Source organism: Myodes glareolus, chromosome 1 (assembly GCF_982192425.1).
Source record: "Myodes glareolus chromosome 1, mMyoGla1.1, whole genome shotgun sequence".
NCBI classification, from domain to species: Eukaryota; Metazoa; Chordata; class Mammalia; order Rodentia; family Cricetidae; genus Myodes; species Myodes glareolus.
The window spans coordinates 112,486,930-112,548,225 of NC_142026.1; the positions used below are offsets into that span (position 1 = coordinate 112,486,930).

The 61,296-nt window shown below is 41.9% G+C and overlaps 1 protein-coding gene and 1 long non-coding RNA gene across 5 annotated transcripts; one reads left to right on the forward strand and one right to left on the reverse strand.

Annotated features, from left to right (window-relative positions):
- Positions 1-12,880: 12,880 nt before the first annotated feature.
- On the reverse strand, positions 12,881-34,112 carry LOC148123556 (uncharacterized). Its single transcript, XR_015739164.1, has 3 exons — positions 33,976-34,112; positions 27,671-27,750; positions 12,881-13,018 (listed from the first exon to the last, which is right to left on the reverse strand). It is a non-coding gene; the product is annotated as an uncharacterized LOC148123556 (long non-coding RNA).
- Positions 33,742-60,709, forward strand: Tbpl1 (TATA-box binding protein like 1). Of its 4 annotated transcripts, none has more exons than XM_048425498.3 (7): positions 33,742-33,825; positions 52,723-52,901; positions 55,293-55,375; positions 55,523-55,586; positions 57,156-57,259; positions 57,347-57,441; positions 60,190-60,709. In XM_048425498.3, exons 2-7 carry the CDS (start codon positions 52,767-52,769, stop codon positions 60,267-60,269), a joined length of 561 nt encoding a protein of 186 aa, XP_048281455.1. In that variant the 5' UTR covers positions 33,742-33,825; positions 52,723-52,766; the 3' UTR covers positions 60,270-60,709. The 4 variants fall into 4 exon arrangements, with proteins under 4 accessions (XP_048281455.1, XP_085545355.1, XP_048281453.1 ...); XM_085689229.2 differs by lacking the exon at positions 33,742-33,825 and adding an exon at positions 34,241-34,501 and having other exon boundaries at positions 52,829-52,901; XM_048425496.3 differs by lacking the exon at positions 33,742-33,825 and adding an exon at positions 34,264-34,501.
- The last annotated feature ends 587 nt before the right edge of the window (positions 60,710-61,296 follow it).

The following is a 61,296-nucleotide window of genomic DNA, read 5'->3' on the forward strand; positions in this document are numbered from 1 at the left end:
AAATGAAAAGTGACTAAGACAGATGTGGAACCACAAACATTATGTGTTGTTTTTATATGGTATTTAAAAAGTAAAGTTGAGCAGGTGTGTGTGATGGTGGTTACTAAAGAATGAGAGATGTAGGGGTGGCTCAGAAGAAAGTTGAAGGGTGGATGATGGGTATCAAAACACAACTAGATATAAGTAACAGTCTTTAGAAATATATCATAGAACAGGAAAACTATAGTTCTTAATACCATCATTGTCGGTGGAAGTTTCTGTCCCACCCGGTCTTGCAGCTGTTCAGGTCCCAAATAAGCATACAGAGGTTTATATTACTTATAAACTGGCCTATTGCTCAGACTTATTGCTAACTAGCTCTTATAACTTAAATTAACACATAATTCCTATCTATGTTTAGCCACGTGGTTTGGTACCTGTCCTCAGTAAGACATTCTCTCATCTTGCTTCCTCTGCATCTGGCTGGTGATTGCATCTCTGCCTTTCCTCTCCCCAGAATTCTTCTAGTCTCGTCACCCCACCTATACTTTCTGCCTGGTTACTGAATAATCAGCATTTTATTAAACTAATACGAGTAACAAATCTTTACAGTATACAAGAATATTATCCCATAGTACATCATTTTTTGTGAATAATTGGAAAAGAGGAACTCAAAGGTTCTAAATGTAATGACCAAGATCTAAATACATTAATTACCCTGATCTACTCAGTATACATTGTGTGTGTGTGTGTGTGTGTATACAGATATAGCATACTGTTTAACACTAACATGTACAATTATGACATGCTAATCAAAAATTTGAGATGTATAATTTTCTGGGAACTAAATATGTTAACCTGCTTGATTTGACTGTACATTGTATACGTGTATTGAAGTATCTTATTCTACTCATATGTTTGTGCAATTAAAATAATAATGTAAAATTTTAAGAAAAGGTAAGTATATAAAATCTAATTATAATTCCACTTTCTAGCAATAAACACATGGTCAGTAAAAAAGAAAATATAATTCTATTTATAATTTCTCACAAATAAGCATAAATTTAACAAAATATTCACAAGACTTGTGTGCTGAAACTGTAGAAGGTTGAAGGTAACCAAAAATATCTAAACAAATGGAGATACATGCCATATTAATGGAAGATAAAACAGTCAAGATGTCTCTTTTCTTCACATTGATATTCTTATGGTATAAGTACAAAAAGCTCCCCATCAACTCATGTGTTTAAACACGTAGCTTCCAGGTGGGGGAAGGCCTTGAGTGACTGTCTCCTCCCGTCTTATATTCCTCTCTCCACTCAGCCATTTCCCTTCCTGCCTCCATCTCCCTAATGCTGGAATTAAAGACAAGTGACTCCCAGGTATTGTGACTAACACTGTGAGCCACCACCTCCTGGCTCTGTTTCTCTTTGAGACTGGATCAATCTAGTGCAGCCCAGGGTGGCCTTGAACTCACAGAGAGCCACCTGCCTCTGTCTTTTGAGTGCTGGGATCAAAGGTGTGTACCACCCCTGCCTGGCCCCTAGTGGCTTACTCCACACTCTGATCCTAAGGCAAGCTTTATTTATTATAAACAAAACATCACCACAAAGGAGTGCTCATTGTTCCCGGGCTTATGCTCCTCTATGGTTTTCATGTAGCCCCAGTTCACCTTCCTGGGGATGGCATCACCCATGGTGGGCTAGACCCTCAGATAATTCTGGGTCGTCAAGTTTACAATGAAAGTGAACTGGGAAAGTGTCTTTTTAAAAGGGACCTCCCAAGAGGAGTCTGTCACTCAGAGAAAAGACTGACATCACAAACCATAAAGTGTCCCCTCACCAGACACCAACCCTACCAGGGCCTTGATCTTTAGTAGAAACTAGAACTATGAGAAATAGGTTTCTGTTGTTCACATGCATGTGCATACACACGCACACATATACACGTCCACACACATGTGAACACAAACACAGCTCAACAGTAAATAAACAGTGCAGCGATGAAAAGCATGAAGAGACATTTGAACTACTAAGAATACAAATGGCAAATAACCACAAAAGGAGAGAGCTTAAAAACATTGCTAGCCATTTGGAAAGTGCAAAGTATCACCACAATGAGCTGTTACCAAGTACTCAGAAGGACCAGAGATAAATAAATAAATAAATAAATAAATAGGATCAAGTTCTATTGAGCATACAGAGGTTGGATCATTTATACTTTGCCAAAAAGAATGTAAAACAATCCAGCTACTCTGAGAAACAGCTTGGTCATTACTTGAGAATGAAACACACAATTACTACACATTTTCAGACATTTAAGGGGGAAAATCCTTACATTTACACACACATACACACACCATTCACATACATCACACATCACACACACACACACACATATACACACCCCAACACACAGACACAGACATTCAAACCTCACAGATACACACCACACACAGACACACTCACACACACACACATACCATACCTGAGTGTCTGAAACAACTTACATTAAAACCTTAAAGTAGAAACAACTTGGACATCTTTTAACTAATGAATAAGGGTGGAACAGATTCTGCTAGGTCCGTGCAATATAGAATGTTACTTAGTGGCAAAAAAAATGGAGAGTGAATTATGAATACATACATATGTAGTGTGGAGCTGCGGGCAGGCCTGCTTTTCGTCCCACCCGGCTCCCACACGGCTAGCTTAGCCCCGGAAATAACAACACACAAATTGTATTCTTTTAAACACTGCCTGGCCCATTACCTCTAGAGAGTTAGTGACTGGCTAACTCTCACATCTTGATTAACCCATTTCTAATAATCTGTATAGCACCACGAGGTGTGGCTTACCAGGAAAGATTCAGCATGTCTGACCTGGTGGCTGGCTCCATGGCATCTGCCTCATAGCCCTCTTCCCAGCATTCTGTTCTGTTTACTCTGCCTACCTAATTTTCTGTCCTATCAAGGGCCAAGGCAGTCTCTTTGCTAACCAATGAAAATAACACATAGACAGAAAGCCCATCTACATCATTTCCCCTTTTTCTATTTAAACAAAAAAGAAAGGCTTTCACTTTAACATAGTAAAATTACATATAACAAAACAGTTATCAAGCAAGAAATACAGTTACAATATTTATATCTACTTTATCTCTTATCATAACTAAGGAAAACTATAACTAACCATTCTTCAACTCCATCAAAGACTCCAGAAGGATATAATATTACCTAAGCAAACAAGAAATAAGCAACTTCCAAAACTCTAGAAATGACAGAGACATCTCGCTGCCTGGACAGTCACCCAAAGTTCTTTCGTTGGGGCATCCATCTTCAGCCTACAGGCCCATAGTATTCAGAGACATGAAGCAGGAAATTTCCATGAAGCAGGAAATTTCAAAGGCAGTTCAGTCACTATCTGCTGTGTCCTGCAGAATGTCTCGCAGACCCTTTCATGAATCAGGAACCCCGAAAGACCATCTCACCCTTCAGTCCAGGCAAGAGCAGTTTCTTGCCCAAATGGCTATCAAACTCCATAAGGAGCCTCTTCAATGCCCATTTTCCTCTTGAAGTAGATTGGTGCTGCCAGGAGCACACATGTCTCATTGTCATGAAAAGCCCTAAGTTATTGAAACATTAAATGCCATGTTCTGTAGTCTTTGAAAGATATGAAGAATGCCTATCTGAAATACATCTATGCACATCTAGAAAATCAAACTAACACTGCTACAAGCTTGACTATCATTGATGATTATCCATTAACAAACTATATTTTTAATTATACATTGCATTTTTAAATGAAATACACAATCATAATACCTCAATCAAGATCAGAAATATATATACATATAACAAAATTGACCTTAAAATCCATACCAATGCAAATTATTCATATCTATATCATATCCCCCTTTAAATGTAAAAGAACATTTATAAACAATATTTGGGAATGTGGACGAATTATTTCTCTCCAAACTTCTTCTTGCTGTATAGGGGCGTTGTTAATCAGATCTTTCATGGTATAACCTGTGTGCTAGATTCATCTCAGTCGACAGTTGAGCAAAGTAATTTTCCGAAGGTGCTCATAGCAACCTTTCGGGAGGACATGGCCTATCATACCATATTGGGATTGAAGCAATCCACCGGTCTCATCCTCTGTGAAAACAAAAGAAGAACTTCCTTTCCAAAGTATCATATCCTTAGATCTAAATTCTGAAGTCAAGGTATTTTCAACATATCTATCTTGGATTAGCTCAGCAGCATTTATAAACAAATATCTTTTAGTAGCTGTTGCTCCTTCCTCAGCATTCAAACAATTCAAAGAGAGCATGATAGCATACAGTATCAAGATTCTCTTTGTATTTTCCATCTTTGTGTGGTTTTATTTTAACCTCTATTTCTTTTATTTTTAATTTTACTTTTGAGACAGTTTCTCTGTATATATTTGTCCTGGAATAACTCTGTAGACCAGGCTGTCCTTGAACTCACAGAGATCCTTCTGTCTCTGCCTCCCCAGTGCTGGGCTCAAAGGTGTATGCTACCATACCTTGAACTCAGAGATCTGTCTGTCTCTGCCTCCCAGGCATTGGGTTTAAAGGTGTGTACCACCACACCCAACTACTTTCTTTCTTTCTTTTTAACTTTAAGAACTTTAACTTTTAGCCTGCATATATTTTAACACACCGTAAAACATTTAGAATTTTTTCTTTGAATCTCTCTTTATTGTATATATCTCTTTTTCTGACTACATGGGTCTTTAATTTACTAAGCAATATGAAGAGCCATGGCTTTGATGGCTAGATCTAGCCCATTCCTTAGCTTTCCAGCCTCATGACAGAGGTACTGCTGGAGCCATTTTTATGCCACAACTCTATAGCGTTTCAAGGTTCCTGCCAGCAAGCAAGCTGCAGCGTTCTGCTCACAGATCACACTCAGTCAGACTGCCTGCCTGAAAGAGTCAGAGTTTGCCCTGGCAGGACAGCCCAGAAAGCCTGCATTTTAAAACAGCACAGCGTTTTTCCTGCTACAGCTGCAAACCAAAAAGCATGCGTTCAACTTTTCACCAACACCGTTTAAGTGTTTGTGGCAGGACCTCTTAATGAGCTACAAAGTTTTGCAGTTAAGCTGAGTCAGGAAGCTTCTCTTAGATGAGAGTGCTTGCTTGCCTCTAGCAAGCAGCGCAGAACTGAGAAATTGCTGCCACCAAGAAAACATGCTTTACTCTAATCTTTCCCAATCTTTCTCAGGCTTTCTGTGGATTCAGTTATCTACATGGGTGCCATCTGTAGTGTGGAGCTGCAAGCAGGCAGGCCTGCTTTTTGTCCCACCCGGCTCCCACACGGCTAGCTTAGCCCCGGAAATAACAACACACAAATTGTATTCTTTTAAACACTGCCTGGCCCATTACCTCTAGAGAGTTAGTGACTGGCTAACTCTCACATCTTGATTAACCCATTTCTAATAATCTGTATAGCACCATGAGGTGTGGCTTACCAGGAAAGATTCAGCATGTCTGACCTGGTGGCTGGCTCCATGGCATCTGCCTCATAGCCCTCTTCCCAGCATTCTGTTCTGTTTACTCCACTTACCTAATTTTCTGTCCTATCAAGGGCCAAGGCAGTCTCTTTATTAACCAATGAAAATAACACATAGACAGAAAGCCCATCTACATCATACATATAACAACCAGGAAGAATATGTAATGAAATAGGCTATATGAAAAAGAACAAAGGACATGTAATGTACCATTCTAATTTTCAATTAAGTAGCATTAACAGGCAAAGAGGGGTCTTTGCCTTAGTGGGAGTGCTTTGTTTAGGTTCTCAGGGGGAAAATGAGTTGCTTTCTCACATGAATGCAAAGAGGGAAATACAGAAGATGCTCCATGGCTAGTACCGACCATTCTTGTTGAGGATGGTCTATAGTCTATAAAGGAGCTACCAAGACTGTATTTGCAAATACTGGACTAAAGTGGCATTTCATTTGTATTTTAATAAATAAAGCTTCCCTGAAGATCAGAAAAGTAAAACAGCCACGCTGGCCAGCCTTACAGACCAGGCAGCAATGACACATACCTTTAATCCCAGTAGCCACAATGACACTCACTTTTAATCCAAGTAGCTACACTAGTTTGCCATAGAAACCAGGTGGTACTGATTCACTCCCTTAATCCCTGAACTAGTGAGGATTATAAAACAGGAGGAGACAGCTCTCAGTCACAGTCTCATTCTGAGGTTTCCTGGAGGCAGAATCACCATTTTTTTGAATTGAGGTCGAGGTAAGAGCCAGTGGCTGACTGTTTTGCTTTTCTGGTCTTCAGGTTGAACCCCAATATCTGTCTCTGAGTTTTTATTAACCATTCTTTATTGGACCAATGCTTCTAAGTGGAATTGTATAAAATAGCAATAAAAATGTATCTGAAATAAATCACAATTTTAAATCTGAAAAACAAAGTATCCAAAAAGATACCTGTTATGGTTTGCAAAAGTGAAAATGACCCAGGTGGTGGTGGCACACCATGTAAATCCCAACACTTGACAGGCAGAGGCAGGCGGATCTCTGAGTTGGAGTTCAGCCTGGTTTACAGAACAAGTTCCGGGACATCCAGAGCTACACAAAGAAGCCTTGTCTTAAAAACCAAAACAAACCAAACAAATAAACAAAAAGATTAATAAATGTTGACACATTTGTTAATCCCAGAAATTTAGAGATTAATGTTGCAAGATCGGAAGTCCATAGTTACCCTCAAGTACATACAAGTTCATGGTTTGAGGTCATTCTGAGCTACATTCTGACCCTATAGGTCTCATGTAGGTAGGAAGGCAAGGAAGGAAGGAAGGAAGGAAGGAAGGAAGGAAGGAAGGAAGGAAGGAAGGAAGGAAGGAAGGAAGGAAGGAGAAAAGAAAGAAAGGAAAGAAGGAAGAAAGAAAGAAGAAAAAAGAGTCTGGCACATCCAACCAGGAGCTGGAGCGCCTTGCCTCACCCTTTAATTGCACCACCCCCTACTGGCTCCATCCTCTGGTCATGTTTGTGTGAGAGTTGAAACACCAGCCAGGCAGAGAGGACGGGTGACTGGCAACCTCAGCTGAAAACCTGCCCAACGGGCAACTTATGTTGTCCTCTGCTCTGTGGCTGTCCTCAAATGACCATGGAAGCCTCCTAACTTCATGTTCTCCTAGCCATCCTAACGGCTATGACAGCCAATCCCTCTCAACAAATCTCTTGGTATAGCCTCTCCTACTGGTGTTCTTCACTGGTTTACCCTGATCTAGTACACACAACGGAAGAGAATTAAGCCTATTCATCAACTACAGCCAACTTTAGCTGTAGAAGAAGACAGAAAAGAGCCTGTCATGAGAATGCCTCTCCCAACAAGTCACTGAAAGGCACAAAAGCAATTCGATGGTGTTCTCCCACAGACTAGTGTTGGCAGCTTTTAGGATCAGAAGAGGAAACAAACTCTTTCCTAGAGCTGCCAGAAAGAGGATTGTCCCTGAGATGCTTGAAATAAAGCCTCTGGAACTGCAAGACAATGGGTTTGCAAGACCATGCCCAGCTTGATCAGTGGTTCTCATCCTTCCTAATGCTATGGCCCTTTAATACAGTTCCTCATGTTGTGGTGTCCCCCAACCATACAATTATTTTTATTACTGCTTCATAACTGTGATTTTTCTACTGTTACAAATCACAATGCAAATATCTGCATTTTCCCCCCCAAATGGGGAGTGACCCTCCAGTTGAGAACTATTGATCTAAATGGAGAAGTTCGTTTTTAACAGCAATAGGAAAATCAATATATCAAACCTCCAAAGACTGTTTTAAAATCTTAGAATAAGCATGTGAGTGTAGTTTATTAATGTATGTAGTCCTAAGCATTTAAATATAAAACTTCATACAATATATATTTGTGTATGTAAACTTTAATTCTATGTCATAGCATTGACTTCCTTTGAGCTTTATTGAAGAATTCGAAAGTTTGTAATTAAAAACAGTCTTTGCGTAAGAGAATGTTCACACTAACGTTTCTACTGAGTCAGTGATGCCAGATGCCAGACTCAAAGCAGAGTCCCTTCTGAAGTATTTATAAAGGCAGTGATTCCAAAACTGATTGAACCCCTTCAGCCTCTCAATCAAAGCCAGAATGGAAAAGGATGGGAAAGCGTCCATCCTTTTGAGATGAGATAAGAAGTGTTTGGGGTGCTTTGGAAAAAAGACCTGTGTGATTGGGGCTGAGCTCTAAGCTCCATCCCAGCCTCATTCCAAGGAAGAAAAGACAGAACTATCATGTGGGTGACGGAGGCTCTGAGGATTCCTCTAAGAGTATGATGTTCTTCCTAAAGAGGCAAGAGGGCACATTTATGGGGGTCACAGAGATCCTTTCCTAAGTGGCAGAGTCAGCGTGAAGATGCTGCACCAAGATACATGCTCAGAGCTTGACATCCTCTCAAGGTAGATGGCATGAAACCACCTTGGACTCAGTTCAAGTTGATTAAAGAGGCCTCCTAATGTGGTATGTTGTTGTGTCTGTCTGGGACACATGACAGTACTCTATTCTCTATGTGTGCAGATTCAGAGGTCTTGCAACCAAATTATAGGGAGTCCTTGTTCCTATAAGATCTTGATCTTGCTCTGTAGGTCTGGGTCCATCCCTTCCTGTCTACACTGGGAGGGATAGGAGTAAAGGAAGAGAAAAATGGAAGAGAACGACAAGGAGGGCACTTATGTGCTCCTGTTCCATTCCCATCAGGTCTGGGCTGGGGAGCTGAGCCTTAGCACCCAATACAGTGCAGAATGTCTGCCACTACCTCGAGTTAGGCTTCCTAACTGTTGAATTGCTACTCTATGGCTCAGAGAAATGTTTAGTGTCTCAGAATTAGCATGACAGTCAAAGGGCCTCCAAAAATTCACTTAGGTGATAAAGGTTCACCTTCCCTTCTTCATGAATCCTTCTCAAGCAGGCGGCAGGAGACTGGAGGCAAAGAATGCTTGAATCATATTAGCGTGTGATTCCTATTTCCTGTAAATTATTTTCTACTTTAAGTCTCCTCCCGCTTACTTACTCACTCTGAGTCCACGTATATGTGTGCACACACAGCTGTCAGGGGCTGTTCTCGCCTTCCACCATGGGGGTTGTGGTGTCAAACCAGGTCATTAGGCTTGTTGGCAAGCACCTTTACCTGCTGAGCCATCCTGCTGGCCCAGAGTTTTCCATGCCTCATAGTACGTTCCAGTCAGGCTGGGAAGTCAACACCAACCATTTCCCCCATGACTCCCTATACCTGTGGCCGCACACAAACTGCACACCCAGCTTTGGCAAGGTCTCCTCTCACAGCCTCCCATTTGGGATCTAATGCACATTCTTTCTTTATATCTGTTTTTTTTTCCTCTTCCTCTTCCCATGTTGCAATTGTGGGTTCAGATTTTCTCATATCATGAATGTTCAATAATTTTCTTTAAGTTACTTGGCTTAGGTCCCAATTTAACCTATTCTACACTACAAATCTTCCTGAACTCGTACCTCCCCCATACTATATACCTTGCATTCAACCCCTTCTGTGCTCCAGCTCTGCCTCCTTTCCAGCGGATGTGGGATTCTCCTCTGTGTGTTGTAAATACTATTGGTTAATAAAGAAACTGTCTCAGGCCTGTGATAGGGTAGAGTAGAGCTAGGTGGGGAAAACTAAACTGAACGCTGAAAGAAAGGAGGTGGAGTCAGGGAGAAGCCATGTAGACGCCCAAATTTACCTGGTAAGCCACAGCCACGTGGTGATACACAGATTACTAGAAATGGGTTAAATTAAGATGTAAGAGCTAGCCAATAAGAAGCTAGAGCTAATGGGCCAAGCACTGATTTAATTACTACAGTTTCTGGGTAGTTATTTCAGGTCTGGGTGGCCAGGATGAACAAGCAGCCTCCTACTATATCAACTACATTCCTACTTTTTCTATGTCCAAGGCATTCGTTCCAAACGAACACATGTGTGTCTGTATCTTTCCTTCTGCATAGATGATTCCCATGATGGTGTTTATATTACAGTTTTGCAAAGTCCCATGCTTTTTCTCTAGGTCCAACTGAATGCCACGCCCAGCCAGAAGCCTTGCCCACTCGGCTGGAAACAAACGCTGTAGTGAGTGAGCTGGATTCTCACATCAGTCCAGTTAGTCGACTAATAACTGAAGGAGTCACAACACTTGCAAACCCCCATAAATACAGATTCCACTCCTTGGCGATATTTACACTTTACCCAGGGATGGATCGATAGCAAGGATGAGATTCATATAAAGGAATAAAAATCTTCATTAAGCACTTAGGGGTCCCCAGGGATGATGTAAGGACTGAAGAGAATACAGTCACAGAAAACGTTCTTCAGTGGCAGAATAGAGTTCATCCGGACAATGAACGTTTCCTTTAAAAACTTAACTACAGTCGAGGGTGAGCCGTAGAGGGAACACGGTAGGACTGGGAGAGTAACCTCTGGAGGGACAACCTTGGAAAAGAATCTGTCCCCCCAAGCCTATGGTCCAGACCTTCACGAGGTCCTTTGGACAGAGGAGACAGTCGGTGGGAGGTAGGAACTGACCCAACAGCACGTCCAGCAGAAACTGGTAACATAGGAATTTCAGCTAGAACTGGTACACAGGAGACAGCTCTCTGGGGTGTGGGCAGAAGCCGGCAAGCTGGGGAAGACAACAGCAAGACGGTACTGGCTCTTTGCTTTCTGGGTTCCATGAAAAGTCATCTACATCACGCTTGAGGAGTTCTTGTAAAGAAAGCTACCTGAGGGGATGGCTGACTGGAGGGTACCACTCCAGAAGTGCTGTGTTCTAGCTGCTAACCGCTATTGTCAGCCCCCCATTTTCAGCGCCAGCTTGAATGGCAAGGGCTAGCAAACAAGCTTGTGGGCCAGTTAGGAAAAAAGACGCTTACTCTGCAGCGTCCCTCTGGCGCCCTCTACTGACAAAGTGTTGCTCCGAGTTGCTGGAGAGTACAGCCCCACTTGTGGACTTAGAGGAGAGCACCGATTTGGAGTTCAGAAGCATCAAGCCGGCAATTGGACCACCGCCACATCATTGTCTCCCTCCGTTCTTATTTTTCTACTTAGAAGACCAAATGACTTTGTGAACCAATTACCAGCTTCCCAAGTCTCAGGATTTCTCTGGACATGTCCGTCGCCATCACCACCACCATCAAAGAATTTCAAGAGAGCAAAAAAAAAAAAAAAAAAAAAAAAAAAAAAAAAAAAAAAAAAATTAATTGGGGTTTTCTCTAACATAGGTATTTCCCTGTGTCGCATCCCTGGCGTCATAATTAGTGTGACACATTTGTGAGCAGTGAGTGAGTAGTAGCTCTGATTCTGTGTTACATGTGAGGGAAACGAAGTCCAAAGACATCCAACTAGAAAGCGATGCATCTGCACAATGAATCTTGGATCCACGTGACTAGAAAATCAGCGCACTCATTAACAAACCCAGGCTTGATTTCTCACCCAGAGAGTGAGATCTGGAGACATGTTAAATTCCAGGCACCCCCACTAAGGTGACTGTTATGTTAGATGACATATTTCCTGTAAATGCCTTAAAAATGCAGGGGAGCTGTTTTTTCATCGTAAAATTCTATAGCTTCATTGTGGGCACACTGAATCTGGATGCACACATCTCTACTGCGCATGGGCGACTCTATTAGGCTAATATTTATGGATCTCGAATGAGAGCGAGGCAAGGGCTAGTTTCCATGCGTGTACTTCGATGCGGTCCTTGCCACCACCTAGGGATTGCGATTTCATGCCCAGGATTAGAAACTGAAGGCTAGAGAGGTTGTTAGTGGTAGAGCTAGATTATGGGTCCAAATAGGTCAGAGGCCAGAGAATACTTCTCAATCATGCCACAAGGGCAGAGCGCCTCCGGTTACCCTTTCTTCCTCCTCTATGGTACCAATTTTCTTGCTGTCCACTGCTCCAGGTTTTAAAAGACTAAAACGAGCAGCATCCATTTTCCAGCTGCGTTTAGTTATGTAGTTGGTTGACATCCTCTGAGGATGCTGAGTTGTGTAACAAGGAAGCTAACCTCTAACCTTTCTGTTACCAGAGATCAACCATTTGTACAATCCCCTCTACCCATCCTCGCAGGTTCCGGTAAAACTGGGCAGCTAGGCGTGTACCCACTGTGACTATGGGCGACCGTCCGGGATGGAAATGACATAATGGATCATCTGAGCAGGCTGATTTTTCCCTGTGTGTTTCTTGTCCTGCGTCAGCTTGCTAGAGCCATGACATATCAGGATGTGTCTCTAGGAAATGGGTTTTTCAAGCCTCCACTTTGTGCTTAGCAACAACAACAACAAATAGGCCAGACATGACAATTTGTAATCCCAGCTCTCAGCAGGCTAAGGCAGTCCCCGAGTCTACGAACAACCTGGGCTGTAGTGAGACTGTATCCCAGAACAGAAAACTAAACAGAAGCAGAGTTCAGTCCACAGTTCTGCTGCTCTGAAACTAGAGCAGAAACCACCCAACTTCTGAAGACCTTGAAGGCAAGGTCTGTGTGAGCATTTTACACTTTAACACTTGCTTCACTCAACAGGGATCCTATTTTGTCTGTGGGAAAAACCAAAAACACGAATTTCAAGAACAACATACCCTATATAACTTTCTTTTACTTGGCAAAATTATGTATATCTAGCCTGTTTTTAGATAGGACTATGTGGGGGAGGGGAGTGAGTCTGTAAACCTAAAACACCTGTCCATTATAATCTCTTCCTGGGGTTTAGGTCCTTCCATGGGGGTTGTGCCATGAGTTCCTAATGTTATCTAACGAAGATTTTGCATTTTCATAATTATTAGAGCCTGATGTGAGTTCCAGATCATTTGTAAATTACCATTTTTGTTCACGGAAGCTCACCTTTTTCTTCATATTTCTTCATATTTCTCACTTTTTTGCACAAATCCCTCTGGTGTTCACATTTCCCACCACACGGGGGCAGCCTTGTTCCTCAAGTTCTGCTAGTCGGGCGCAGAGCTCTGTCTTGTTAGGGAGTTTGGAGGTCTGAGAAGGAAAAAAACAACCTGAGGGAGACCAGCATTCTAGAAGGAGCTAGTAAAAAAGCCCCGAGGGCTCGCTGACCTCTAAAGTCCCTTCTTCTCTTTATCTGTGACTACTAAGGAGAGGTGACGGTGAAGCTGGGTTTCGTGAGCTTGGCCAAACCCACCACACTTCCTTGTAATGAGGTAGGATAGTGAGGGGTGAGCAAGAGGCTGTTCCCAGCATTTTCCAGAGGGAAGTTGAGAAAACTGTAAGTTCAGCAAACTTTTGTGAAAGTCCAAGGGCCTCCAGGACAAAAAGAACAGACGTTAAAAGTGAAGTAGAACACAGGAATAATGCAGTCAATGTCCATTCAATGAGAGATGGCTTAAACCCAGTCCTTCCTTATGTATTCAATTCATCTACCAGCTGGGATGAAGCCCGACAGAATCGGCTGCTAATGGAAGCAACTTTGACAGCTTTTTGGAGGAGAAGCACAAAAACATACCACCCAATCAAGGCATAGTTTCAATTGTTAATTACGATTCTATTGCAACTGAGTAATATTGACTGAGACGTAGCAGCCTAAATGGTGTTTGAAGGGAAAGAGGAGCTGAAAGAGGATTTTTAAAGGTAGCATTAAAAAAAAAAAAAGAAGAAGAACTTACTTTTATGTGTGTGTGTGTGTGTGTATTTTTGCCTGCATGTTTGTGCATGCACCAGGTGAATGCAGTGCCCATGGTGGTCAGAAGGTGCTGGTTCCCCTGGAACTGGAGTTGCAGGTTACTCTGTGGGCCTGAGACCTGAGCCTGGTCCTCCGCAAGAGCAGCAAATATGCTTGGCTGCTGAACCGTTTTCCCAGTTTTCTCAGCCCCAAAGATGGCTTTCTTTTGTCTTCTGCAGACTTGCTTAGGACACAGACTCTCATTTCATCTCTGTTCATATGTGGTCCATCTGAGGTATGTGTACTTTTTTCTTTTAAACAAGTCTTTTTAAGATGTGTGTGTGTGTGTTTGTTTGTTTATAAGTGTTCTATCCACTTTATGCCAGAAAGGGGCATTAAAACCCATTGTAGATGGTTGTGAGACACCTTGTGGCTGCTGGGAATTGAACCTCTAGAAGAGCAGCCAGTTTTTTTAACCACCAAGCCATTCTTCCAGCCCCAGGTACACGTATTTTTAAGTGAAACAGGTGATGTCATACTTAAACAATGCCCACCCGCAAAGGGAGCCACATTGTCCCTAGATAACTTTCCTGGTCACTGACTGTGGTGGTTTGGAAGAAAATGGCCTAGGAAGGGAGCGACATTCTTAGGCGGAGTAGCCTTGTTGGAGGAAGTGTGTCACTGAGAGGTGGGCTTTGAGGTCTTTTTCTCAAGCTTCCCTCAGAGTGACAGTCAGCTGACTTCCAGCTGCCTCCTGATCAAAGCATAGCCAGCACCATGTCTCCTGCACACCTCCACATTCCCCATCCTGATAATGGACTTAACCAGACTTAGCCTCCGAAACTCTAAGCCACCACCTCAATGCGTTGTTTTCTTTATAAGAGCAGTCATAGCCATGGTGTCTCTTCACAGAAAACAAAACAAAACAAAACAAAAAAACCTAAGGCACTGATTATTTTTGCTTTGGACAAAATATCTGAAGTCAATATTTAGATTAGTTTAGTGAGAAGATGACGGTATTTCTGGGTACAAGCTATGAGTCATGCAAAACAAGTTTCAACCCTGTCCTGCCACTTAGGAGTCTGGCTCGGCAAGAGCCATTTCCTCATTCCCATGGAGAAAGCATGGTGGACAGAGAGGTAAAGCGTCACCGAAACCTGAGTGCAAAGTGCTGAGCAGAGTTTCTGGCACAAAGTGGTTAACAAGTGGACAATATTACCACCAAGAAATCCTTCCTTCGCTTGTGTTTTACCAGTTTCCAGAGATTTCTTTTAAAAGTTAGTATTATGTGAGCTACATGCATGCAGCCCCCACAGAAGCCTGGAGAGGACATCGGACATCATGGAACTGGAGTTAGAGAGCATTCTGAGCTGCCATGTGGGTGTCAGGAACAGAACCCCAATCTCTACAAGAACAGCCAGTGCCCTTAACCTCTGGGTCTCCTCTCCAGTCCCCTCTTGGATTCTTTAATTGATATTGTTGGGTTTTCCAAATGATACCATCATGTGCAAAGCAAAACCCCTCACTTCAGCCTGCTTTTATTGCATTTTTTCTTCTCTCTCTGTATTGGCTAAAAGTTCTAAAAGAAACATGCGAAAGTAACGGGAACCTCGTGTTAATAAATACTCTGCTGGTGCGGACTTTGGGTTGTTGCAAATACTGAGGCCAGAACAGGTGATCGGGCCTGATTTCTACCTCATCCCCTCTGTACCCAACAAAGATAAAATCTAGCCTGACTTTTGTATTTTCAAATGTTTAGATTTTTAAACTACTTTTCATTTTTACATGCACGCTTACACACTCAATGTTTGCGTAAATGTGGAGGCCAGAGGCCAAAGTCAGGGCCTTCCTCAATCACTCAGCACCCTTTCCTTTTCAATTACATTCTAGTTATTTAGTGGGTAGTGTGGTGTGGTATGGTGTGGTGCGTGTGTGCGCATGTGCCACTGCCTGAGTGTGGAAGTCGGAGGCCACCCGGAAGGAAGCACGTCTCTCCTACCACACAGATCCCAAGTTGTTGTTCTGTCTAAGTGTGTCTGTGTCTGTGTGCATGCGTGTGCACACGTGTGAGCTTGTGCATTTGAGGTATATGTGGAAGTCAGAGGACAATTTTAAAGGCTCTCACCTTCGACCTTGCTGTGAATTGGCTTCTGCGCGGTGTGCGCCAGGCTAGTCGGCCTTTTCTGGCTCTGCCTCCAGTCTCCCCACACCACCACGCGGGACGGAGTGCCGCGATCACACATGTACACCACTGCATCGGGCTCTTCTAATGTGGGTTCTAGGGATCTGTGTCAGGCTGCCGGGCTTCTGAGAAAACTCTTTTACCCACTGAGGCGTCTTGCTGCTCTGACCTTAGTCTGAGACAGGGTCTCTAGACAAACACTGAGTCCACCGGACTTAGCTTGACCGGCTTGATTGGACACTGAACTCCAGGGATCCTCCTAGTACACTTTCCCAAGGATTACAGTGCAAACTGCTTTGATATGAGTGCTGGAGCTCGAACTTGGTTCCTTATGCTTATTTGCAAATACTTTACTGACTGAGCCATCTTCCCAGCCCTTCAGGAAAAACATCTTACTAGACTTTGGGGCCTTGCTTCAAAATAACTTTTTCATACATGCCTCTTGATTTTCTTAGGTCTGGAATTGTACTCTCTGTCATCTTTAAGACGCATGTGACATTCAATAGTAAACTCAAAATTAACCCATGTGTTTCTGTTTAAACTTTGGTTTATTTAGTCTTTATTATTGTACAATAATCTTAGTATAAACACACTAATTGTTTTCATTCTATTTGGAAGAAATTTTGGGGTTTTTCATACTTTTTGCTCTTGCTAACGACGTAGCTCTGAACATTTTTGTATATTACATCTCCATATAAGAGTTACCCTCATGGTATCTAAAGAGATATGAGACCAGGCATCTCTGTCATGCTTTCATTTATCCATTTACTAATATTGTCATGTTGCTACTGCTGGAGCCATTCCTCCGCTCCTTTTTCTCCCCCTTCACGTCCTTCTCTTTCCTTTTCTGAAATAGGGTCACTTGTAGCCCAGGCTAGCTTCTAACTTGCTGTGGCCATGTAGCTGAGGCTGTCCTGGAATTTTTCTTGCCCTCCTCTGCCTCTGCCTCTCTCTACCACCATGCTGAACTATATCAGGTTTCTTCCGAAATGCTTCCAAATCTCTTTTTATTATTTTTCTACTGACTTTGTTTGGTTCGGTTGATTGTTTTTTGTTTGTTTGTTTGTTTGTTTGTTTTTGTTGATTTGTGCAGGCTTATACAAGCTAGAACACTGGACACACCCTTTAATTTTAATGTAAATTATAATGTTGTTTCTGCGGATTGTGGCTTATCTATCCACTTAAAGGTATTTTTTTTCATGAACTACAGACTTTATTTTTAGCCTTTCATAGCTTACTTATTTTATAATTAGCTTTGTGACTTCTTTAAAAATATACCCACCAAAAACCACATGTCTACTTTTCTTTTATGGTTTTGTTTGTTTTTTTGTTTAAAAAGGTTCATCCTCAACATCCTATCAAGTTTGGAATTGTCCTCATATTGATGTTCTCCCATATGGTATGAAGCAGGTGTCTTATTTTGTTTCCTGTGTAGATAAGTAATCTACAGAACCGTGGTGTAGCACCTGATGTAAGCCCAGCTTCTGTGAGTAAGTGAGCCTGACATTAGGCTCCATTCACTTTCTGTAGTTGGTGTGTCTGATTCTGTATCAGTTCTCATCATGCGGCTTTGTAAGGAACGTTGCTCACACGCCCAGCCTAGTTCTCTGGGAGTGTTTGCCAAGTTTCCCTAAAAGTCCATCTCACTGGGATCCAGACTGGGATTATGTTAAACTGTGTGTTAGTTTGGACAGTGGATAAGAATGACTTCTGTCAGGTACTCAAGTTTACCTCTCTAATAAAGTCGTCTCTGAATTTATGTACAACTTTGCTAATGTAAGTCAATAATCTGACTTTTACATAAAAGATCCAATGGATCCAATCAATAACATGTTCCTTTACTGCAACTGATCCACTGTTTGATGCTAGTAAGTGTGGGGTTGGCTTACCCTCAGTTTGTAGTCTCATACGTCTTACTGTCATCGCCTGATGTGGGATGTCCTTCTGTATGTGTGTTGCTTTTATTGATTGATGAATAAAACTATTTTAGCCAACGGCTTAGCAGAGTAAAGCCAGGCAGGAAATCCAAACAGAGATATGTAAAGAGAGTAGGTGGAGTCAAAGAGATGCCATGTAGCTTCCAAAGAAGAAAGATGCCAGAACCTTAACAGTAAGCCACAGCCACAGTTAATTTAAGATGTGAGAGCTAGCTAGAAATATGCCTGAGCCATCGGCCAAACAGTGTTGTACTTAACATAGTTTCTGTGTAATCATTCGGGTTCGGGCAGCCAGGAAACTTAGTGCAGTCTCTGTTTACAATTGCCCACATTGCTCCTGTCACTTCCAGCAGAGGATGCAAAGCCAAAGTCTGAATCTCATAGATTCTCCTAAACGTGACTGTATCTATGGGAATCTGTTTTCACCACACAATTTGAAGAGCAGGAGTATCATGTGGCAAGGTAGTGAGGTATAAGTTTACCTGCACTGAATTCGAGAATTCAGCTACACTCCATAGGCTCTGAGAAGCTGTTAAAGACACGCGGATGCTTCAGAGTCCCAAGCTACAACTTTGTTGAATGGTGCGATCTGGGTGTTCCTGTGTGGCCCTCAGATCCCATCCCCACCGGCACCCAGAAACACATGCTGAAATCTAACCAGCACACGGTGCTGATACGAGGTGGAATTTGGGGAAACAAATAGGATCAATGTCCTCAAACTTCTCAGGGCCTGGGAGATGGCTCAGAGGCAAAGATGCTTGCTGTACAAGTGTAGTTGCCCAGGACCTTATAAAATCGCTGGTGTGACAGTAGTCACCTGCAACACCAGCACTGGGGGTGTGGAAACAATCTCATCTGGAGAGCTTGCTGGCTGGTACAACAACCAGACTGCCCAGCCTAAGTGGGGAACTCCAGGTTCAGTAAGAGACTCCATCTCAAAAAAAAAAAAAGCAAAAAAATGTATATAAATTCAGAGACACACTGCTTCACTAGATAGGCAAACTCAATTACCTAAAAGAGGTCATGTTAATCTACTGCCTGAACTGATGTATAGATTTAATCCAGTTTCAGTTCAGATCCCAATGAGACTAGGGAAACTTGTCAAACACTCCTAGAGAATGGGGTTGGGCACGTGATCAGGGCTCCTTACAATGCCGCATGATCAGGCAGATGGACTAGAGAAACTGGATTGGGAGCCAAATGTCAGGTGGAGGGCAGCAGGGCAAGAGATCTACTCATAGATGACCTCTGATCTCCACATGTACACACATGAATGAGCACAATTACACACACACACACACACACACACACACACACACACACACACACACACACACACACAGAGTTAATAGTTTTAAGAGACCTGCCTGGCTCTTTACCATGGAGAGGAGCATCTGTGAACTGCTCAGTAAGCCCTTACCAGGCACCAATTCTGCCAGAGCCTTAATTTTGGACTTTTTAGCCACTAGAATTATGAGACACACATTTTTATTATTTATAAGAATGATATAGCATTTTGTTACAGCAACCCCCATAGACTAAAGTGGTGGGATTTTATTTATTATTTATTTGTTTGTTTGTTCATTTATTCATGTATATGTTGAGGTGGGTCTTACTATGTTGTTCATACTGGCTTTGACCTCTCAATTCTGTCTCAGGGTTCTCAATGCTAAGATTACTTGTGTGTGGTACCACACTGTACAACTAACAGTCTGTTATTCTTTTTTTTATTTTTTTTTATTTTTTGTCAGTTATCAATAAATACCTTTATTCTGTGTGTGTTTCTTTTTGAAGGCATTTCCCTTATGATAAATTGTTGTCCGGATTCCCTAATTTCCTGAGAGTTTCTTTAAAAGTCACTTAAAAAAAAAAAAAAAGGAGGTCCACACGAAGAACCCTGTCCAATGATTTGATGCTCATTGAGCCTCCCCTAATGGACCTTTCTACTTCAAATAGTGTTTTATTTCATGGTGGCTAGCTAATACATTTAAACAAAGGTAATTTCTTTTGAATATTCTATATACATGGCCATATATTCTATCAATAATACTTTTAAGTCTTTGTATCTTTGATCAGTTTTCATTCTATGTGGCTACTTAGTACTCTCCTAGAGTACTAACTGGAAGAAAAAAAATCAAAATTTAGCTTCAAGCTTCCTTAATGAATTTTGATGTTTGTGTGTCCTTATGAACCTTCATTACAATTAGAATATCAAATACACCCATCGCTCCAAAACATTTTCTTATGTCCCTTCAGAATCTTTTCTTGCCATTGCTGAGTGTCATCTCCAAGTAATTCCTAATTTATTTTCGGCCATCATAAATTATTTGAATTTCTTGAAACTTTATGTAAATCCTAACATGTACAATGCGTCAAGTTTTGCCTAATTCCCACCCCCTTATCATAACCATGATTATCTTGAGATTCAATTATGTGGTTGCTTTATCGACATATACCCTTTTAGCTTCCGTAAAGAAGTCCATTTTAGGCCGACAAGGCAATTTTCGACACCAGGGGAGCCTGGTGGTAGCCATTTGTACTGTTTCTTAAGTTTGAGCTTATTTTATTTTGATTTACAAAATAAAACTGCCAGGAACACTAGTGAGCATGATGCCTGAAGTATGCTCTCAGTTTTAAGACTTAGAACAACACAGTCAGATTTAATGTTCTACGGGACAGTCAACCGCTTCCTAGTCCCTTACCTGCCCTCGCAGCCTTTCCCATCCATGCTAACACTTGAAGGTGCTGCAGTTCCCCTTGTTGTCTTATTTGTATTTCTTTACTCACTGGTGACAGCTTATCTCCTCAGTGTCTGTCCTTCTGCGTGTCTTTAGTAAACCGCCGGCCACAACTTTCCTGCATTGATTGATTGATGCCTCTTTATAATTAGCCATCGGAATTCTCCATTCGATATAGGAATTGCAAATATTTTCTGTAAGTCTGTGGCTTATTGTCTCATTTTCTCAGTGTTTTTTTTTTCAAACAGCAGGCATGCTTAATCTTTATGAAATCCATGCTTTAGTCTAAAAAATACTCTTTTGATATGAGAGATTTGCCAAATTTGACATCATAAAAGTTTTCTCCTAAAAGTTTCTAGAATCCATTCTGAATTAGTTTTATATATAACACAAAGTATAGATTAAAATTCTGCTTGGCTTTTGTCGTTGTTTGGGTTTTGGTGGGTTTGATTTTTTTTTTTTTTTTGGTTGTTTGGCTTTTGTCCTTGACTCCCAGTTGATTCCAGGATCAGTTTGTAAGAAAATCATAACTCTGCTATTTATCTCAAGAATTTTGCATATTGATTACAACTCGTGGTTATTTTCATGTTAGCAGCAAATAGTTCTAGATTCATAAAATGAATTCACAAAACTGCCCAAAAATGACACAAAACAAGTGTCATCTGAACCTGAAATTTTCTTTGCAGAAAAAGTTCTGATCATTGATTTATTAACTTAATATTGAGGAAATGATTGCCTAGGAGTTGGTCCTTATCTATTATGTTTTCAAGTTAATTGGCATATAGGAATGTTTATGGCATTTTTATTTTTAAAAACTGAGTTATCTTTGTAATAATCATTTGCACATTCTCTTGTCTTTTATTCAGTTACTCTCAGGTAAATGATAGTTATAAATGTAATTGTTATTTTTTGTTCATTAAAAATGTTTACATTAAAATAAATATATAAATATATCCACACACATAAATATATAGATGCAAGCTTCCAAGTATTTTTAGTGTGACTTGAGTATATATGATTTCAGGGCTGGCCACTTTGTATCAGGTAACTGATTGCGGTCTAACCCTTGGGAGAGGCTCATCCCTCTCCCCCCCCCCCCCCCCAGCAGTCATTAGTTGCCTGTAGTTCTTTGTCTGGGTGAGGATCTCGTGAGAATTGCCCCTTCTGTGTTAGCATGTCTTTTGATACTATCGTTGTTCAGGTCATGCTTAGGCACTCTTTGCTTTTAAGAGCTTTCTCACTTAACTAACCACATTCATTTGGCTTTGGTTAATTCTGAGCGCCCTATTGTTTCCTACTTCTGCTTTCAATCTTCATGTCTTCATGTTTTAGATATGTCTTGTAAGCTGCATATAGTTGGATTTTGTCTCGTTCTGTTGTCCTTAAACAAACTTAATATTTCACTTCTAATTACAGCCTTAAATCCATATACTTTTATAGCTCCTGTGCATAGTTTTCTTCTACCTGTCCATTAAACACTTCAGCTGTCTGTTGATTGGTACGTTGTGTGTGCTGTGTATGTGTATGTGTGTGCACGCACATGCACGGGGGAGGTGTTGTCTATGCATGTGTGTGTGTACAAGTGTACTCAACCTTGCAAGTGCACATGTCTTCTCTATTGTTCTCCAACTTCACAGACTCTTGCTGAATCTGGAACTTGCTGTTCTCCGCTAGCCCTCTGGCCAGCAAGACTCTGGGCTCCATCTCTCTCAGCCTTCCAAGACCTGGGTTTGTAAGTATGTCCTTCACACTCAGTTTTTTAAAGCAGGTGCTGCAGATCTAAACACAGGTCTTTGTGCTTGGGAAGCTAGCACTTCACTCACTGAGCCAGCTCCCTTCCCCTTCCTTGACATTTCTATTGATTCTTCCTCACACCGCTGTGTATCTCCAATTGTGTGTTGAAATCTGACTGATTATGCATCAATAGTAGTGCTTGTAAATGTCTTCATCGGTGACATCTGAAGCCTAGTAGGACTCTACCTTCCCACAGAGAGACCTGAGACCACCTTACTCAAATTTGAAAGAAATTCCCTGCCCTCCAAGGTTCTAGAAACCAGTATCAGAAGCTTGTTCACTTTCTGTTCATTCCTGCCCCAGGATACAATCCCTTCAATGTCCTAGCTAGTGTCAGGCAGCCCTTCGGTTCAGCTTCCTACTTTGTGTAACCCCAGCCAACTACACTGAAAGAGGAAATGAAAATGAAAGTTCAAAATCGGCAGAGCATGAACTCTTTCTAGCGTTCTTCGCTCCTCATCATGGTTCTCTGATCTTGAGTCTCACGGCTTCCTATTCTCTCCTTAATATGTGTTTTTAAGAAAAGCTTCTACAGCCCACCCTCAGCATTTCAGATGCCTTCAACAGTCTGCTTGATGAGTTACAAGAGTCTAGACATCCCATCCTTCCTTCCCGAGTCGTTTTTGCTATCTTATATTTTTATTATTTCATCAAAATGTTCACATTTATTGGCATGAAGTTGTTCATGGTGTTCCTTTTATCTGTTTGGTCTTTGCCATATATGACATTTGCCAAGCCTCCTTTTTCGTCCTTAATTGGTTTTACTGCGGCTTTATCTCTTGTTGTTCTTGGTCAGCCTCTTTCAGACATTGTCTATGTTATTGCTTTTTATCAAAAAAAAAAAAAAATTAACAGAATCTTCTTTCTGTTTCACTGTGTCTTGAACTTTGGTTCATATTTTTCTACTTTCTAAGAGAGTTTCTTTGTCTTTCTTTCCTTCACTTCTTAAATAGGATGAATTCAACAAATTTCAAGCTTTGTTTTTTAAAATAAAAAACAAATTAACTCTCTAACTGAATTTTATTCAGAGACGTCTACTAGCTATCCACTCTGATGTTCCTTTGTAAATATCTCATTTTATGTATGTTGACTTCCCATTGTATTCATATTTGTTTTTAATTTTGTGAGAAGTTAAGATGGCTACTGTGAATGGAGACTGCACTTCCGTTTCCTGGCCGCCCAGACCCGAATAATTGCACAGAAACTATATTAATTACCACACTGTTTGGCCAATGGCTTAGGGCTATTTCTAGCTAGCTTTTATCATCTCAAATTAACCTATTTTTATTAATCTGTGTATCACCACGAGGCTGTGGCTTACTGGTAACATTCTGGCATTTTTCTCCCTCAGTGGCTACATGGTGTCATCTCTCTCTTCCTCTCTCTCTCTTCAGATTTCATGCCTGACTTTACTCTGCTAAGCCATTGGCAGAAACAGCTTTATCCATCAACCAATAAAAGCAACACATATACAAAAGGACGTCCCATATCATGTTACTAATTTATTTTTTAATTTCATGTGCATTGGTGCCCTGTCTGCATATATGGCTGTGAACCACATGTGTGTAGTGCCTTCAGAGACCAGAAGACAGCACTGGATCCTCTAGTTACAGATACTTGTGAGTTGCCATGTGGGTGCTGGAACCACACCCATCCTCTAGAAGGGTAACAAGTGTCCTTAACCATTGACTCATCTCTCCAGACCCTGGCTAGTAGATTTTATGCTAGAATTTTCCTGGATTTCTACCTCCCCAAATATCTTGTTCTCAAATCTTAGTCTCAAATGATTCTCATGTCTCAGCCTCCCAAGCAGCTGGACTACAGGTGTATCACTATACCTGACTTCTTTTTCAATTTTCCCCATCTTCCTATTCTTTTGTAGTGTGTCTGTATACATATGTGTGTGCTGCTGAATGTATATCTGTGTTTGTTCATGTGTGTGTGTGTGTGTGTGTGTGTGTGTGTGTGTGTGTGTGTGGTGTAGTAGTAGTAGTAGTAGTAGTAGTAGTAGTAGTAGTAGTAGTAGTAGTAGTAGTAATAGCCGGGGACAACCTCTACGTCATGATTCTTCAGGTCTCTCATGACTTGCAGTTTGACAATTAGGCTAGGCTGACTAACCCCGAAACCACCCTTGGACATACCTCTTTCTACAGACCCAGCCCAGGAATCACAGGTGTGGGTCACTATGCCTGGCTTTTTAATATGTTGTAGGAGACTCTAACTTAGGAACCTATGCTTGTGTGGCAAGAGCTTTATTGACTAAATTTATGCCCACTGATCTAAATATTTCTGTTCTTGAATATACCAAATTTGAAGATGATAAAATTCTTTTTCTGTTTACTCATTTATCTAATCCACAGAATAATCTTTCAACTCATGAGCTGGCTTAGCAGGTAAAGACTCTTGCCACCAAACTTGGTCACTAGAGTTTGATCTCCAGAAACCATTTTATCCAAAAAGAGAACCAGTTCCTGAAAGTTGTCCTCTGACTTCACACTCACACCTTGCACAAGGACTCTTAAATGCATATCTGCACACATACATATCACTCCACAAGTACTTTTAAATGTACATCTACACACACACATACACACCACGGCACAAGTACTCTTAAATGTATGCACACATACACATGAGTGCAAGCACTCACGTCTAGTAGAATATAGTTGGATTATTTAAATTAATCACAGTTATACTTTCTGTGGGACAGGACTATTTACTCCATTGACTCACATTATGATTGCAGGAATTTACAAGTTATTTCTAATTTCTGTTTATTTATAACTTATTTCTGTTTGTCCTATTCTGTCTATTTTATCCATTCTTGTCTCCGGTACATTTCCGTATTCATTTCATTTGTTTGTCTTTTTCTTCCTTCTACTGAAGGGATTTTGTGCACTGTTGTATTCCCCTGTGGGTAGTAATGCTTGAGTTTGCTTATTTAACAAGACATGAAATTAGCCCTCCCCACAAAGCACAAGACCTAAGGACTCTTCTATCAACCTCCATTTCCTCCAACATAATTGCATTGCTCAGGATGTGTAACTAAACTTCTAGTTTAGAAATAAAGTGGTAATTTCCCCACCACTAGAGGGTAAAATGCATCTTCAAGATAATTTTCTATGTATTTTAAAGTAATTTTGGAACTAAGAACAGTAGTGCATGCATTTAATCCCAGCATCTGGAAAGCAGAGACAGGTGGATCTCTGTGTGTTCAAGGCCAGCCTGGTCTACAGAGCAAGTTTCAGAACAGTCAGAGACCCTGTCTCTGGGAGGAAGGAAGGAATTTTAGAATTTAACTTTGGTTATTCATTTAATTTATAAAAATGTTCAACTGTATTTTTTAGTTTAGCAACATGTATTTACTTCCTTGCCCTTCTGAAATTCAATTAAGTTAACAAAATCAATAAAACATAAAAATTACAAATCAGGCATGATAGTTCATAAGTAGAACCCAGCACTGGAAGGCAGAGAAGTAGAAGGGTTAGGAATTCTGGGTTATCCTTGGTTACATAGTAAATTTGAGGTAACCCTGAGCTGCATAAGACTCTGTCCCCAAAAAAAAAAATGAACAAAAGAGCTAATGCTTGCATTCATTTCTGAACAAACTCACATCCAGTCATGTGCATCCTTGCAGTTGGTTAATTAAATCACATGTCAAAACTTCTCAATAAACAAATAAAGCTGTTAAACAAATATAGTGAGACCCTAACCACTGAATCTGTGGCTGGAACCTAACTTGGAAACAGGAACTTTGGAACTGGAATGAAATCTTCAGGTGAGATCACCCTGAAGTACAGGGTAGGTCCTCAAGCCAAGGGCGTGTTTCCATAAGAAAAAAAATCTGGGAGGAGGGGATGATGGAAAAAGATGCAGAGATAGAGGGAAAGAGACAAGAGTGATATAACACAAGCCAAAGAATGCCAAGCACTGCCAGGCAGCCAACAGAATGGAGAAGAAAAGCATGTAACATATTCTCTCCCACGCCGTATGAAAGGAACCAATCCTGCTGACACTTTGATTCCAAATTCCTGGCTTCCAGAATGATTAGAGAGCACATGCTCCATGATTTCCAAGTCACTAACCTGGTGATTTGTCATAACCACCTTAGGGAAACAGCCCAAGGAGCAACTTGAACATAGAGTGGAAAGACAAAGCCACCATTGGTATATGCAAACAGGCACACAGAGCAATAGCAAATTAACAAGGATGCTCTGGCCTTTGTTTCTACAGCTCTTGTCTGGTGAGGCTGTAATTGATACCATGCCTCTTCATTTTATCATTCTGTATTTCCAATACCCTCAGCCAGAACTTCAGCTGCTAAAAATCCTTTGCCTGTGAAGCAACCCAAAATGTTTGGAAAGACCCAGGTCCTCAGATACCTTGTGTTTTATTTTAGGTCGTTGCCATTTTCCCTAATATTGGTGGCACTAAGATGATGGCCTTGGTCCAGACTGTCTTCTGGCCTCCACCACATAGAAACAAGCAAATTTCTTCCTAAAACATTGGTATCTGTTACGCTGTGTAGTAGAATAGTTCCTGTTTAGCCTTTTGCGTTCATTGTGTAAAGAACCCAAAATAGCCAGGGCGGCAGTCTCCCTGCTGTCATGTAATCAGTGTTGCGTCACCTGATAGAAAGCACTCTCCCCTGGGCCTGTTTTCTGAACCTGCAGCAGCCAAAGTTCCCAGGCAAAGAAGAAAATGAGGAGGTTATTAGATGGCACTGTAAGATAAGCCATTGTCAGGCCCACGTCTTGATTCGAACATTGCTTTTTATGGGCGAGGCGGTGTGATGTGACCTGAAACCAGAATCCCATTTTTCCGAAGTACTATCTCCAGCTGGGATCATAACTCAGTTTTCCATAAGTCATTTCACCATTCACTTAAGCCAGCTGCTTCCCAGTGGTGTGTGTGGCCAACCCAATTAATTCCTTGCTATGAAATGAGTGGTCTGGTCAGAGGTAATGTGGACTGGAACACACTGATGCTAGTTAAGGCATCTTGTGAGCTCACAGATAGTGGAGCTGGCAGAAAGATTATGAGTAGTAAAAGCAAAACCGTTTCCAGAATATGTGATCATTCCAATCAGGGTGAATCTTTGTTCCTTCCATGATGGAAGAGATCCAGAATAATCAACCTGCCACCAGATGGCTAGCCCATCGCCCCTGGGAATGGTGCCATATTAGAGACTCAACTGCTCTTGACAGATTAAGCACTTGGCAGTAGTGTTGCCAAGGTGACCCCTGCTAAGGGAAAGTCCATGTTGCTGAGCACATGTATAGCCTCCTTCCAGACAACTCTGCCCATTCTGCTTAATGGTCCTTTCGTTCAGCAGTGAGGTGGCTGGACAAAGACACTGACCGTCATCTGGCTAGTGTGCTCCTGTATCTCTGCCTGATGAGCAGTCTTCTCTGCGGTGGGCATTTGTAGTGTGAATTCAGCTGGAATAGAAATAGTTTTACAGTTTGTACCTGTTCAGAAAACCCCCGTATAATTCTTCCATGGACTTCCCTGACATCTGTTTCCCAGTCCTGTCTCATTCCTTCCAAACTGTTGACCTTCTAGACACACCATTAGCACCTGGTTTTAGCTCATTCCAGTTATCTGTCAGTCATGTTTGTGTTTGTGTTTGTTTGTCCTAGACAAGCTCTTGCTATGTTACCCAGGGTGGCCCTGACTCCTAGACTCAAGTGCTTCTCCTGCTGTAGGCTCTGTGAAGATGACAGATGCATGCCATTGTGCCAGCTTTATCTTTCACTTTTGGCATACTGGACCAAACAAATACTGTTTCAGTTTTCTGACTTGGAGACTTCACCACTTGTCCATCAGACCCCTACAGAGGGCTGGGAATGTCACCTGGGATACCGCAGGTAGGTTCTAACAAGGTCTTCTTTCTCCACTACAGGATTCTATTCGGGAACATACTGTAAGAAGAACCCTTTATTATCATCAGCATTCTCAACCAACAGAAATCCAACCTTGTGGTAGCTACTACAAAAAGGGATTAGAAGGATCTAGGTCAGTAGTTCTCAACCTGTAGGTTGTGACCCCTTTGGTGTGGAATATCAGCTATCCTGCTTACCAGATATTTACATTATGATTTATAACAGTAGCAAAATTTCAGTTATGAAGTAGCAACAAAATAATTTTATGGTTGGTGGGGTCAGCACAAGATAAGGAACCTTATTAAAGGGTCACAGTACTGGGACGGCTGAGAACCACTGCTCTAGAGCCCTCTTTACCAAGTAGGAAGAAAAATGAATTTAGAATTGAGAGGTAACAAATGAATTTATGGCACAAAGTTCCTATCTAGTTGGCCAGATCGGGTCAGAAACCCACTTCTCTAATAATTAGGGAAGTTTTGTTTGATTGTTCATAGACTGGGAGCCAGAAGTGAGAAGGACTTCCTCAAAAGAAAGAGGAGCTCTCTTCCCAAAAGTAGAAAACTAAAAAAGGTTCCAAAGAAAACGTGTTCCTGGGCTACTCAAATGGGTAAAGGCACTTGCTTCTAGACCTAACAGCCCAAATTCAATCCCAAGTATCTACATGGAAGGAAAGAACTGACTCACGAAAGGTATCCTCTCACTGTGTGCTGTGATGTAGGGGCTGTGTGCAGGCACGCTGGCTCATGCGCAAACTCACTCACTGACAGTTCTGCTCAATGCCAGTCAGCTCTCCTGTGTGCCACCACAAACATGCCCCTCATCCTCAGTAGCAGAAAATTCATCCAGCTACCGAATTTAAGCTCAAATTCAGAAATCTTTGAACACCGTCCACTTTGATCGGCTTCAGTTGTGGCCAAATGATGAGTGATGAATTCATCGTCACTCTACAACTGTGTGTGTGATAAAGAAGATGGAAACAAATGAGGAAGAGCAGCACATGACGGGATGACCACTGTAAACTCTTCCCAAACAAGAGGAAAGGAAGCAAGAGCTGCACATCTACAGCAGGACAAGATCTCCAGTCACCCACTCAGAGTTTCCTTGTGTCAGATTCTGTCTCAAAAACCCAGTAAGAATGTAACATAACTCATCTTTCTACTTGAAAGGTCTGAAGCCTGGGGACATTGCCCTTGAAAAACGGACCACCTTCAGCAGCCTTTGCGCCCTTGAGAACTTTCTAGAAATGCCTTAGAACTTTCCATGGCTGTCAGTTAATGACATTTGAGGAACTCCATCAGCTTGTTACCAGAAATCTCAGAGACATGAATTTTGAGTCTGAATCTTCCCTTCTAGTTTCTATCTCTTGGAAACTAGCCAGTCTCCAGTGGCTCTTGTCATGGGCTCTCTGGGAGGTAGGAGAGGGGACATGCTGGTGTTATGAAGCTAGGGTACAGCATCGTACTCTAGTCTATATGTCGGTTCCCACTCAGCTGGTGTAATAGGAGGGGCTGTGTTTATGGTAAGCGGCATAGAGCACTTTGAGGTGGACTCCTGAGGAATGAGGGATCTCTGGCCCAACTACTCCCTGGTCTCCCCAATCATAGTTTACACTAACTTGATGGGAGACAAAAAGCCTAGTTGCTCTAATTGGCACAGTAGATACCTGATGCCACCAGTACAGATTAACTAGTCCACTGGCAAAAAGAACTGTGCCTAATGATATGATAATATTTCCATTCTATTGCCCGTCTCTTGCAGGATTACAGGAGGCGAGAAGAGCCTGCACATTCTAGTAGCCTCATTTTCAGATCTAAGTTCCTTACAGTAAGACTTACTGAGCATGACAGTCATCTTAAGATGTCTGTAGTAAAGAATACATTTTTGTAGTTTTTCTCTTACTTACTAAAACACTGTCTATAAGTGCTTTTATATGTACAAAATTGTGCTATTGTTTAAAATTTGACATGTCCCTTTATATTTCCATACTTATTTCATTGCTGACTGGAATGGCTTGTAGTGATTTTAGTCTATATACTAATTACTCTTCTCAAGGCTGTAACAAAGCATCTGACAAAAGCAAGGGAAGAGGGGTTATTTGGGCTCGCTGTTTGAGGGCAAATCCTCTGATGATGGCACGAAATGATGACAGGAGTGTGAGGCAGCTAGTTGAAACCCAGAGTTGGGAAACAGAGAGAGAAGGACACCAGCAGTCAGCCAGCTCTCTCCCTTTAATTTAGTACAGGTACCCAGCATGTAGAATGGTGTCACCCACATTTTGTAGCAAGCTTTCTCATTTGTCTTTGTTTTGGGGCTGCCAGCCCCCAAATAATGACATGGAGAAAATATGAAAGCTTGAACTTTAACTTAGGCTTGTTTCTAACTAGCTCTAATAATTTACAATTAACCTTTCCCTGTTAATCTACGTTTGGCCACATAGCTTTTTATCTCTCCTCCATTCTGTATGTCTGACTCCCTCCATGTCTCTCTGGTGTCTCCCTCCTCTCTTCTCCGCAGAGTTCCTTTCTCTCTGCCATAAGTCCCACCTAACCATTCCTGCCTAGTTATTGGCCATTCAGCTCTTTATTGAACCAATCAGGTGCCTTAGGCAGGCAAGGTAAAACTGTAGCATGAATTCTAACTGTTCTTAGTAATGAAAACCCGGAAACAGCAATCAGGGGTGGAAGCATAGCGGTCCAGATCAGAGGAGCATAGCGGTCAGCCACTAGAGTTCTTAGCTATAGGGTGATCCTGTCCTCAGACTGCCTCCTCAAACCGACAGCTTCCTTAGACTGCTGTGGCAGACTGCTCCTCAGACTGCATCTGTCTCCACCAAACCTGACTGAAACTGAGCTCCTGTCTCCTCCCACCTTATATTCCTCTCTCTGTCCCACTATATTCTTTTCTAGTACTGGGATTAAAGGTGCGAGCCGCCACTGCCCAGATGTTTCTCTTTTAGACTGGATCAATTTTGTGTAGCTTAGGGTGGCCTTCAACTCACAGAGATCTGTCTGCCTCTGCCTCCTGAGTGTTGAGATTAAAGGTGTGTGCCACCACTGCCTGGCCTCTATGTCTAGCTAGTGACTTAGCTCTGAACTCTGATCTTCAGCAAGTTTATCTATGAGATTACAAACAAGATATCACTATTTACTCAAATATTCCATGGTGTGGAGGTCCTTCTGTCCACGTGTTGCTTTTATTGGTTAATGAATAAAGAAATTGCCTTGACCTGTTGATAGGGCAGAACATAGGTAGGTGGAGAAAACTGGACTGAATGCTGGGAGAAGGAAGGCAGAGCGAGGGAAGCCATGGAGCCACCGGAGAGAGACGAGCTGAAACTTTGCTGGTAGGTCACAACCTCGTGGTGATGCACAGATTACTAGAAATGGGTTAAATTAAGATGCAGGAGTTAGCTAATAAGAGGTTAGAGCCAATGGGCCAAGCAGTGATTTAATTAATACAGTTTCTGTGTGATTATTTTGGGTCTAAGCTAGCCGGGCGGCTGAGAACCAAAAACCTAACTCCTCCAACAATTCCACAACAATATTTAGTGTCATTTAACCTTAGTTAACCCAATTAGAAACTCCTTCACAGGCAAGGACAGAGGTCTGTCTCCTAAGTGATTCTCAACCCTACCAAGAGGACAGCCACTATTAACCATCATGGTCTGTATTTACAGTTACAGGCATCTAACCAAAGAGCTTGCTAGCTTTTCTGGTCTAGAATGAATAGGGTACCACTCACTGTCCATCAGTCCTTGATTCAGTGAGAGCTACCCTTACAGCAATGGTTCTCAACCTGTGGGTCCCAACTCCTTTGCCAAACCTCTTTCCAATATGCCAAACATATTTCCAAACATATTACAATGCCTAACAACAAAATTATAGCTACGAAGTAGTTTTACGGTTACGGTAACCATGACATAAGCTATATTAAAGGGTTGCCACATGAGGAGGGCTGAGCACACTGTTAAGACAATTGTAACTCTTCTCTTTAGGTGTCAGTATCTGTGTTAACGAAGGTACTTTGTCTAAAATGGGCTACAAATCGTGACTTCACACCCATCTTCTGAGCACACCAGATGATGGCACATTACAAGAGCAGAAACCATACTGGCTTGCTTCTTTGACGAGAGGGGAATTTCTTGGTCAGAAGGACAGTATATGGGGCAGCATGGCAGTACAGAAGTATTCCAGTTATTAATGTGAGACGGTCATAATAGTTACTTTTGTCTGTGAGTACACAAAAGGGGGAAGGAAGATGATTTCAAAGGTGTCAGTCCATCATGGCCAGAGCGCCTGGTAGAAGAGTTCCCACCAACCTTCTACGAAGAAAAGTAGTAGAAGGAGCTAGAGCAAGATACATCACCTAAAGACATAGCCAATGACCTACTTCTTGCAAACAGGCCTCACCTACCACCAAATAATGCTCTCATACCATAAGAACCTATTGAGAGAGCAATCCATTTGTCGCTGGAGGTGCCATCAGAAATACTGTTAGCTTTACTAATCATCTAGGGTTAAGAATGATCCAATCAGGCTAACAATCAAAATCAGCACCACAGCTAATAGAACTAGCAGGGAGACGATCCAGGTCTACAAAGAGGCTCCTTGGTTATAATAAAAGGCGATTGAAAGTAACAGACCTGCTGCCTTCTGGGTATCCTGCTGGGCTCCTTGAAGGCAAGCATCTCAAAAAGACCTTAGAATCAGTCACCATTGTTGTAAAATTGCCTTCTAAGTAGGGACAGTAGTCCTTGGAAAAGAAGCGTTTTTCTGGTGCCATTTCCTTGGTAAATCATACCCTGTCACCCTCCAGCACAAAGTCTCACTTTCCCTAGCATTTGGAAGAAAATGCAAACTCCTGTCTGTAAGGCACAGATGGTTTCAGGTCTCAGCCCCCTCCAACTTTATCTCCAGCGGTTCCTTCCCAGCTGTGTTCGTTATGCCCTGTTCCTTTTAACACGGCGGTTAGCCACACTTCAACACCCCTTTCCTTCTAGTCCCAGTCCCATCCCTTTGAGATCTGTCAAAATCCGTCTCCACAGGCATGGCTTTCTCACCCAGCTTCCTGTCCATTCTATTCCACACAAGATACAGCTATTCAATAATGCCCCAAAATAAATCAGTATGAGAACAGAAACAAATCTGTCCTACTGGGTTTTAAAATGTTCAAACGCTTTTGTGTGTGTACACTTAGGAGCAGGGAGAAAAGATAAACAGGCATCCTTGGCTACTGCTCAAATCATTAAATTCTCAAGTGGTTGTGTACTCCCAAATCCTCAGAAGTCAGCCCAAGTCATTTTCAAAAGGCCAAGTGGCCCCAGTCAAAGGCCAAACCATTTAGGAACACAACTCGCGTGGCCTTTTACAAAATCCAGGCTGCCCCGCTGGCCACCACCACTGGCCGAGGCCAGGCAGCGCGGGAGAGGGCCGGGCCGCGCGGCGGCGCTCCGAGGCCGTTAGGAGCCTCGCTCCGTGGGCAGCACCGCTCACGCCGCCCCGAGGGTCCCGAGGGCGCACTCGGCCCGGTGTGGCCGTTCAAACCGGCGAGTGTGCATCTCCAGCGTCCAGCCTGCCCCGCTGCGGCCGCCCGACGGACACGCTTCTGCAGGGCCCGCCGAGCCCTCGCTGAGTAAGGCCGGGGACCCCTGACACCTCCCGGGTCAGGACCTGGGTCCCGCGACTGTTAGCTGAGCTTATTTGTATAAACCTATGGGTTCCGGTTTAAAGAAACAAAGCAAACCAACAAAACATCAAAGCCCATCTAGGCTATGCTGCTCACCAGCCATCAGCTGGGAAACAAACCCAGGGCTTCAAAAATCTCTCCGGGCGAGCCTCAGGGAAGCGCAGCCTGTGCTCCTAACGCCCTCTGGCCACTTCCGCCTGGATCAGCCCGTGGGCTGAAGAGCCGCCCCTGTAGCCCCAGGAAGGAGGAAGGAGAACGGAACTAGGGCATGGGGCCGGGAGGGGAGCAGCGAGAGCCGGAAGTGAGTGGCTAGCGAGGATCTCTGGAGCTCCCGGGCCTGGCGGCGCTCTAGCCGCCGCGCGCCGTCTCGATGCCCCCCCGCGTCTAGTCTATTTATTGTCGCGGGGAAGCAGCGGCCGCCCTGTACCCGGAACAACAAAGCACGATACACGGAGCCCGAGCCTCGGGGGCTCCTAGCAACGGGCCGGGGCGGGAGTTCCATGGAGACTGGGGAGCGGGCCCGCCTCATCTTCATCCTTGTCCTCCAGCTTTTCCTCCGCGTCCGACGCAACCGGCAGCAGCGCTGCCGCCGCGTCCTCTGCGACCGCCCCGTCTTCCCACGGTAACCCCCGTCGGCGATCCTGGGGTGGGGGGCGGTTGAGTGGGGAGGCGGGCCCCGGGGCGGCCGGAGAGCGGCCGGCGGGGTGTCTGCGCGCCGGCCGGGCTGCGGTGGACTGTGCAGGGCGGGGACCCGAGCAGGGGAGCGCCACGGGCCACCGGCTAGCGAAGAGGACGGGTCGGGCGGCTTGGGCATCCCCGTAAGGATAACGGGGTGGGGGTGGGGCGCCCCTGCCTGGCCGCGCAAGACGGGCAGGGATGGTCCCCGTCATGGAGCCCGCCTCTGGGGGGAAAAGAGGGGCCAGCCAGGCTACTCAACGAGGGGTCCGATGCTTCTCAGAAAACTTGCGGCGGCCCCTGTGCAGCGACTCGAAGGCTCCCCCAAATAGCGGCACGGTCGCCTCTTGCTTCTGTCACTTGCCCGGAGGCCCGCTTTATAATAATAGTAGGAGCCGAATTAGGCTTCGGGAAAACGGATCTGGAAGGCGGGAAGAGAAAATGAATTGTGACTAGGGTTTGTGCAGGGATGAGAGTGGAGGGGATAATCGCTTCATAATCGTCAGGACCGGTCCTAAAAGTAAATAAAATAGGAAATGACCGAAATAGAAAACCCTCCTTTTTTGCCGAGCTGTGCATCTGCAGGCTCTGCCAGTGTGCACATTGCATCGAGAGGCAAGCTGCAGCCGGTCCACATCTGTGAGCTCTATGACTGCATCTGTCACCTGCAGCTCTAGAGCGACACTGGCAGTGACTAGTGTGGACTTGTGTGTTTATGGTTAAGAAGAATACCTTAGAATTGCGACTTGTTTGTGAAACCATAACAGATTCCTGAGGTCATTGCAAAGGGGAAATGTAAGAAGGGCATTCAGTTTTCTGGCCGTAATTTCCAGTCTCTTTCCAAGTTTGAGAAAATTGCAGTCCATTCAAATCAAGAAGTGACGTGAAGCACAGTCAGGTTGAAAGAAGTATTTAGGGTTTGGCTATGCCCTGTTAAATATTTATCAGTTTGTGCTTCTCAGCCCTTCGTCACGAACTACTTGTTCTCTGCTTTGTTAAACCACGTTATATGAGGCGGAATGGCACATGCCTGTGATCCCAGCATTTGGGAGGCTGAGGCAGGAGGATTTGAGGCCAAGGCCCACTTGGGGTACATAATAATAAGTTCCAGGTCTTCCTGAGCTATATATCTGTCTCAGAAAACAAAATAAGGCTGAATTTTCCATTGGTAAGGGAAGTTTCTCTGGTACAAGAAAGGTCATGCTCTACAGCAATAACGTTTTTGTGGTCAGTAGGAACAAAGCTCTTCGTACAGAGCTGAAGGTTACTGATGAAAACAACGCTGATATTCATAAAGGCAGTGTGTCAACCGCGGGTTCAGTTTGTCCCTTGCTAAGCCTGGCTTCTCCTAAGCCAAAGGATGTCATCATTACCCCCGGTCCTCTCCTATACTCTGTGCTCCCAAAATGAGTGCCAGAAGCTGTAATCATCTGCCGCTGTGTGCTTTCTTGAACAAGAACCAGACCGGGTACACTTTTTTAAAGTCATGTGTTTTCATTTTAAGCTTCTAACCAGGACTTTTGGGTCAGTGTTGTTAGCTGAAGTATTTGTAGGTTTACAAGGAGATGAACAGTTTCTTTTTAAATGGATTGGAAATTTGTACATCGGAAAACAAATTAGGTTTTAAAATGCTTGAGATGAAAAAGTCAGTATTTTCGAAGCCATGGTGAGGCTGCTTCCTGTATGTCTCTTCTGTGGAGGCTGGTTGGGGATCACCCCACTGGATGCTGTGGTACTGAGCTCTGGGGTCTCTTCACCTGTGTGTATAAGGAACACCCCCACCACACACACCTCAGAACTGCCTTTAGACAGCAGTCCTGTAGAGCTGGACCGTTTGCCGAGACCTCTGTCTCCTGTGGTCCCCGAATGCAGGTCAGTTCTAGCTTCCTCCTTTGATTAGTTCAGTTTCTGCTTTCTGTGGTATTGGCCCAGACTCTCCTGTTCTTACTTTCTCTTTTCCCTTCTGTCCTGATCACAACTGAGTTTTTATACTTTTTGTATTTTTTTTCTGCTTTTTAAGGAGTTGAAACCACATGCTCTGGGCTTGTGTATGTTTTTCATTAATGGAACTTTGTTGCATTTTCGTAGGAATCCTTTTATTTGGAGAATTGGAGTGGGTAGGTCTGTGTTCTTTCAGAATAACTGTTAGCTGGAAATCTATTCCAACTCAAAAGATTATATTGAAATAAACCTTGTGAAAATATTTGTGCTCTTCATCCTAAAGGTGTTAAGAAGCCCATGTGGCACTACTGTTACTATAGACAGTCACTTTTTTTTAAAGGATTAAACGGTATTATAGATCCTATTGTGTGTTATAAACCTAGGATTTTTGTAGCTCTTAGTCTAAAGTGATTTGTAACACCATCTTTTCTTACCATTTTACATCTGAATGTTTGACTAAAACTACATTTTGCAATTTTGAGGGAAGTGCATAAGTGATTTCCATACATTTTTTTTCAGGTGCGAAATAGTAGGAAAAAATTTTTTGGAGGTATAGCTATGAGTAGAACATGCAGAATTTGCTATAAAGTACAACAGATCATGGAACATAACAATATTTTGGAATATGTAATTTCTCATCAGAAATGTGACATTATTTAAGAGTTTGCAAATTCTATATAATGTTGCTGAGTGGGCATGAGACGTTCTAAACAAAGGAGGCTGCTGAGTACCCTGGTGATTGATTTCTTTCTGTTGCATCATCAACCATGTGATGAAATTATTACTATGAAAAATAAAGCTTGAATTGATTTTGAAAGACTTTAGAGTAGAAAATTTTCATCATGTCTCTAGATTAAAACTTTTAGTGTCTTGAGATTTTTAGCTGACACTTGAACTATAAAATTTCATTGAAAATTCTTTCCATTTTATTTCACCTCTTTTTATTGACTGGTGCCACTTCAAGTGTGCTTTTTGTGTAAGTGTAGATGACAGAGAGGTGACAGACATGGGTAACACAACTGACTGAATTTGTGTATTTGAATTTTAGATATTGTATTACATACTCGTTGGTATTGTGATAGTTGGTGTGCAGATGTCATCCTGCCTCATAACACAGCTTTTAGAGGGTCAGCACTGTGAGTCATCATCATATTGTGTGTTCGTATCCTCTATATGTGGATTTTGGAGATTAATCTGTTTACTGGATTGGAAATAACATGTCTACTTCTATTGCACTTGGGCTTTCTAGTGGATGAAGGAGAGCTGTTCTGTAGTACGAGGGCTGGAACCCAGAGAAGAACCTTTCTGAACCTAGTCCCCCCCCCCCCCCCCCCGTGTAATAACAGTCCAACTTCTCTGTGTAGTGTTGCAAGTTCCAAGCACCCAGAGTGTCAGCCATGACTAGGACTTTGTTTTAATGAGTCCAGGCAATTTAAAGAATGGCTGACTACCACAGCTGGAGCGGTAGATGCAAGGATTGTCGAGACACCTGGGATCTTTCCAGACATCTCAACGAATGTGACTTTTGTATTATGATGCATTGTGTCTTTCCTTTAGAAAGCGGTGTGGAGTATGTATTGTCCTATAGTGTGAAGATTCCAGAAGTATGTCATTAATCAGATCACATTGGCAACTCTGCTCACCAGGTTTTACTTGTGACTAAATGGTAACAAGATAATTTGTCTTAAATGCCTGGATTTGTGCAAGAAAACAGGGAACTTATTAAATGTTCAAAAATTACATCAAAGCATTCTCTTGGGCAGTTTAGATCTCTTTTCACATGAGGTCAATGAAACTTTAACATGTGCACTCCCTCCTCTGCAGTACAAAAGTTTAACTATAGCTTATTGTAAGTGTAGTGCTAGCATTAAAAAGAACACTGAGGCCCGGGAAGATAGCTCAGTGGGGAAAGCCCTTGGCTTGCCTGTGTGAGGGCCTGATCCCCAGAATCCACAGGAAGCCAGATGAGGTAGTGTGTCTGTAAGCCTATGGCTGAGAGGGTTGCAGAAACTGAAGACCTGTGGGCCAGCTAGCCTGGCATAGGTAGCAGTGACTCAAAAGAGAGCCTGTCTTAAAAAAGAGGTTGTCCTCTGATCTCCATGCTGTAGCACATGCATATCTATAAACACACCCATTTGTGCATACACACACAAGACAGAAGTGTTAAGGATAGAATTTTCTCATGACCTGTGATTGACAGTACTAACGGTGTCTAGCAAGAAAGACAGCTTTGTATGTAGATTGGCCTGGATGATGGTAAGATTCACTCACCAGGTGAAGATGTATAGCATCTTAGAAGTAAAACATGAATTCAATAGTTTCTAAGGGGTTAGCCTTCCTTCTGCTCTTAGTTGTAATGCAGTGACTTGATCAGGATCGGTTCAGTGTTACTGGTATAACATTTAAGAGTATGGACTGTGCCTACCTCGCAGCCACCTGTGTTCAACATCACAGTTCTGCTTTTTGTTAGTGATATGACATCATTTGAGAAGTGTCTTTCACCCCCGAAGCCCCAGTTTCCTTGTCTGCAATATGGAGTTAATGTCTGAAGTACTTAAAGGGTTGCTGTGAGGACTAAGAAAGCACTTGAGCAGGTGTTGTGAGCCGCGCTGCTCCTCAGTGTTAAAGGGAACCATCAGATCGCTTGATTCCTTCCCTTTGTTCCGGACTCTGTTACATTATTGAAGTTCCTTTTGATCTCCGGCTATTGAACTCATCTCTGCTGTTAGGTTTTAGTGTGTGTGTTGGCAGGGCAGGGTGGGGGAGGCTGCTCTCTAAAATCTGTAATTGTCATCCGAGCATCTGGTTATCACTTATGGCAGATGGACTAAGTAAAGGCAGACCAACAAAGCGTGGTCTGGCTCTGGGTTACAGCTATTGAAATGCTGTTTCCCTGTGGACCCGACTGTTTTGCTGTATAGTACTTCTGAATAAAAGGAATAGCCCTGTTGATTCATTAGCAGAATTAGTCTTTCTTTAGAAGACATTCTTTTTACTTGTATACCTTAATTGGTGATAAACTTGAGATTTGTTAGTGCCCATATCAGTCATTTGAGTTTTCCTTGTCCCTATAATTGTTGTAAAACAGTAGCTTTCTTAGAAATTTAGAAGTAGCTGAAGCTGTTGCTCTCTGCCAGTGATTACAGAGGCTTTACAACTGAACAACTTTTTTTTCTTTTGTGGTAATGCTCAAACCAAACATTGAGGCTACCTAATCAGAGAAATAATTTGATAATTATAGTTAACTATCAAGATAGCTAACTTAAGGTTAAGTCCAAGTCTTTTAGTTTAATTGAACATTTGAAACTGCTAAAAAAAAAAAAAAGTTAGCTGAGGCTGTTGGAGCATGCCTGTAATCGCAGTATCCAGAAGACTGAGACAGGAGGATCACTGAGTTCTAGCCAGCCAGAGCAAGACCTTGTATCAAAAAGAGGTTTTGCTTTAAAAAAAAAAAAAAAAGGATATCACACTCTTGTCCTCTATTTTGTCGAATATCTGAGTCCTGTTTTTTTGTTAAAGTAATATTTTTGTAAGATACATACTATACCATCATAATGCTTCAACTCAGTGGGAGTTATTGCCTGACATGTGTGAGGCCGAGTTTAATCCTCAAGACTCTCTGTCTGTCTGTCTGTCTGTCTCTCTCTCTCTGTCACGCACACATGCACACACACAAATAACAATAAGCAAGGTGTATAATGTTTTAAATATGTAGCAGTAGAGTTCCATATTTTTTCCATGTTTCAGTTACATTTTACATGAGATTAGCAAATCTGTTTATATACAGAGATAAGACTTTTGTTTTCTTGATTAACGGAAGTGAAGTCAGGTTGCTCCTGTTGATTTAGTTGAGCAACTAGATCATTCTGAATCCACCCTGTATTGATCGAATTGTGTTAGCTCTGTTTTCATAGCCACATGAATGGATCTCAGATATATTGTGGGGGAGGTGAGAAGAAATGATTGTGACTTTTATGCCAAAACCAGACAACACCAGCAAAAACCCGTATAGGTTTATAGCTCCTTTAATTTTAGATACTCTGAGGACAGTGTTGGAATACTTCTAAGAATGCAAGTCCTGAGCCTGGCTTGTTAGCTCTTGCCTTTAATCCAGTGGAGGTAGAGGTAGGTGGATATCTGAGTTTGAGGCTAGCCTTATCTACATAGTAAGTTCCAGGCTAGCCAGGGCTCCAAATTGATACCCTGTCTCAGAAAGGAAGGGTAAATGGCAAGAGAGACTGACTGACTGGCTCCAATATGTCATTGTTGGCTCTTTACAGCAAAACTTGCTGGGTTTCAGCTAGTTCTGACACACCATTAGTGTTTCCCCGGTGTTCTTCCCACCAGACTGTTTGTGGACCAGATGTTGCTGTACAGATACGAGGATATAAAGCTAATCTATAACCCAGACTGCGTATGTGAAGATGGGTTATGGTTTCTCTGAACCTCAGATAACTCACAGTGAACTGAAGCTTTTGTGGACCAGGACTCACCCCATTCCTTTGATTTGCCAGACTGTTCTCTGGAGCCCCAGAGCCTTTCTCGCTGTCTTGCTTATAGCTGCTGTGTATCTTGTACAGCTCCTTACCTGTGTCCTCAGGAGCCTTGAGTTGATCGTGGGCTGGCCACATCCCAGGGTCTTTGCTGTTCATGCTTAAGGAGGTCCTGGAAGCACAGCCATGTTGAAGAAGGCTGTCACCAGTTTATAGATCTCAGCAGATATGGTGGGCTACTATAAAAGGTTCTCTGTTCTGTGGTGTTGTGGAGGCTCAAGGAAAATGATCTATGGCATAGCATATATTGGATGAGCCAGGCATGATGGCTCATGCCTGTAATCACAGCACTTGGGAGGTGGAGGCAGGAGGATTAGGAGTCTAAGGTCATCCTTAGCTGCATAGTGAGTTGAAGTCTCTATATGAGAACATGTGCAAAAAAAAAAAAGTCAATATGAATAATTCTCTCATCTTCTTAGCAGCATGTTGCTACCATGAGTTCCAGTATGGCAGACTTACAGCTCAGCAGTAATTTAAAATCTCAGGGCTGTGCAGCCCTGCTTGGGCAGTTTCCTGTGCCATCTGATGAAGGTGTGGCTACTGATGGACTATGTATATGATGGTGTTCATTGTAATGGAACTGAGAACTTCCTGTCACCTAGGATGTTTACTGTACTTTTTCTGTGTTTAGGTATGTTTAGATGCACAACCTGTTATTGCCTCTAGGATGCAAGGCAGAAATGACACTACATATTGTAGGCCTCGGAGTGGTAGGCTTTAGCACACAGACTGGGCATATCTCAGACATGTCTCTGAGAAGCAGCGAGTATTTGTGTTAGAAATGTGTGCCTCCATTGTAGCTTTTTTGTTTTTCACTTGTTAAAATTAGAAGAGCTTCAGATGACTGAAACCAGTGTCTGTCTGTCTGTCTTGAGGTCAAGGTGAGATCTTGATTTGTATCCCTGACTGGCCTTGAACTAGTGATCCTCTGTTCTCACCAGCTACTGAGATTACACTTGAGGGCCACCATGCCTAGCAGTGGAACTGTGTTACTTTGTCTAAATAGAGAAATAAGACTATTATCTATGAACTGCATAGCACCCTGAAAGAGACTTGACAGGTTAGTCATTCTGTGGTGAGCAGAATGCTATTACATATTACATAGCAGAAGCTATTACAGAATACCTTAAGAGATGCCTGGGGGTCCTTGGGTGAAATGAAGAAGGGTCGGGCCTGGGGGAAATGCATATTAAAAGTGCAGTACATAAATGAGAATACCTGCCTCTTGTTTTACTGTTTGTTTTAAATACGTCTAGATTTTAATTTCTATGATATTTATTTGCCACCTTGAATAAAATATGTTCTTTCCATTTGCCCCCAGTCCTTCGATTATTTAGGTTGTTCCAAAAGTGTTCAGCCAAGTTACTGATCCAAGAGCTAAAGACATTTAAATTGAGCCTTTTCTCAAGAGATCTTGAATCTGCAATCTAGTAGACAGAACGCAGAGAGATCCCCTCGTTGGCTGAGTACTCTGCTGAGACGACCTCCAGTTCCAGGCTGCTTAGGGTCTCGCTTCCAAAGGTAGTTGAAATTCTTTCCCTGGACCATTTCTCCTCAAGTACCTCTCATCATCTTGTTCATTCCTAGGTGACACTTTCTGATTATTTTCATGGCTGGCCTATTTGTTGTCTACTTTTACCACCAGACTATAACTGCTGAGGGGCTTCCACCCCTGACCATTGTTCTCTGAGTGAATCCCACAGGGTGTGGTTGACTTTAGTTATGTACTAAATGTGCAGTTGGAGTAAGATTTTGTTAGTTGAAGGAACGGAGACGAGCAGAAAGAGATATGCCGTTACAAATGGTATGCTATAAAGTAGAGGCTGTAAGGGTGCGTTTTAAGTAGATTGAGTTATAAAAGGAAAATTGGAGGTGGGAAGCACACAGCATTCCAAGCCAAGTAGATTAGATCCTATTTTGTTTGTCTCAGGGAGTCAAGAGATTTTTTTTTTTTTAAAAGAAAAAGTAGGAATGTGGCACAATTAGAAAGATAATTCTGGTAGTTACTTGGTAGATGGACTAGATTTTAGACGTTGCAAACACAGAAGAGTTCTAGTAGGAGGCTCTTGCCATAATGCTGTGCAAAAGAATCCCAAAATAAAAGCGTTGCTGTGGACACAGAAAAGAAGCTAGATTCGAAGTTAACATAAGAGGAAAATGATATGCCAAGGAGAGCTCTGGAGTTTGCTGGGAAGGGGTGTGGGCTTCATCCAGGCTCACTCTAGCCCAGGCTAACCTGGAACTCTGTCTGTAGCTCAAGCTAGCCATAAACTATGACAGTCCTCCTGCTTCAGCCTCCAGAGTGCTGGGATAACACACAAGTGAACATTCTAACATTTTTAACTGGGATAAATTAATATTGGATAGTAACTCTGTACATAAACACTAGAAGAAGCAAAGTCAATTTTTTTCTTATGGGATTGGTGACTTTTGTTTGGGTGAGTTGGTTTAATTTAATAGATAGACCTAGTAGATAGTTGGAAATGTGAAATTAAGTCTGTAGTAAGTCAAGACTGACATAGGAGCCAACCATAAAGTTCATAGATAGCAGCTGGAAGCCCAGAAAATGCCAGGAGGACTAAGATTTATGACATATTTTTTTTAAATATGAAGGAAACAGTAACACCTCCAAGCACACAGAGGTTCTCTTTTCAGTTTTAGGGCATTCCTAACTGCCCCAACTATTAATTTAACTTCTCAGGTGCTACTGTAGACTTCCAGAAGAATGTCTGATTTAAGGAATAGACAGAGCTATGAAAAGACAGTAGCTGACTCTGTAGCCCAGAATAGCCTGGAACTCACCTTATAGCCCAGGCTGGCCTCAGCTCTAGGAAACCCTTCTTTGTCTCTGGTTTCTGGAATTGCAGGAATGAGCCACCCCATCCCTTCTTAATGTTTCAAACAATAGTCTGTTATCAGTGGAAATAGGGACACATGGAAGACCCGCTCAAGAGAATCAGTACCTTTATATTAAATGAACAGCCTAAGCTTAATTTTCAAATTTAATGCCTAAACCTGTAGTATATAGAGTTTTCTGGCTTCTGTAGGAACCTAAATAAAGTTTAGCAGAACAATTATTTTAGTCTTTGACAGTCCTGCCCACTTTCCACATACACCTGCTTCTCAACCAACCATTTCATTCCCAGTCAGACCTAGACCTGTCCAAAAGCCGGTAGTCATCATGTATTTTGATTTAAAATAGTTTTATTAAGGCCAGAGTAATTTAAATCTGTAGCTAAATCTAGGTTCCCCCATACTAATTTTATTGATCAGACACATCAAAATTGTATGCTTTGTTTTCTGCTTTTAAATTTGAAGACACATGAAGTGTTTTTGTGTTCCAAAGCTTGAAGACGATAATGAATCACCAGAAACCATTTCCATTTTTGAACATTTCTCTGCTCATGGAAGAGGAAGAAAGGAGATAATTATAGAACAGGAAGAATAGTTCAATCTGAATGCTTAACCATGTGCATTCAGTGTAGGCACCGCGCTCAGTGTGGCACGTGGCCTGTCACTCTGGGAGGTCGTGTGCCCTGCTTTACACATGAGAGCACCAGGGCACCTGCCTCAGTACCTTCCCCAGCCATGTGGCTCATAGAGATTGCCTTAACTGAGTAATGGCTGAGCTCTGTGCACCTTGTGTGCGTGAGAGAACAGTTAAACTCCATTGAATGTGTAGAGTGCCTTGGGAACCATGCCAAGGCCAGGATACAGAAAAAGAATTAGATTGTGCTTCTGAGCAGCCTGCTGTCCACCAAGAAGACATCAAACAGGACAGATTTCACTGGAAAGGCTTCAGTTTGGAAATGTCTGTAACCGGTGCACAGTAACTTGGTAACACAACTCAGAATAAGGATGCTCTGACTTTGGTTTGTGTGTCAGACTTCTCAATTACATTTTTTAAAAACTTTTTCCATATTAGAGTTTCTGGATTTTCGTTTCTAATGCAGACCAAGACCTGCCTGAAAGGTAGTTGCCTTGCTGAGACTGGCTCTGTATCTCCTCAGATGTCTCACAACCTTTTGGAGTTCAAAATGGCCAAGTAGATTGTTCCCCATTCTTCCCTCTCTGGGGCTATCTGACCTTCCTTTCAGTGTCAGTCAATGATAGTGTCAGCCAGAGACCCAAAGTCGCCCTCCAGTTGTCCCATTTCTTGTGCCTGCGTCTGTCACAAAGCCCTGTTTGCCTTGTCTCTTGAGCTTTTCCTTGTCGCCCAGTGCCAGTCTGGTCCACTCTTCCCTGAACTGCTGACCGGGTTTCCTCACCACTCTCCTCTTCTGTCCTCCCATTGCAAAGTGGGAATGATTTACTTCTCTCCCCACCCTGCTCTGCTAGCGCACCACTGCAGCTGGGACAAATACGAAAATCCTTAACATGGCAAAGATGACAGAATTTGACCCATCCCCGCCTTTCCAGTTTTCTCCCTTTAATTCTTCCCACTCCTCATGATGGCCCTTCCTCCAGGTCTTAATAGTTCGTGGTCTAAACTTGTTAGTACATTGAACTCATTTTCAGCAGGAGGAATACATTAAGCAGGCTCATATTTACATATAAGAGCTTTAAGCATAAGGAAAATGAACCAACGATATAAAACAGTTAACTTCAAAGAAATCTAAGTGATTAGCAGCCTTTAAAGAGTTTATCCTCGTTAATACTCAGGAAAATCAGCTATTAGGTATTGCTATTTTTTTTGTATCTCAAGTTATCAGAAGGTACTATTGTCATCTTCATCGCTTTATTTTGTATTAAGACTGTTTTGCCTGCACATATGTCTGTGCATCACCCATGTTGCCTGGAGCCCACAGAGGTCAGAAGAGGGCAGCAGATCTCCTGCAACTGGAGTTGCAGACAGTTATGACCCATCGTATAGTTGGGAGAAACAAAGGCCAGTGTGCTTAACCACTGATCCATGTCTAGCCCTTGCCAAAACTTTTTTATAAAATCCCTTCGTGACTTTATAAAATAGCACTTGTGTATGATCACAGCCTTGTTTAATATGCTCAGATAAATATATGAATTCAACAGCCTAGATAAACTTAACAGTGATTATGGTTATGGGTGACTTTTGTTTTCCTTTTGAGTGTTTCATATATAATCAGAAATGGCTTTTTTTTTAATTGCATTGCGGTGTGTGGTGGCATGTGCTTTTAGTCCCACCACTTGGGAAACAGTGGCAGAATCTGTGAGTTTGAGACCAGATGGGTCTACAAAATGAGTTTCAGGCAGTTAGGGCTATCTACTGAGACTCTGTCTCAAAAAGGGGTGAAAATACATACATTCATATAGAGAGAGTTTGGGAAAGACAGACAGTGTCTCTTTCCTTTTCTGTTGCCTAGACAGACTACTCTGAAAGCAACCTAAGGGAGACAAGATTTCTTTTGGTTCACAATTCACAGCTACAGGAGCTTAGGGCAGCTGATCACATCACATCCTTGCCCAAGGCCAGAGACTGAGGAGAGCGCTGCACTCACCTTCCTTGCTCCTGTTTAAGGAGTCCAGGGTCCAGCCTGGGGATGGTGCCATCCTTAGTGGCACCCATTTTGGTTAACCCAGTCAAGGTAATCCCTCCCATCTTGCCCAGAGGCACATCTTCTAGGTGATGCTAGGTGCCATCTAGTTGACAATTGAGATTAACTATCACAGAGTTTACTTAAAATATTAAGAAATATATCTAAGATAAATTTTGTCTGTGCATAGTAAGGAGTTGGTATATCTTTAGGCTTGAACCCCCAAATTTAAATTTTTGTTTAATAAAATGTGGATGGCTCTTGGTTCATCTTATAAAGGTACAAAACCTGTATTCTGTAGAAAGCATATTCAAGTTTAAATTTCTTGTCCCTGGCTAGCAGTGGTTATAGTAAAATCCAGTCCTGGGATGCAGGGTAGTGGCAGCAAGCCACAGCTCCCAGGAGTCAGCTGCACAGCCTGGAGGGGACTCTCCTAGTAGTGATCTCATCCAGAAAAGGAACAGCATTTAAATCTCTCCCAGTGCCTTTTAGAAACCATTGCCTAAAGATATCATTGACTAAAGCATTAAATAAACTTATATTTATGTTGCTTTGTGTGTATTTTCAATAGATAGGTGCCAACAATCCAGAGAATTATTTTTAATAAGAAATAGTCTCTGTAACTCTCTGGAGTTTTATCACATTTAATCTTCTTTCATTTCTATGTATTTATCTGTGTGTGCCCACATAGCCATGTGAAGTGTGTGGGGTCAGACAGAAGACAGCTGGCTGGAGTTCTCTCCTTCTACCATGTGGGGCGCAGGAATGGAACTCAGATTGTCTGGCTTGGTGGCAGCAAGAGCCTTTACCTACCGAGCCATCTCTCTGGCCTTCTCTGTAGAGTATTTAAAAAACAAACAAAAACATGATAATCATTTTGTTGCAAGTTATCTACATGAATGTCACCTTTTTCCAGTCTTTGGACTGTTTGTTTGTGAGGCAGGTCTCAGTTTGTGTAGCCCACGTTGACCCTGAACCTGCAATGATCTTCCAGGTGCTGGGTTACAGGTAGTAGTGTTTACATTTAGAATAAGAAATACAGTTAGTAGGAAGAGATGCGCATGCATAGTGAATATTAACTTTGTTTAATGTAATGAGCAGTGTTTGCTTCAGCACTTACTCAATGTTTTATGTAATACTGGTGACATAGCCTTTGGCTTTTTGTGTGAGTCCAGGCATACTATAAATTCTTTTCTTGCATTGCTGTGCAAAAAAAAAAAAAACACCACCAACAACAACCTTAATCTTGAGTACTGATGCCTAAGGTATAAGCTCTTGAGACAAGTACAGGAATGACTTCATGATAGAATGTCACCTGCCAGAGAAGCTAAAGGTCTCAGTTCACCTATGTGGCAGTGCTGTGGCCCCTTTCCCCCCTGCTGCCCCTCGAACAGGAAGGTGGGGTAAAGGGAGTAATAGGAAGTTTATCCTTGAGGTGATATATCTAAAATGACAAGAGTTCTGGAATTAAATGGAGTTGTCTGTATAATTCCTGAATTTGTCTTTATTATGTCTCCATCTTTTCCCCTTAGACACTCATCTTTGAATAGATTTGTGTGGCAATATTTCGGACATTGAGAGCTACCTGTGTAACATGAAGGGTTCTGCTTGTTGAGGTTTCTGTCCCACCTGGCACCCCACAACCAGCATACCCCAAAGAAAATCATACAGAGGATTCCATAAGATTATAAAACTGATTTGCCTGTTAACTTATTCTTCTTGTTAACTCTTGTAGTTTATATTAACCCATTATTCTGATCTATGTTAGCCATATGGCTTGGTACCTTTTTCAGCTGTCAGCTCACATATTGCTTCTTCATTGATTTGGGCAGGAATGGTGGAGGGAGCGTCCTGCATCCCAGAATTCTCCTGTTCTCATTGCATCACCTGTACTTCCTGTCTGGTTTTCCCGCCTATACTTCCTGCCTGGCCAATCAGCATTTATTTAAAATATGACTGACAGATTACAGACAATTCTCCCGCACCACACCTGGACCCCAGAAAACATGTTACTGGGCTTTGATATGGAAGAATTTGTGTATTAAGTTAAAGTTGATCATATATATAACATTCTCTCTTGAATACTTGTGTAAATGTCTAAAAATCATTGTGTATGTCTGCGTGATCACTTCAGTATCTCACCTAACAAAATTCACGGTAATTCCCTAGCATCACCTGAATCCATTAGATCTGCATAGAACATTGATGCTGCCCTTTAAATATTTTTTATACTGGTTTTTCAAAGACTTTTTACATGGATGCTTCTTGTTACTTTTAATTTTAAAGGTAGACTTTATGTTTTTCAGTGTTAAGTATTTTATTGGTGTACTTTAGTGGATTGGCCAAGGAATCAAACTTTTTTAGAGACACACAATAAATAGTTTAGGCCTGTGAGTCTTACTTAGAACCATTGGCTTGTGCTGTAGTTACTATGGAAACGGGAGCATGGCTGAGTTCCAGGAAAACTTTTACTAACTAGGTACTGGTCCATTGACTGTTGTTTGTTGACCCCTGCCTAACCTGTTAGGATCTGGTTCTTTTCATCTGTTACTGTAATGACTGAATTTTCTGTCAGCCCTTTCAAAAATGTTCAGTTACCATATTTTACTGTAACTCTGCTGACAGCTTTGGAGCACGCTACTTACTGTGTTCTTCATAGTGATACTTGACCCTCCCTTTGCTGTACATATAGTATCACCAGGTCACAGAAGAGGAGCTGAGGACTTGGAGAGAGCTGGTGACTGACCAGTGTCACAAAACTAATGCAGGCATCATGACAGAGCCTTCCTCCGCAGCTGATGCTGCATCTCAGAGAGGGGGAAGAACATGCTTTTTTCTTTTAAGGGAAAATAAGATTTTTTTTGTCTTGTTTTCAGGGGACTGTTGACTCTTGGGTAGTGTGGTGGAATCAGGAAGTGAGATGGATGTTTTCCCATCTACTGTTTGGGATAGAGAATACAATGTTGGTCTGGAACTGGGTTAGTTTGTCTGACTTGGGGAAGAGGGCTCTCTTGGGACTGTGTGGTGCTGTAACTTGGTCTGTTACAGTCTTGCCCTATTTTTGCCACTTCTCAGATTATGGATGCTACTTTTGTGATCAAGTCTTCAAGGCTACTCCAACATCCACAGCTGCAATGCTAGTCTCTTGGGGGTAGCGAGATTCTTCTGTTGTGCAGGAGCAGATTTATTTAGTTTTACTTTTTTGGTCCTCCATTGGATGTTAGGTTATTTTTGCTTTGTTTTTATGATGGTGTTTATTGTGGCCTCTCAGTTTAAATTCACGTGGAAAATGTGTGGAAAATTTGTCATCAGAGCCGAGAGGTGGCAGTGTTTTCCACACCATCCAAGGTTGCAGTTGCTGAAGTAACTTTGCAGTAAATACCAACCACCAGGCTAGAAAGCCAGAGACCTAGATATAGGTGCTGTATTGTCCAATCTCTGCACGGGGCAGGCTGTGTTGTCCATACAGTCCCTACACAGGGTGGGGAGGCAGTATTGTCCATACAGTCTCTACACAGGGCAGGCTCTGTTGTCCATACATACAGTCACTGCACAGGGGAAGGCCTGTTTCCACAACACACTGTATAGACTGCTGGGAACATGGCATCTCAGGAAAACAGGACGGCTGTAATTTTAAACACTGTATTTGGAGATATTTGACAAATCAAACTCAGACGAGGGGGTTACTTGAAAAATGAGACAAAATGTGTGATCAAGTCATTTTATAATGTAAATCCTCGGTAGTGAATATGCAAGTTGTTGATACTTAAAAATAGAAATAACTGAATTTTTTAACAATAACTCTAACATGTACTAATTGATTTAAAAATTCAGATTCAAAGCTGGATGGTGGTGGAGCCCACCTTTAATCCCAGCACTCGGGAGGCAGAGGCAAGGGGATCTCTGCGAGTTCCAACATGGTCTACAAGAGGTAGTTCCAGAACAGGCTCCAAAGCTACAGATAAACCCTGTCTCGAATAAACAAGTAAATAAATTCAGATTCAAGACTGGGATATAGCTCAGTTGGTAGATTACAGGTTCAAGTTCATCCTCAGGTACATTAAGGCCAACCTAGGCTACATAAAAGCCTTGCTCAAAAAACAAAAATGAAATCCAGATTCTACTGAAAAGGAGGGGGGAAAATATAATGTGCTAATTTTCTGAATAAAGAAGTTAACATTTATATATATATATATATATATATATATATATATACACTATATATTTACATATGTAAAACAACCTGAACTCCCATCAGGATCCCATACTAGTTAAATGTCTGTGTGTACAGGTGTCAACAAGGCCAAAGCCCTTGGTTCCCCTGGATCTGGAGTTACAGATGTCTGGGAGCTTCCTGATATGGGTGCTGGGAACTGAACTCATGCCCTCTGGAAGAGCAGCAAGTGCTCTTCACCTTTGAGCTGTCCCTACACTAACATACAGCATGAACCTCCATCTAAGCATTTGTATTTTATACTGTTCACAAAATAGTTGTTGGGCCTGAAGAGATGGCTCAGTGACTAAGTGTACTCACTGCTTCTGCAGAGGACCTGAGTTCAGATCCCAGCACCCCTATGGTGGCTTACAACCACATGTAATTCCAGGTCCAAGGGAATCTAACCTTTGGGGACTCCTACACACACGTGGCACACAGACATAAGATTTATACACACACATACATAAAATATATTTCAAGTCCCTTTTAGATGTGGACAGCATGTCTGTGTTGTTACCAATGTCTATGTATAATCTCACTTATTCTCTGCTTGGCTCAGTCACTACCAATTCTCAGCAATTCCATGAGTTCATACATATATTAAATTTTGTTACTCAAAATAATTCATCAAGAAAAACAGTAACAGAAAATTTTAAATGCTATTAGAATTGACGGGCAATAAAAACATACAACAAATAAAGTAACCCACACCAGGTAATAGTGGCCTTCGATGTTTATACAAAGTAGAGAGGAGAAGTTCAAGCTTAAGTATTTTTCAATGTAAGAGATTAGGAAATGAGTTGAGCAAATCTAGGAGAGAAGATAAGCATGGGCCGAAAAAATCAGGAGAGGATCAACTCAGCCAGAGCAGAAGGACATCAGCAATGTGTGAGAGACAGAGAAGCATGGGGGAGCCACACCAGAGACAGCGGTGAGTGCTGCGGTGGCCAGGGCTTGTAGTGACCAGTAAGAAAGCAGGAGAAATTCTATACACTGGAAATTAAAAAGTAGAAGATACATAATTTTAATTTAGCACAACTACAGAAGACTTCAGTTGTCCTAAAACACTTGTTAACAATACTGGTTTTCAAAATGAATAAAACTAGTTTTCGAGAAATCTCAAGCAAATGACAGGTTCAAATATTTTGAAAATAAACTCTTTTATATTGTTTTCTAGAGAATTGTAAATAATAAGAAACTACTCCAATTTTTCTGAGACTTGATACTCAGTACAATACAAAAAGTATGTGTATATATGTGTGTATACATATATATACTATAATTATAACTTAAAATTCTACTTATAAATGTGGATACATTAACCTTAAGTCAAGGATTAAAGAAAGCTCAGATGTATACTTGAAAAGAAAACGAAAGTCCAAACACGTAAGAAAACTACGGTGAAATTAAGGTGTGGTTGATGAATAGATTTGAATACTATATGATTGTACACGTGTTTATTTCTCAGTTTTCTGAGACAGGGTCATACTATGTAGCCCAGACTGGCCTCAAACCTGGGGCAGGCCTCCTGTCCTAGCCTTCTAAATGCAGGAATTATCAGCATGTGCCACTGTGCCAGTCACATAATTGAATTCTTATATACAATACTGGTTTTTTATCTTGTACCTGCAAGGACTCAGTAATAACTGGACATTGGGACCACAAAATCTAGCCCTTGAGTGTAATGTTCTTGGATTCTTACTGTAACTATAGCACACCTAGAACATAGGGGTAGATCCTTGCATGTGAAAGTATCTCATTTTTAAGGATTGAAAGTTATTTAAAGATAATATGTTATATCTATTGTGGCATTTTTAGTGGTAAGAAGAGATTTGATTCTTGTAATATTTGAAATTATATTTCTTGCATTTTAGTTTTAAGATTATTTGTGGAAAACAAATTAGTGGAACATTTAAGTTCAGTGACTTTATTTTGTTTGATTTCCCAGGATGTGATCTTCGTGGTGGAAAACTAAGTCTTTAAACTACCCCAATGGATGCAGACAGTGATGTTGCATTGGACATTCTAATTACAAATGTAGTCTGTGTTTTTAGAACAAGATGCCATTTGAACTTGAGGAAGATTGCTTTGGAGGGAGCAAATGTCATTTATAAGCGTGACGTTGGAGTAAGTATCAGAATTTCCTTGTGTCCTATACAGCCTGATCTGGCAGTGCTGGGAATGATACTATATGAACAGGGAATTTATGAGCACCTTGCTCCATGTTAGTTGGAATTGACGAGGGAGCCCTGTAGAAGTGGCCCTTCTCATGAAGATGGCCACTCACTCTGAGTCTTGGTGGCTTTATATCCTAGTATATTTATTTTTATTGTATGTAAATTTCCTGTTCCATTTTAGTTAGCTAAGACATTTTTAATAATAAATTGCTAATTCATATTCTAACCTAGATTTAAGAGTTTATGTTTTGTGACACCTACTACATTTGTGCCTGGTGGTGGTGGCACACACCTTTATCCCAGTGTTTGGGAGGCAGAGTTCGGTGAATCTCTAGTTTGAGGCCAGCCTGGTCTACAGATTGAGTTCCAAGACAGCCAGGGATACACAGAGAAACCCTGTCTTGAACCACCCCTCCCCAAAGAAACTATTACATTTCAAAGTGATAGTGTTATTAATAAAGAACAAAATCTTCATGATTCGATGTCAGCTTTATAAATGACAGTAGGTGTGCATCTGGCTTTGATAAAATACATATTGAGAAGTGCAGCTAATGAGCATTAGAAGTGTGAGAAATGCAAACTAGAACTACACCAAGATTCCATCTCATCTAATCAAAAAATACTGGTGTTTGGTGACTTTTCTATTGTTGGGAGGCACCATGACCAAAGCAGTTTATAGAAGAGTTTATTGGAGACTTACAGCTTCAGGGGTTTAAGATCCTCATGGTAGGAGGCATCCAGCAGATAGCAAGCAGGCATTGGGCTGGAACAGTAGTTGAGAGCCCATTCTTGATCCACAAGCATGAGGAAGAGTTGGGGGTCAGGGAGAGACTGACACTGGGAATAGCATGGGCTTGTGAATCCCAAAAGCCAGCCCTCAGTGACACACCTCTTCCAACAAGGCTACATTTCCTAATCCTTCCCAAACAGTTCCACCAACTGAGGATCAAGTATTCAAGCATAGGAGCCTATGGGTCATTCTCATTTGAACCACAACTGTCAAAGACGTGGACAGAAAAGGTTGGGGGAAGGTAGACTCTTACACACTGCTGAACTGTAAATTGAGGGTCTATGAAAATAGCTACGTTGCGGAATCAGTCTAGATGTCTGTAAAGAAAACATGGCATAAATGTACAGTGAGTATGTCGTTTCTTGGGGAAAGGATGCAATGAAGGTCACCCTGTAAAGTAAAATAAGCTAGACTCAGAAAAATAAATATCACATACTTTCTCTAATTTGCGGATTCTGGGTTTTCTAATGGATAAACCATACAAGCACAACATACATACATATGTAATACATTAAAAGGAGGACTGGAAAAAGAAAGACTATTTGAAGTGGGAGCAGGGAGAAAGGAAAGAGTATGGATCATGAATATGGTGAGAGTCCATGAAATACTTACTAATTAAAGAAATTGCCTTCTAAAACCCAGCACTGTAAAATGACTATTCACAAATTTTTAAATGGAGGATTAAGGAGATGGCTTAGTGGGTAAATCACATGTTGTACAAAGTTGATGTGTTAGGATGCCCAGAACCCATGTAAATCTAGATGCAGTCATGAATGTTGTTCTGTGCAGAGAAGTAAAGCAGAGATGAAATCCCTGGAAGTCCATGGGCAGCCTGCCAGTGAGTAACAGGAGAGACTATCTCAGTGGGAGCAGGGACTAAAACACACCAAGGTACACGCCTGCACAAACATATACATGAACATACATATATCATCGACAACACACACACACAAACTTTTTTTAAGTTAGGAATGTATTTCAAGACCCAGTTTAAGTTCTAAAAACTAAATGCCAGTGTACCCTAGGTAAATTATCTCAAGTTCTTATAACTAGAAACTAAATGTGCATTGGTGTGGAGGTGTCAGATCCCCTGGAAATGGAGTCCAGACAGTTGTGCGCTGCCATGTGGGTGCTGGGAATGATCCCTGGTCCTCTGGCCAAGCAGCCAGTGCTCTACACCATCTCTCCAGCCCCATCATTTTACTGCTTCTTAGTTGTCTGAAAATTTACAACATATTTTATTTTGGGTGTTCTCTTGATCTTTGGCAAATTTTAAGTCTTCCTCAGATTGAATTGTGTTCTAGTTTAATCATTTCCATATAATCAAGCAAGGAAAGAACTCTGCAGAGAGAGATGTGTACAGACCTTTTTCTTAGGTCTGTTTATACACTTGTAACTCAGTCTTTAGACTTCATTGTGTTCTTGCTGAACTTGACTTCAGAATTGTGACGTATATAAGCTTAGTGTCACAAGTGGGCATTAGACGGGCACATGGGACAGAACTGTCTGAAGAGTAATGCTTATTTAGATGATTGAATTTTCTTTTTCTAGAAAGTATTAATGAAGCTTAGAAAACCTAGAATTACAGCTACAATTTGGTCCTCAGGAAAAATTATTTGCACTGGAGCAACAAGGTGAGTGCTACCTGGGTGAGCATTAGCTCTGCTTTGCTCTTCATGGGGAGGACGTTTCCAGGGCTGGGACCACAGATGCAGCTGATGATGCTTTCAGTGTAGAGTGCATTGTCTGCCACTGATCATCTTTTTCTACTTCATCTGCAGTGAAGAAGAAGCTAAATTTGGTGCCAGACGTTTAGCCCGTAGTCTGCAGAAACTAGGTTTTCAGGTAACATTTTCCAAAAATATGCATACTGCACATGTTCAAGGGTTTAATTTTATAAAGTTAAAAAGTTTAATTGACTAAACAAATCTTGAGAATTTGGTAACCAAATATGGCTCTGTGGGGGTTTGGGAAAGATCCTGATTTTCCCTTAGTTGCTTTGCCATAGTGACCTGTTTACTTGCAAGTTAATGCTGTTTGAACTCGAGTTTTCCCACTGTCTCTACCACACACATACATTCATAAGCGTCTTTTGGTCCCTGAAGGTGGTGGCCCACACCTTTAATCCCGAGCACTCGGGAGGAAGAGGCAGGTGGATCTCTGTGAGTTTTGAGACCAGCCTGGTCTACAGAGAGAGTTCCAGGCAGGGCTGTTACCTAGAGAAACCCTGTCAGGATGGAGAGAACAGTAGAGTCCTGTTGATGCAGACGTAGTGGGTGGCGCCCTCTCCTGTGTAATGTCACCTGTTGCCGGCTTGTAAAGGGTAAACAAAATTACTACTTTCAATGTGGCCTTGGTAGGTCCTGTTCAAGGGAGTAAATAAAAGAGGAAGATGAGATGTCCTTGAAGAGGTAGGTGTTCTCAGCCAGGGCTGTAGAAGAGAGTGGACTGCAGTGAGGAGCAGGGACCACTGTGTATGAGGAAGTGGCAGAGGCTTAAAAGTGTAGCTGTGGTGTGCATCTAGCTTCCAGCTGCTCTGTGCAACACCGGGTGGGGTAATAGTTGTCACCTAGAACTGTGGTTTGGAGAGGAAATGTTTGACTGAGTGTGTGTGTGTGTGTGTGTGTATCACAGTGGTAGAGACTTGCCCGGAATGTATAAGGCATTGAGTTTAATCCCCAGTACCTCCCTACACAGAGAGACTGAAAAGGAAAAGGAGAAATATTTTTTAAAAAGGTAACAGTTGAAGAAATTGGTAGGAGTAGCTATTAATGTTAAGAAAATAGTACTTTCACACAGGGTGGTGGCACACACATTTAATCCTAGCACTCAGGAGGCAGAGGCAAGTGAATATCTGAGTTTGAGGCCAGCCTGGTCTGCAGAGCTAGTTCCAGAACAGCCAGGGTTATACAGAGAAACCCTGTCTCAAAACAAAACAAAACATTTTTTTTAAAAAAAAAAAATATTACTTGCAGCTTGAAATTTCTTTCCCTAGCATAAGCTTACAAGTATGGAGAGAAATCTCCACTAGTTAAAGGAGATTTTGACTGGATCATCACAAGAAATGACAATCTACCTGAGCCCACAGAAATGCCTTTACATTGAATTTAAGAGCCCAGCCTTCACTCTGTGTATTGAATTCCTTAAGTGACAGCTTTTCCATTCTGACTCTCGAATTCCTTGCTTTTAACTCCTTTCCTTTTCTTGTTCTTTATTCAGTTTTAAATATTCCATTTTCAATATTAAGACTAAGTTATACATAAAATTTAAATGCTGACATATATAATTTTAATTATACAAATACCATTTTAAAATGGTGATATTGAGGGTTTTCAATTAGTACAGGTTGCTATAATTAGCACTTTTTTGTATGTACTTCAAAATAATTTATGGAGTTCTACTTCTCTCCCGTAGGTAATTTTTACAGATTTTAAGGTTGTGAATGTTTTGGCAGTTTGTAACATGCCCTTTGAAATCCGTTTGCCAGAATTCACCAAGAACAATAGACCTCATGCCAGGTAGGTCTTTGAAGAACCAAGATAACATACAAACTTTGAAGCTGTCATTGAGTATAAATAACAAAACATAACTGTGTTTTTATATAGCTATGAACCTGAACTTCATCCTGCCGTGTGCTATCGGATAAAATCTCTGAGAGCTACATTACAGATATTTTCAACAGGAAGCATCACAGTGACAGGTAATCTATGACATGAACCACAATTGCTCTGCACAGATGATAAAAGGGATACCCGTTTTATGATTCACTGATAGGAAGAACGTGTAGTGGGCATCCTTAGCACTTGGATCTCTGAGTTCCAGGACAGCCAGGCTACATAGAGAAACCCTGTCTCAAAAACAAGCAAAATAAGAAGAGTTTCTGATTTGTCTCCTATAGTCACTTCTTTTACACTTCCTAGGAAGTCAGTCCCCTTCTTCAGGCACTGTGGGTTCGTTATTTCTTATATCTGCTCTGTGCTGTGCTTGTCTTGTGTCTGTGCCTTCATTATCATCCTAATGAGGCTCATTCTCAGAGTCCCATGTGGTTGTCTTTTCCTCCCGTACTCCCAGTGTTGTACCTAGTGCACAGCGTACTCTCTGCGGTCATTTGGGTAAGAATATTCTAGACTGTGTGTGCACACGTGCGTGTGCTCGTAAACATATAAACATGATATATTGCATTTAATTACCTAGAAAAAAAACTATTTTTATGAACTCTGGAGATAAGTGAAATTTTCCAATATAGTTGACTTTTGTCTGTTATGTTCTCCATGTGTTTCATTATCTCTTTTGAACCTTTCAAGGAGTTGGAAGGGGTTGCTTCACTAGGCTTGCATGTCCAGGAAGGCATTAGCTTGCAGGCTGAGTTTTAAGTGCACGGTGATGATAAATTATACTTGGACATTGCTTAGGAGTCAAGCTCCTAAAACAAAATTGAGCTAAGATAGATTCCTTAGTCTTCTTGAATTTTGCTTCTTTGGTTGATGCGGGAGAATTGTCTGTATTCTGTCAATCATATTTTAAATAAACGCTGATTGGCCAGGCAGGAAGTATAGGCAGGTCAACCAGACAGAGGAAGTACAGGCAGGGTGATGGGAACAGAAGAATGCTGGGAAGGAGGAAACCCATTCCTCAGCAGTCCAGCCCAGACCACCGAAGCAACAACATGTGACCTGCCCTGCTGTGAAAAGTACCAAGCCATGTGGCTAGCATAGATAAGAACAATGGGTTAATATAAGCTACAAGAGCTAATAAAAAGACTGAGCTAATGGGCCAATCAGTTTATAACCTAATGTAGACTCTGTGATTTTCTTTGCGGCTTGCCAGCTGTGGGGAACTGGGCAGGGCAGAAACCCCAACAGGCAGGCCCCCTCATGTTACAGAATGGCGCCCAAGGTGGGGCATGAACCCACGACCCTGAGATTAAGAGTCTCAAGAACCCACGACCCTAAGATTAAGAGTCTCATGCTCTGCCGACATTCGGTTTTTAAGAGAACGAAGACTGTGTTTTCCCATCTTCCTGGGGCCTGTCAAAGTCAATTGCCAGGCATCCACCTGAGTCTGGTGGTGGTGCACGCCTTTAATCCCAGCATTTGGGAGGTAAAGACAGGCAGATCTCTGTGAGTTCGAGGCCAATCTGGTCCATAGAGCGAGTTCAGGACATATTCCAAACTACACAGAGAAACCTTGTCTCAAAAAACATATTAAAAAAAAAAAAGCGGGGTGGGGGCAGGTAGTGAGGAACAGTTTCATTTTTCTCAGACTCCAGGTGCTTCTAAACTTCCGAGCCTAGATTTCTGAGACAGCCCAATGTATATATAGTCAAGTTTCTACTAGGTACAGAAAGAAATGTGTGTATGCTGGGTATGGTGGCTCACACCTTTAACCCAGCACTCAGACCGGCAGGTCTTTGTGAGGCCAGTTTGGTCTACATAGTTCCAGGCTATCCAGCACTACATTGTGAGACTAACATCCATCCACTCCCACCCTACCCCCAGAGTATATTCATTGAGTTGATAAAAAAACACTATAACAAATTTAAGAAAATTAACCTGGTTAATTACTATGCCTGTGTGTGTGTGATCATTTCTTTTAAATGTATAATTATTGAATTGATAGATGATCGCTTAAACACCCTAACAAGCTGAAGACAAGTGACCTGTTTTAATTACTCTGCCATGTATACATGTACCTGGAATGTCCTATGAAATGGACCGTTCAACAGTGGGTGGGAGAGTCAGAGAGAATGTGTTGCTCAGTCAGTGTGTAGCTAAGTTTTCATGGCTTTTCAAGAGGTAATTATATACTAGTGAAACAAGTTTTGTTCATAAACTGAAGAAACCATTTCTCCTTTTTAGTGTTTTCTTTGCTCATTTAAATGATCCAGGATTCCGTGGATTATAATTACTTCATAATCAATTACTACACAGCATCGCCTCATCACCTGATGCTTCCCCCCAGAACTCTGCACATTAGATGAGCTCTGAGGGTCCCAGCAGTCACCTCAGTACTAACGTGAGACTAGAGACTTTTTTTTTTCTTACATATAGAGACCCTATATGTAAGAGCCAGTGTTTAAGTAGCGGCATTGTGTCACTTGGCTGGGTCCCTCATGGGCTGTGACCCTCAGCTGCAGTCTAATGTGATGACAATGGCCAACAGGATGGCCTGTATCCAGTCAGTCTGTCCTTCACCCTGTACTGATTGCAGTGCCGTTTGTCCTGCTATGTGGCCAATCAGCTTTTCATACCAGTGACAAAATCCTAAAGCACACGGCTAGGGGAAATGTGTTCTCTGGGTTCTTGCTTTGATTCTCCATGTATGATTTTGTAAGTGCAGTATTTTGAACAGTGGCCTGAGCTTCTAAACCAGGTGTTAAATGTTTAACTCTGTTTTCCTAGAGCTTCTCTTCTGGGCTCCTCTCAATCCTTCTTGGTTTTGTTTACAGGGCCCAACGTAAAGGCAGTGGCCACTGCTGTGGAGCAGGTCTACCCATTTGTGTTCGAAAGCAGGAAGGAAATTTTATAACTCACACTTCATTGGTTAGTCTCTAACTGAGCACCTTGAAACCTGCTGCACATTGGACTCAAAACACAAGGACAACTGGACCAACAGTGACCGAGGGAGTAGACTCCACTCACGGCTACAGTGTAAGCTCCAGTCCCTTTGGATTTTACTTCAAACTTTGCTGTAATATAAAAAGGAAGTTTACAAGACATGACGTTGCTGCTTTTACAAAAGGACATTCTATTTATTTTCGCAGTAATTCTCATGTCCCCACAGGCAGAGCTGTCACAGTGTGCACTACCTTAAAAAATTGTTTTATTGTTGTCATTATTTTCCCAGTTTGAGCTGATGTGTTTATTTGTGAATAGTCTTTTACATTTTTGTATGCTGAATATGGGCACCAAAGAACTTGTAAAAGTTATCTTTTTCAATTGAGTGCACAAATAAAAGTTTGGAAAAGAGCTCTCTTCATATCCGTTCTGTAACTTTTACTCACCATTTTCTCTTTGAAAGGAACTGTATTCATAAGTTTTTAAATTCTATGCAGGCTTAGACTTGAGCTAAAGTGTGTGGGCTTCTTTTTGAAGAGTGTTTGTATATATATATATATATGTGTGTGTGTGTGTGTATGTATGTATGTATGTATGCGTGTATGCTACATGTATATAGTATCTTTTCATGCTCTGTTACCAAATATCAATTAGAATCTTTCTTGCAGACTGGAAATAAAAACTTGTATATAAGCTCTAGGCAACTAGGGTAGAGCTCCACAGATGAACAATGATGTTTTGTGTTAACCAATTTAATTATGGTAGAAAATGATAAATGTCTTTTAAAAGCAAAGGAATTGTAGTTTTAAAGAGGCCTTTTCCTCTCGAGATGGGCATGGGAAGGAAGCTGTACTGGGTTGAACCTCATATTACCTTGGTTATTCTGAAAAGACTCTAGATGGAGGAGTTGAGGTTCTTAGTCTTAGGTTGGTGCTCAAGGCTATACTACAAATCTTGTCAGAAGTTGATAATGTGGTGTTTTAACAAGAAGTGCCCAC

Excerpts from the sequence above, each read along its gene's own strand:
- Tbpl1 (XM_085689229.2), top strand. The coding sequence starts at position 34,380 with ATGGAGACTGGGGAGCGGGCCCGCCTCATCTTCATCCTTGTCCTCCAG. Across the intron at positions 34,502-52,828 it reads GACCGCCCCGTCTTCCCACG|AACAAGATGCCATTTGAACT; the intron begins GTAACCCCCGTC and ends CTGTGTTTTTAG. Across the intron at positions 55,587-57,155 it reads TGCAGAAACTAGGTTTTCAG|GTAATTTTTACAGATTTTAA; the intron begins GTAACATTTTCC and ends TCTCTCCCGTAG.